This window comes from Choloepus didactylus, chromosome 26 (assembly GCF_015220235.1).
Source record: "Choloepus didactylus isolate mChoDid1 chromosome 26, mChoDid1.pri, whole genome shotgun sequence".
NCBI lineage: Eukaryota > Metazoa > Chordata > Mammalia > Pilosa > Megalonychidae > Choloepus > Choloepus didactylus.
The window spans coordinates 15,015,124-15,087,212 of NC_051332.1; the positions used below are offsets into that span (position 1 = coordinate 15,015,124).

Below are 72,089 nucleotides of genomic sequence, written 5' to 3' on the forward strand. Positions count from 1 at the left end.
GAGACAAAAAAACTAAATGAAAAAATGGGGTAGTAGATGGGATGATTTGGGTTATTTTTACTTTTATTTTTATTCTTATTTTCACTTTTTCTAGTACAAGGAAAATGTTCAAAAAATAGATTGGGGTGAAGAATGCACAACTATATGATGATCCTATGAACAATTGATTGTACAGTTTGGATGATTGTATGGTATTTGAATATATATCAATATAATTGAATTAAAAATTGTGTTTTTGGTGTCAAATTTATGTATTGTTTCCTATTCTTTTCTAAAAGTTTATTCATTTACATTTTCCATTTAATACTATGGTGCATTTTGAATAAATTTTTCTAAAAGTCATGAGATTTAGGTTGAAACTGATTGTTTTTCTTATGGATGTCCAGCTGCTCCAGCAGTGCTTCTTGAAAAAGCTACCCTTCCACTATGTAACTGATTTTCCAATTTTGTCAGATTAAATACATACATTCTTCTCTGGTCCACATTGTTCATTCTCCAGAACACATGATATGTTAGGTCACAAAAAAGTGTCAATAAATTTTAATACATGAAATCATACAATCTTATCCTTCCACCTTGGAATGAAGCTAAAAATCAATAAAAGAGGGTATAATGGAAAGTTCACTGGTATGTTGAAATTAAGCAGCACACTGTTAAATCTCAATTGGTCAAAGGAGAAATCACAAAGAAAATTAGACAATAACTTTAGGTAAACACATGAAAACACAACATGCCAAAACTTATGAGATGTAGCAAAGGCAGTATTGAAAGGGAAATTTATATCTCTGAATACTTGCTTTAAAAAAAACAAATACCTCAAATCATAGACCAAAGCTCACAACTGGAGGATCTAGGAGAGCAAAAATAAAATAAACCCAAAGGGAGCAGAAATAAGGAAATAAAAATATCACAGCAGACATAAGTGACAGCATATAAAAGCAATAGAGAGAAATAAAAGCAAAAGTTGGATCTTTGAAAAGATCAGTAAAATAGATGAACATTCGAGTAGACTGACAATGAAAAAAGAGAGAAGGCAAAAATAATACTACCTGGAAATGAAAAGAGGGAAATAACTACCAGCCCAACATAAACAAGAAGGATTGTAATAAGGGTCTCCAGGGAAATGGAACTAATACACACATATACACACAAACACACATATGTGTATATATATTGATAGATATAAATTGATTGAAAATAGGAATTGGCTTATGGGGCCATGGGGATTGGCACATTCAACACCCATATAGCAGTCTGTAAGCTGGGAACACAGATGAAGGTTTTGATGAATTCCCAGGAGAAGCTGACTGGCTAAAGCATGGAAAGAAATACTATTTTATGGTTAAAGTCGTCAGTTCTCATTTTAAGACTTTTAATTGATGGGATTATACTTCTATCTCTGTTGAAGGAAACCTCCTTTGTTGATTGTAGATTTAATTAACCATAGATGCAAATAGTAGACTAATTATTTAAATCCATGAAATACCAACAGTAACAATCAGGCCAGTGTTTCCCTTATCAAAAACTAGAGCACATTAACCTAGTCAAGTTGACATATGAACTTAACCATCACAGTCCACTTCTTGTCAAATGCACACCCATACACATCTCCTTAAATGAGACAATCTCTAAGTAAAAATAATCATATTTTGCCTAATGTAATCCAACTGTCCTAACATAATTCAACAACACTGCCCTTACTAGAAAATCTAAATGCTGGGGCACATTTCATATATTGACTACCTGAGAAATTGCTTTCTATTCTACTGTTAATAAAGCAAAAATTATGATGTTCTTCACTTGAACTACACAAATGCAATAGATTATAAAATTGCATCTTATAAATAAAAGTTTACTCTGTGAGTGCACAGTTTGGTAAATTATTTATTTATGTTAGCATTTAAAAGTAAAAAAAGAAGAAAAATATGCATTTAACCTGGATAAATGAAGTATGTTTGATCATGGGCTTTGCTTTAAACCTTGATGTTAAAGCTGGTTTTTCATCCTGTTCAGACTGGTATTTTAAAACTGCTTTGGTCTTTTCTTTTTCTTTTCTCTTTTCTTTTCTTTTCTTTTCTTTTCTTTTCTTTTCTTTTCTTTTCTTTTCTTTTCTTCCTTCCTTCCTTCCTTCCTTCCTTCCTTCCTTCCTTCCTTCCTTTCCTTCCTTCCTTCCTTCTTTCCTTCCTTCCTTCCTTCTTCTTTCTCTTCCTTTCTTCTTTCTTTCTTTCCTTTCTTTCTTCTTCTTTTCTTCTTTCTTCTTCTTTCTTTCTTTCTTTCCCTCCTTCTCCTTCTCCTTCTTCTTCTTCCTTAATATAAACTATCCTTCTGCAGGACAGAAGTTAACATTTTGTCTGCACTTGACTTCACTTATGTTTACATTTGGAATGTGCATGCTTACTTATATAGATTTCAATAAAGCTATTCATGGCCTGAAAAAAAGATATTTGATTTATATATCTATATAAACATATTCAGAAAAATCATGGAGGAAAAATCTTAGCACTTATACTCCTTGTTTCTGTAACTAGTGCTCATAACTCATATTTATATCTACATTTTTCCACTACCTATTCTATTTTCCCTTTCCCCTCAGTAAGCACCTCAGCTTGCCATGGTTCTTCGCCTGGTGGGGTGACCCAAAACTTCATTCCTGATCACTCTAGGTCATTAGTGATCCTACATGGATTGGATTGTTGTAATTCTCCACTGACTTTAATCACAGGGTAGAGTAGTATTAAGAGACACCCAAAGGGATCTCCTTGTCCTGTGATAAAATCAATGAGTTTCATGAGCATGTGACCATTTCAGCAGTTCATTTGCTGTGAAGTAGCCCCCATGATCAGATGCAGTGCTGTGTGGATTATCTGATGGTGGATAAGGTGTTCCATAAATCCACAGACAATAGTTCACAGAAACATTGTGTTCAGGAAAGGCAAATCTGTATCATGAGTATATGTCTATTGTTGTAAGAACAAAACATTGCCCTTTCTATGATGGAAGTGGTTCAATATAATTAACATTGATCAACTCAGGGAATGGTTCCATATCAAAAACTGAGTGTTTGTCTCTGCTGCTGACAGATTGGGCACTCAACAGAGAATGTAGCCAGGTTGGCCTTGATACATGGAAGTCCTTGTTGATGAAACCATGCATAACCTACATCCCTACAAACATGGTCTCTTTGTTCATGATCCCAATGAACAATGACAGGACTTCTAGTGGCTTCCAATAGACCTTCCCTACCATAATAGCCCTCACTTTACAAGTCCAGGTACCAATGTTATGATTTTGTCAGTTGCTGATTTCATGTATTGAACTTAGGCATTCTGAAACTGGGTAAATAACCACAAAATGGGCCTTAGACCCAACAGCCTACTGTGAGATGGACTTAAGCTAAAGCTCCATTGATCACCTGTCTTCCAAAGGCCAGTATTCTAAGTGGTGTACCATGGTGATATTTTGGGCCTCCTGGAATTAATGTCAGTTCTGAACAAATATCTAACAATCCCTGGAATGTCAGATCATTTATTTTTCTCAAAGCAGAGTCACCCTGGCAAAAGGCCCTAAATCCCCTTGGGAAAGCCTGGGGGAAAATTAACAGTATAAATTTGGGGCAATGTAGCATGTTCCCTCCCCAAGTGCACTCAGCTTATATTGGGTTCTGGTTCTGGAAACTACCTCATTTTGGGAATTGATTGAAAGTTGTGATTCTTTCTTTTGTTATTCACATTATACTTTTGTTCACTTGACTTCTGTTTATATACATCATTTAAGAATTTAGTATACTTACTATCTATCCCATGGTCAAGTATCCTATGCTACAGGTCCCTGAAAATCAGAATACTCTGATTATTGCTATGACCCTGCTGTCCATTACAGTGGCCACATCAACCTTGTCTTTGGCATTTAAGTGCTGCCACATGGATCCTGTCAAACCAGGGTGAGATCATGATTGTGTTTAAGAATCCAAGATCTGTGGCAATATTTCCACAGTAATATCTGACCTACACAGAAAAGTGACCACTGGGTTCATCGGGAATGATGGAGCTGCTCTTACATATTCCTCACAGAGTTCTGGTGAAATTTGTGCCCTCTGTACATTCCTGGAGAGTGTGTGCATATCTTGCATGATAAATTCATTCTAACATTCCAATTTCTCTAACAAACACTTTGGATTCCCCATCTATATTATATGAGGGAATTTCTAGCACTTCAACTTCAGATTAAGTCACTTCTTGGTCCATGGACCAGCCAACCACCCAAAGAGACAGAGCTTTTTCTAACCCCTTGAGCTACAACCTTTAATCCAAATTCTCAGCTTAGTGAACCCATATCAATAAATTCAGCCTCATCCAACCTTATGTTCCCTCCACCATTGTTCCACAACCTTAATATCCATTCCCACAAACATGGCCCTAATTTATGTCTAAAGATATTAGATAAATGATGGAGACCTTTGGAGTGCACCTCTCTAATTCTTGAGTCACACTTTGTAACTCATTTATCATTTTGGTACTTCAGTCTTGTTATAGTTCTGGAAGAAAGGAAGGACAATGGAAGTGCATCATGAGAGATCTTTCAAGCCATCTACCTCAGGGCATTATGTTAGAGTTCAATCTGGTGAAATAGGGTTAATATCTACTGATGCAGGCAAGAAGGCTGTTTTTTCAGGTGAGGAAGTTACATGTTCATCAGGTTAAATCTCTTCAGAAGGAGGCAGAATGGTTGACTCCTCAGGGCAGACTGGAGATCAGGTGGCTTATTCATCAGGGCACACCATTACAGACTTTCTGGGAAACAGCACAGCAGAATCTAGAATGTCAAATCTCTACTCTCATCATTATCTGTCTATAAGAATCCATTACAATTGTCAGGAACCCAATCCTTCCCAATATATGTCCTCAATTCATAAGCAGACACTACAAGTTTGGGAATTCAATTTACATTTTATTTCAGTGTCTCATTTGCACAATTTTGCTTTCAGAAATTTCTAGTGGGCAGTTTTGAGAAATAAGAATTTCTTTCAGGGCACACAGAAAATTTTAGGTCCTTCATGTGGCACTTGAGCTGGTAATTTGAAGCCTTGATCACATCCCTTTTTTAAAAACTGTATCCAGCATATTTAGGAATAAACAGTCAATATCATAATACTTTTTAATTCCACAAATCTCCTTTAAGATATCAAATACACATTATTCCAGAGCCTTGCCTCTTACATTTTAGTACCAATGTCCAATAATGATATTTTGCATATCTCTATTATCAATTCATTCCATGGGTTATCAGGATCCTCTTGATTATTGGAGACATAGTCATTAGAATATTTTAATCTAATCAGTTTAGAGAACCGATTCTCAAAACACCAGAATCAACATAGAAATTTCATCTAAGATTCTTTCTCAGGAACCACTTCTTATACAAAAATATGTATTAGTCTGGTTTCTCTGGAGAAAAGGAACTGGATATATATATATATATATATATATATATATATATATATATATATATATATCTATATCTATATATCTGTATCTATTATGAAATTTATTGTAGGTATTGCCCCATGAGCCCACAGAGATTGGCAAATTCTCATTCCATAAGGCAGGTCATAAGCTGGGAAATCCAGTAAAGGTCTTGAATAAGGATAAGCTGGCTAGCTTAAGTAGACAAAGAAATTTTTCTTTCTAACCACTGAAAACATCAATTGTCTCTTTAAGACCCTTAACTGATTGAATGAGACTCTCATTGCTTAAGGAAATCTCCTTTATTATAGACGTAATCATTTGTAGATGCAATCAATTGACTACTGATTTAAGTCCATGAAATACCATTACAATCAGGTCAGTATTTGCTTTAACAAAACTTGGAGGCCATAACCTAGTCAAGTTGATGCATGATCTTAACAATAGTAATGATATTCCTAAGAACAAGTGTGTACCATCAAATTAGATAATCCAGATTAAGTGGATAAATCCCTAGAAATTCACAAACTACCTGCACCTACTCAATAAGAAATAGAAAATCTCAACAGATAAGCAAAAATAAAAGATTTAATCAGTAACCAAATTCTTCCCACCAAAGAAAAGTCCAGGGTCAGATGACTTTACTGATGAATATTATCAAATACTCAAACATTTAACACCAATCCTGCTTACACCTCTTTAAAAAAATGAAAAGTAAGGAAAACTTTCTTACTTATTCTATGTTGCAACATTACCCTAATACCAAAGCCAAATAAATGTACTACAAGAAAAGAAAATTGCAAACCAATATCCCTTATGAATATAGATGCAAATACCTTCAACAAAATGGTAGCAAGCTGAATACAACAGTAAAACAAAAGAATTATGGAGGCCTGGGCCTGGTCTCTGCTCTCCTTCAATGCACTTTCTTCTTACTTTTATTGTCAAATGTGTTAAATTTCTATATGTTATATACTAAGCAATACATTTATATACATCTATATTTTTAATACACTTTAAATCATTTATGAAAATTGTTCTGGTTTTCTAGAGCTGCTCTAATGCAAAAATGCCAGAAATATATGGGCTTTTATAAAGGGGATTTATTAGATTACAAATTTAAAGCCATAAAAGAGTTCATAGTAAGGCATCAACAAGAGAATACCTTCACTGAAGAATGGCTGATGACATCCAGAACACAACTGACAGCTGGGAAGGCATGTGCCTGGTGTCAGCTGGTCCTTTCCTTCTGGGTTGTGTTTCAAAATGGCTTTCTCCAAAATGTCTCTGGGCTTCTGTCTCTGCTCCTTTCTCTCATCTCCTGTGTGTCCTTGCTTCTTTCTCCCAGGGCATTTCCTCTAATCATCTTGGAATCCTCTCTTAAATTCTCTGGGGAAACTCTGCACTTCATCTCTTAGCTTAGCATCACATAGCATCCTTCTGTCCACATCTCCAAGCATCTCCAACTGTAAGCATCTGTGTCAGCTTTTGAGCCCTCTTAAGTAATCCAGTGAACTAATCAAGACCCACTCTTGAATGGACAGGGTCCACACCTCCGTGGAAATAATTTAATCAATGTTACCACCCAGGCTTGAGTGAGTCACATCTCCGTGGAAACATGCAAAGGGTTTTAACCTAATCAAAAGTCTAATAACTCTGACTCAAAGATTGCATTAAACAGCATGGCTTTTTGAGGGAACATAATATATTCAAACCAGCACAGAAATAAAAAGGAAAAACAAATCAATTATGACTGTGTTTGTATTTCCCTACATAATTTTCTTTAATTTTTGTGTTTTTTGTTCTATCTTTGTGTGAATTCAAATTGTGATATGATCCCACTGATTATCAAGCTAATTTTTTAAATAATTTAATGTAAGGCAGAACATATAGCCAAGAATTCTGTCATTTTTTCACCTGTGAATATCACTATTTCACCATCACTTTTGAAAGGTAGTGTTTTTGTTTTGTTTTGTTTTAGATATAATTTTATAGGTTGACAGTGTTTTACTTAATCAGGCCTAATACAGCCTTCTGGCCTCCACATTTTTTGATGAAAAGTCAGTTGTTTATCTCTTTGGTTACTTGTATATGTGCATAATGAGTCTTGCTGCAGTCAACATTTTCTTTATCATTGTATTCAACGTTTTAACAGTAACATGTCTTGGCAAATATCTTTGTGAGATTTTCTTGTTTGGGGTATGTTGAACTTCCTGGATGTGAAGATTAATGTTTTTCAACAACTTTTGAAATTTTCAGCCATTATTTCTTTGCAGAATGTTTTTGACTCTGTTTCATCTCTTTTCTTCTGTTATCCCACTCTGTGCATGATGATGTGCTTAATAATCATGAGATGTTTCTCCAAGGCTCTGTTATTTTTCTTCACTTTGCTCTGGGTGTTCTTCAGATTGTATATTCTTTGGTGATGTACTACCATGCTTGCTTATATTTCCTTCTGCCAACTCAAATCTACTGTATAGCCCCTTTCATGATTTTTTTCATTTCAGCTATTTTAATTTTCAATTCCATTATCCCTATTTTGTTATTTTTGTAATTTCTAATTTTTTATTGTTAGTCTCTATTTGTTGAGACATTGTCATCACTCTCTCCTTTAATTCTTTATACATTATTCTTTAGAAGTAAATTCCTCCTTTAATTCTTTAGTTTTTTGTGCACCTGAATATTTCCTGCACTGATGTTTTTGTCAGCCAATGGCAATTTGTAGGGCCTTTCACAAATAGTTCCCTATGCCTGCTTTTTGTTCCTTTCTATATTTCACACTTTCCTGTTTCCATGAACAGCTTATAAATTTTTTTTCTTGAAAACAGGATATTGATAAAATCTATTATATAGTTTCTTGGTTCTTATTTCTGTATTCTGTATTCTGTAGGAGGTTGATGCTTATGTTGCTTTGGTCATTCATTTATTTTTAAAGTCTTAGCTGAACTGTCTCTTTGAAGTCTCTTTCACTAGCAATGCACAGACTCTGATGATTCTATTCACATTTTTGTCTTTGCTTTTATCATTTAGCCTGACTACAAATGAGTAATGTGTGTCAACATAAAAAAAATTATTGTCCAAACGTTCTGCTTAAGCCTTCTTAACCAGATAGAAATTTACAAATTACCATTGTGTCCATGTGTAGCTCAGAAGCTGTAATCCAGTTCATGAAATTTACATTGTTTCACTTTCAGCAAGGGAAGAGTAGCTTCCATTTTCCCTTTCTGATTGCTCTTAAAAGGTTGCAGCCTTTGGCTAGCACACAGACTTTCAGACTGCCAGGGGTGCATGTCATTTTACTTTTAAACATGACTGCATGTGAGTTAGCCCTGTCTCAAAGATTCCTGTTGTTCAGTAAGTGATTCTGTTCAAGCCTCTGGCATCAGAGAAGGCTCCACATTTTGTCTATTGATTTATCTTGAGGAACATGTTCAATTTTCCCCAACCTCTTGTCCTAATTACTCCTGTGTGGGTATAGACCTCTCAAAACACTTCTATTTATTTAGGTCTTATTTATTTGCTTAGTAATATTTTGTAGTTTCCCATGTGTAGTCTTTTACATCCTTGGTTAAAATTATTCCTACATATTTTGTTATTTTAATTGCTGTATTCTCTAGGGAAACAGCACCAACAGGATGAATATGTATGTGTGTGTGTGTATGTATAAATATATAGGTATACATGATGTATATGTTATGCAAATATTGAGTTTTCAAATACGAATTGGCTTATGTGACTGTGGGATGACAAGTCAAGATTCCATGAAGCAGGCTACAAGTTAGGAACTCTGATAAGTTTTTCAGTGAATTCCACAGGAGAATCTGGCTAGCTAAAATAGAGGTGGGAGTTCTCCCTTCTGACTGCTGAAATCATCCCTTCTTTAAAGGAAGACCTTCTTCATTCATTGTTAAAAGTAATCAACTCAGTTGATTGTAGATGCAATCAGCCATAGAGGCAATCAACTTACTGATGATTTAAATCCACAAAACATCCTCACAGTAACAATCAGGCCAGTGCTTGCTGGACCCAACATCTGGACACCATAACCTGGCCAAGTTAACACATGAACTTAACCATCACAGTCCACCCTTGGTGACTTGACACCCATACACATCTCCTTAAATAATGCTTAATATCTAAATAAAAACAATAACAGTCATATTTTCACCAAATACTCAACTGTCCTTTTAAAACTGGAAATGCACTCACTTTCCCCAGAATAGGGTTCAAATCCTTGGGCAATATTCACTCTTAAATTTATCCTATGTCTTTTTTCTTTCTTTTTTTTTTTTTTTTTTTGAGTCTATATTGTATTTTTAATTTAAATTGGAAAACATAGTTTAGGTCATATAAACACATGGATTTAAGATTTACATATTACTTGTATCTAACAGATTATTACATATGGTCTTTATTTTGGCCAAAATGCAAAAATATGATTAACTTCTTAATAAGAGATTAGTTGCAAAATACTTTCCATTGATAGCAGTGCTAGTCCTAGAACAAAATATCAGCAGAATATATTTGTAAATTTCTGTTTATTCAATGCCCAAGTTATGCAGATCCTAACACCAAGCCCTTAAATACATTTGCCTTAAAGATTACTGAATAAAAATTTCATATCTGATAATCTTTAATTTAAATGCTCTCACATAGATGAAATTGGCTTTCTACTAGAAATTGCATATTTGATTTTCAAACTAACCTTATAGCTAAACTCACTTATGAAACATTGGATCATAACCACTAAATATGTAAAAAAATTCATAAAAAAATTCTTACATAAAAGATGAATCTAAACTTTGCAAACATGTTCTTTTTAATATACTGTAGCTGCTCTTTGGTTTGGCATGGTGATACTGGTCAGATGCCTCATGTACTGAAAATTCAAGTCAATCTGAACCTGGGTAAAATAAGAATCCTATCTAATTTGTTTTAATGGAAATGGAATACCTGAAATTTAACTTTATTTTCCCTAATTATCATTATAAATGTTCAAGTTATCAAGACAAAACATAAATTTTGACAGGGCTTCATTTTGACCTTTTTTCCCCAAATAGTTAACAACAATAATAAACATCAGTTGAAATTCCATAGAGGCAGCCTTTCCCTGATTCTGACACCACTTATAGACCCCTGCTGAATGGTCACAAATATGTAGGAATACATTCAGCCAAATATTACTTAAAATGCAGCAAAATGCTGATTGTAAATTAAATCAAAGGTAACTAAAATAAAAGACTAAAGTTGAAAAATCTTCAAAGGTGCTTACTGTGCTATTAAAGATGATGTTAAATAACAAAAATTAAAAGACTAGAGGAAGATTACAATACCACAAAAGGGCTTGAATAGGTTAAAGGGGGAAATTATGTTTCTTCAGTTGTCATCCAGTTGCATGCAGATCCTTTTATCTAAATGAAGAAATAACCTCAAAAATTATCAGAAGGAAATTTGATGTCACCAAGTAACTTTAGACATTTACCACTTCCTTATAATATGCAAACTGTCACACATTATTGAAGTGATGTTTTTGGTTGATAAATGACATCCCCTAACTCTCATAAGATTTCTAGACTCAGATTAATGAGACTATAAAGTTGAAATAAAGGTAGTTTTATTTATTTAAATAAATAAAACTTTACTTTAAAGTTGAAATAAATAAATTCCATTTATTTAGTTGAAACAAATCTACCTATATTTTAAATTTATTGTCTTTTAAATAAAATACTGTAGTAATCCAAACAATATTTTCAGAGCTAACTGATTCCATTAGTTCAAAAGGGGAAAAAGTTAATTCCTTTTAAAATCTGATATTACTATGGCCAGTGGAATTAGACAAATCTTATAAATTGTAAACTGAGAATACTAACTATAAAATTTATGCTACATTAGGAAATTTTAAAGCTATGCCTATTATACTGATTGGCATATAGAAGGTACTCTAATATTTTTGTTCGAACAGTGAAAAGTAAGTTTGCTTTGGAAAATTAGGAATCACAGAATATTAGAAGTCATCCAGTCTGACTCATTCATAATACTACCCTCCCTCCAACCCTTCCTTTTACAGGCCAGGAAACTACAGCCTTTGACACTTATGCAGAGGCTTAATGGTTAAGGTTTATTTCTACTCATCTACTGGAAACAATCATTTTGGTTTCTGTGTGTTTAATAAAACAGTAAAAATGAAGAGCAATGTTTCTATATTGTTTGTCTTTTATAGGATACTGTACTTTAGAAATAATGCAACAATTCCTGTCACTTAAACTAGATTTTAAAAGGAAAAAGGGCAGAAAGGCGATGTTGTTAGAGGAAGTCAAATTTAAAAGTTTACACTTAATAGTAGAATCCAACTTCTCATGGACTGGGGAATATTTAAATGACTCTGTTTAGAATTTCTGTCCTGAGAGCAATATCATTCTAAACTGTGCTTTCCCTAGTTCAAATTGCAGTTTTAAGCCACTGTTTAAGCTATTATGTGATTACTGCAAAAAGTTTCACAGTAATTTTCAATAATTATCTTACTTGAAATTTGAAAGACCCAACTCAGCAGCACATTATGTTCTACCCTGAGGATATTTATATGGACACTTTCTGGGCACTGAAGCTTCAACAGAAAAGTAATTAAAAAGCAAAGAGAAGACAAAATATTTCCTATATTGCCGTTTCCTTTAAGGCTTGGGCATCCACTACACTATATGGTTGTACTATTACATATAACTAAGCCTTCAATGAATTATACAAATGTACTCTATAGTTTAAATGATTATATTTAGACACAAAATCTTTCTGAGTGTTAGTTTATAGTCAACAATAAAAGAAATCTTTATTAAAAATGTTGAAAGTATAAAACAGTAATTATAAGTTAGCAAACACCCAATTTAAAAAAGCAGTTATTTTCTTTTTTCCTTATAATAGCACAAGCAATAGATTTGGATATTATTACTCACCTCCACCATACTGCCCTAGATACATTTCACTTAAGACAACTTTTCAGATTGTGATTTTGGAGTGAAAATTTATATGGACCCTTAATAAACCTCTAATAATGTTATTCAGGTAAAAAAAATACATATGCTGTGTAAAACATGTGATTGAGTGCTCATGTTACATCATCTCATAAAAGATAAGTATTATTTCCAAAGTAAAATTAAGTCACTTTTGTAGCTGTAAGTCAATATCGCACAAATGGACATTTAAGATTAAAGTGTCTTCCTGCTCTGGAGCAGTGCTTCTGTGGATACAGCAATCTGTACAAAGGTTTCCTTTTTTAAAAAATATATCTTCTTTTACACTTTCATTGTTTCATTTCATTGATCATTTTCTTCCAAATGAAACTGAAAATATCACTTCATAATTTGTTTTTATAATCCTGATATGATGCTGCCTTCTTCAGATCCATTCTCTGTCCAGTGAGATTCACTGTCCAATAATTGTTTTTTTATTTTTTTGATTCACTAAGTGGTTTGATAGGAAAAGTTTGATTTGATCCAATGCTTCTGGAATGTTTATTTTGGCTTGTAACAGAAGCTGGTTCTGGGTCCATCCCCAAAGGTGAGTTGGAAAACTGCAACCATCACCCAAGCTTGAAAATACTGGAAGTAGCCAATATTTCTTTTCATCACCAAAGACTTGTCTCCAATTTTTACTGTATCCAAGAGAGAAATCATTTCCATTAGGTCCATATGAAAATGTGGGTGCACCCACTACTGTTCAATTTTTTTCCAACCAGCCAGCAGTGATAGCTGAAAAGTAACAGGATGCTGATGAAGAACATTGCAGACACAAAGAAAAGAAAAATTAAATGGAAATTTGCCCATGTATCTGACAGTTCATTCATCCAAAATTTTTAAAGTACCATAAAACTGTTGTATTCACAAAAAGGCAATATCATATGGAATACAATAAAAACAGCAGGAAGAATTTGTAATTAGAAAATCCCACACAATTATTCACCCACGGACAGTGATGATCCATCTTGAGAATTCATAAGTCACATGCTGAGCAGTGGTCTATATGATCAGGTTTAATCAACTGACATTTTTCACAATATCTTATATATCATGAAGCTGATGTGTTGTAAATAGGTAAGTCCCTTGTGGCTCATCTCAAAACTTCTTGCTGTCTTTCTTGACTGAATTCCTTTTCATAATATTCCTTTTAAGCATTGGACAGGTAGAAACGTGCAGAGCTCCACCACATATGCATAGTAGGACCAGCCCACCATGAAGATGATGAAGAGCACCGACACCCAGCCCACTGTGCACTGGCAGCAGCACCAGAATCTATCTTGTATCTTAACTACTACAACATGAAGTTAATGCAACTTATGTCATATGATAAGGGGATAAGATACGGAAGAAAATAAAGATATTTACTTTATGTATATACAAAAATATATTCATAGCAAAACAAGGAAGAAATATTCATAACTTTAAGCTCCTCATATCTGTAAATGGTCTCAATCATAGCTCATATTTTTAATTGCCTTCTTCCACTATCCATCCCATATTCCCTTTATACTCAGCAATCACCTTGGTGGGTCATGGTTGTTTGCCTCATGAGATTACCCAAAATTTCTTTTCTGATGTTTCTGAAACAATGGTAGTCTTGCCTGGAATGAATTGTAGGTTTCCACTGAATTTAATCAAAGGAAATACTAGAACTAAAATACACCCTAGGGGATCTCCTGTATTCCAGGTGAACTCTTCTTTACCTCCATTGTGTTGCAGTCCTATTTTGACATGATAACAAGACAAGCAACCTCAGAAAGTATAGTAATTCCCTTCTTTGGCTATTGATAAAGAGACATGAGGAACCCAAAGTGATTGGCTGGAAGTATTAACTTCCAGTTCAATGGAATCATTATTGTATCTTCTGGTGGAAGTATGCTTCCTTTTCGAAATAAAACACAGCTTGATATTCATCATTGATGTTTTCTTGACTTTTATCTTCTTTATTCTGATGGGCCATAAATTTTTGCTTCTTTTCTGTTTTTTAATATTTTGTTGCACTCTGCACATTTTAGTATTTTAAGTTGTTAATGCTAGGATTTAGTCCCTGGGCTGTCTTATTCTTGGGTTTGTATTCAGCTTTTGTTTGCTTTTAAGTGCCACAAACAAATGCAATAAATACCTTTCCCATTTTTTTATGTTAGATTTGTGTTGAGCTGGGTCCTACTTCAGAGTTCAGCCATAATATCAAGAAAATCAGCCTCAAGTGAATGCAAAGTGCAGCCTTCCCTTTCTTTTCTGAGACTGTGCCTTGCCATGGACTTTTGCTCATTTGTGGCCTTAATAAGTTTTCCTATTTAAAGGAATTTTAATTCCTTTCTACTTTTCATGAAGTAGAATTTCTCCCTCTCCTTGGTGCTCTATTGTAAGATTTTAGCAGATAAGTTTTGCCCCAGGCTGTTTGGGTTTCTTCTACTACTTTAGCTGTCTGGAGCTTTTACCTGGGGGGCAATTTGGCAGTGAGGAGGGGTGAGTCCAAGAGGAGGTCAGTCTTTCCCAGTCAGACAAGGCCAGAGAACAACAATGGGGGCACAGGCTGATATTATACTGCACTGGGGATGGCATGGGGGAGAGGCCAGTAAAGATGCCAGGAGCATCTCCTTTGTCTTTTAAAGCTGTGTTTCTTGACTCAGCATGTATGCAGTTTATGCCATCCTTTAACTGTTTTCTGTAGTTCTAAGGCAGTGTATTGTCTTTAACACTCCTCTAATGCCTTTTCATGAGGCGCTTTGGAACAATGGCCACACTCAGAGCTGGGTACAAATGAACTGATGTAGCTGATCAAAGTAGTGAACAGCAATCTAACCAGATACCCACAGGACTTTGGAAACCAGGTTTTTATATCCCACCCTGGGACCAACAAGCTGTATGAGGAGCTGGGACTGCAGACCCCACTGCTATCTGCCAGGAGGTTATGGGATGGGGGCTTGTAGCTACTGCACAGTGTTCTACTAGACACCTGAGTTTCAAAATAGCTGATTCAGACAGTTCCTGTCAGTTCAATAGTTGTGGTAGTGGGACTGATTCCTGAAGCTTCTACCCTGCATTTTCCCACAGTCCTCAGTCAGTAACACTCTAGTTTTAAGGTTAACATTTTAGAAGAAGAATTTCAATTGTTTAAGCCTTGGTCAATTATGCACAAATTGACTGAGGGAGGAAGTATATCCTTTGTATAATATCCTACTACAGTTTTCTATATTTGCTTTTTATTATTAACAGAGTAGCACTAAAATCATGAACACAGGAAGCATATGTATGTACTTAGTTTGGAAGTAAGCATAGCTTCCCTAACAGGTCAATTTTTTTGTGTTTTCATAAAAGGCATTTATAGTAACCTGTAGATCCCCAAATTGTTTGCAAATTGAACTGTTTACCATCAATGTTAAAAGCATAAATTAATGAAATCAATAAAGCCCTATTATTTCATATGAAAATTTAAAATTTACTTAAATTTTCATAATTGTTTATCTTGAATAATTAACTAAATGTGATTTGTGTTCACCTCACTCAGCTTACACAAATATATGCATATGGTTTAAAGTGGGAATATGCCTTTTTACAAATTCTTTTAAAACTAGGACCATCTGCTATTGAAATGCAATAATTTCCCCATTCTTATAAATATCTGATACACAGTAGAGGCTAGAAAAATAGAAACTGTTTTATACTATTATTATTCAAAATTACCCATTGGCAAACAAAATCTATTAATCATATTTTGCCATGCTCTATTCCTGTCTCATTTTCTTTATCAATATTGAACAAGTTCAAATTTTCCAATATGTATAATTATGCCATAACACCAAGAACAAGAGTATTTGTCTTAAAAATATTTCAGACCATGTCTGACAAAGAATATGATACGCATTGATATAAATAGGGACAATAGTGGGACAATGCAAATCTCCTAGTGTTTTCACAGTGCTCAGAGATTATATTACATTTATGTAATAACCTCATAAGTGCTGTGGTGAATATAAGAGTATAGGGTAGTCTGAATTTAAGTAAAACATAAGCATTTCTTGGACTTATTACTGTCTGAAAAATTAGAGAAGCTGATGACCATTATTGCTAACAAAAACAAACAGCACCCATTTCACAGAAATATACATAAATGAGAGCAAGTCATGCACAGGTCATAAAAATATGAAAATATATAGATCTTATAAATATAAGAAGACACAATGCATATACAAGATGAGAGATTAGTCCAAAATATTTTATTAAATAAATATTTATCAAAGACATCTCTAACTGCAAATAAGATGAATTGCAATAAATACAGATGCTGGACAACATAGAGTTCAGATCAAAAATAAGCCATAATACCTTAACAGATATGGATATCATATATGATAAGTTAAAATTTTCATACAAATTCAATATATAGAGGAAAATAATGCACATTTTAAGTATTTGAGTAAATTAATCAGCACTGATAGAACCAGGAAAAAGTAACTAATAGTTTAATTATAAAGCAGTTTTAAATTTATTTTAATCTTTCAAAAATCATATAAGAAAATGAACAAATATAATTCTGCAAAGAAATACTTAATATAAAGTAAAGATACAAATCATGTGAAAGTAAAAATATGTCTAAAAAGTATTGCTGTAGTGTAAATGAAAATATCAAATACAGGATAAGGAAGGAAACATATGTTCTTAGGTATATGTTGAATAATAAAAAAATAAAACTGCAATTCCAGATTTTGTAAAGGAATTTTTAAAAGGAAATTTTAGTAACCCTAGTGAACAAAAATTTGGGATATCACAAAATTTGTATTCATTATCAATCCTTAGCTTTATAACTTTTCTGTATTAAAATTTTCAAAACAAATAAGCCAGTAATTTAACTCAGAATTTATTTCTTTTCAAAGAACACAAACTTGTAGAACTCAAGGAGAAAGAAATGATTATTTTAATCATACCAAAAATAAACGAAGGAATACCATTTACTGAAGCTTATTGATCCATCAAAGTTTGCTAGGATTTTCACATGGTTAGCAGGTAGACACAAAAGAGATTGCTGCAAGGAGATACTTAACCTCACGAATTACAAAACTTCAAATCTTAAAACATGGCAAGATGAGTTTCTTAAGTTCAGTCATGTAGCATGAAAATATTAATTTCTCAAATTTAAACAACAAAAGTATAACAAATGTTGTAAAGATGAGTGAAAACCAAAAGCTGAAAAATGGAAATAGAAAACAAAATTGTGTATATATATATTTTATATATAAAGATTAGTCTGGAAGACCATGAATGGAACAATCAAAAATGGCTAGGCTATTTTTATTTTCTTTATTAACTCAAAATTGTTCTTAATTTTCTTCCATGCTAACATATAAACATATACTTTTTTTCCATATCTTCATTTCTCTCAATATTTTATTTTTCTCTAAGACAAAATATTGAAGTGCTCTTTATTCCTTTTTAGTTGTTTATTTCTTTGTTTGTAATAAGACTAAGAAAAAGTACTTATAAAACACCTGTGAACATTTTCATAACAAAAGCTAATGTGTATTAAAAATTTTGCAAGAATGTAAGTATTCTGATGATCTAGCCATAATTGATTAGAATTGCATTAAATTCTTTCCATTTATCATCTGATCCTATCTTTAACACAACTCTCTGAATTTACAGTTCTTTTTTGTACAGTTGAGAAAAATAGATTTAAAGTTTTGGTGAATTACCAAGTTGAGTTGCCATAGGCTTAAGAAGCTGGCAGATCGAGAAAGTAAAACCCAGACTGTCCAGTACAAAGCAGCACCCTGAAAACTTGCTGTATTTCTCCTTCAGATAAAAAAATGGAATGAGTTACAAAAATGATTTTCATAATAAAATTATCTAAAATTGGAACATGCATGGGGATTTCTGTGATACAATTTGAAGGAAAACACCACATTTTTTAAACAGTAGTTGTCATAAAATTACCATGTATTTAAGTCACAGGCTCAACACATATTTCATGGATTCCATTCCCTATGTAGATTTCTAAAACATATACATAGAAATGTTCCAGATCATACATGGTCTAATAGAGGGTGGCTCAACAAAATTACAAACTAATAAATGGATACCAGTTTACATAGGGAGTGACCAAATAAACACATAAATATGACAGAAAGTTAAGATGAGGAGAAATATTCAGCAACACTGTCATTTTAATTGCCTGGAGCCCTCTCTCTTCTGCATGACTCTAATAAGAGCATTTTTCATTTCTGTGCCAGTTTGAATGTATTATGTCCCCCAGAAAAAGCCATATTCTTTGATGCAATCTTGTGGGGCAGACATAATAGTGGGGATTAAGTTGGAACATTTGGATTAGTTTGTTTGCATGGAGATGCGCCCCACCCAACTGTAGATGATAACTGGTGGGATATTTCCATGGAGGCGTGGCCCCACGCATTCAGGTTGGGCCTTGATCAGTGGAGCCATATAAATGTGCTGACTCAGGGAGATGGAATGGAGTGCAGCTGTGAGTGACATTTTGAAGAGGAGCAAGCTTGCTAGAGAGGAATGTCCTGGGAGAAAGCCATTCTGAAACCAGAACTTTGGAGCAGATGCCAACCATGTGCCTTTCCAGCTAACAGAGGTTTTCCAGACACCATTGGCCATCCTCCAGTGAAGGTTCCTGATTGTTGGTATGTTACCTTGGACACTTGGTGGCCCTAAGACTGTAACTGTGTAACCAAATAAACCCCCTTTTATAAAAGCCAATCCATTTCTGCTGTTTTGCATTCTAGCAGCATTAGCAAACTAGAACACTTCCTTAGGGAGAGATGGTAAGCCCTGATACATATCACTTTATCATTTCAGCCTATTGGTGATGGAGATTTTCTGTTGGTTATGGAAATTTCCCATCCTATTCTTGAGCAACCCTGAGTGTTCCTGCTTCAGTGGTTCCTGAATCACAGACTAGGTCCATCCCTGTGACCCTTGACACACAGGGCTGTTTACTGAAGCTGGATAGGAAATGATGGATAAATGGGGAGAAGAGGAAATATTTTATCCAGTATCCTGCCATAGCACTGCCTCCTCTAGAATTTGGGATGTTCTGAAGGAAAATGCAAGGATATGTTTATTATCTAAGTTTCTGACTTAAATAAATTTCTTTATTAAAGGATCAAATTAGAAAATTTACAAAAAATTCTTGTCAGAAAGTGTGTCTTAACTGGAAATACTAACTGTAAGTACAATGATATTCAAACTTTATGAGGCTAATGAAGTAGTAAAGATTATATTGAGGAGTGTGGAATGAGACTGGTGTGGAAATAATGTAATTTAATTTGAATGAAGGTGTTCTGGAATCTCTGTACACTGTTATACACATATGATATTATCATAATGATTTCATGGATTTGCAATTAATTATATATATTTCATAGTCTGTTTCTTCAAGCAATACTTGCATTTTATATATACATATAATGTATATATTTGTATTACATACACATTATATAATTAAGTAATAATATATATATATTTGTATAGTTATTGAATACATATTATTACATAATATTCTATCTATCTATCTATATATATGCCTATTGTTACTGAAAATAAAAAGAAACTCATGGTGAAAGGGCTAAGAATGTGCAATGACTGCCAATCTGTGACACCAGAATAGAGTTTTATGAGAACACAAAGAAGAGAACCATAAGTTGCTAGCTAAGACAAACTTTCTCCCTCACCTCCCATAGGTGTATCTTAAAGTGAACATGCACATTCTTAAGCAAGATAGCTAACTGTCCTAGAACCACTCCTGCTACATATCAGTAACAATAAAGACACGTGTATGATCTGGCAATCCTGAATTGTCTCAGAGCCTTCCTTGTTCTTGCCCTGTATAGCCCTCTTTAACCCACAGGGTGGCCTTTAGCACTATTCTGAATATCCTTCAGGCACCCAGGACCAGCTACCTGCTCTACAAGTTCACTAGTAAACTGCTATTATTTTGTTATGTGAAGTGGCCTGCTTCATTTTTTGGTATTCAGTGCCCAGTGAACTTTGGCAGAACCTGTTCTGTAGGTTCACTCCTAGACAATTGGAGGATCAGCCAGAAGACTGAAAACAAAACTAGCTGAGGGAAATGAGAGTCCATGGCCACCATGTTGCACTTGATGGGGGCAATCCAGGGTGGCAAACTACCAGTATGTAGGGGAGGTAACCCTTTTATAGAAAAGTTTACTCCAGTGTGTGTGTTTGGGAATACCCCAAAATGACACCTGGAGTCTTATTTGTCCTGAAGGGAAACCTGGCATGCAAATGGAAATCACAAGGTAAAGAAGAGATTGCTGCTGCTGTGTGGCCATTGATATGGACAGCTAGATATAATATTAAAGCCCAATTCAAAGCAGAAGCTGAATTGAAAAGACTAGAAGAGCTTTAGCTCTAGAAAAGACTAGAAGAGCTTTAGCTCTAGAAAAGGATATTAGATTAGTATTTTCCAACAATACTGATGCATTAGAAAAAAAGTGCAAACCATTGAGTGACAATTAGAAGTTAAAATGTGAAAATGTACAGACTAAGGATGGCATTGCAGCAGATCTGAGTGATTATACAGAAAGAAGGCTGGGATCCAAAGCCTTGGAATTCCTGGAGAGTTTAGTAGAGGGATTATAGGAGGAAAAAATTGAAATTAAAATGAGCCATTTTTAATTACAAAAATGAAAGCAACCAGGGAACCTGATGACAAATGGCAAGATATCCCTGCACAAAAGCAAACAGTAATGAAGGGTGTACCCTTGCAGAATTAGTAGAACTAACAGAAAACTTGAAACAAAAGAGCCAAGAAAACATAGTTGCTTGGTTATTAAGATTATGGGACTTAGTAGAGGGAGATGGTATTATCCTTTGGGGAATGGAAATGGCAAAAATTGCTAGCATAACTACACATCCCTCTCTTTGCCAGTGTCTTTATCAAAGAAAGACCAGATGGCATACAATATTTATTAGTATGGTGCATTTTATTTGCAAAATTGGCCTGGCCTAATGAAGGGGATATGCTTTCCAAAATAGGCAGAGCTTCATCTATGGAATAATTAAAAAATATAGCCTGAGAATTAGGAATGAAGCATGCGGAATATGCTGAACACTTTATGGTCCTGATGAAAGATAAAATCCTCCAAACTGCACTTTCATCCTGGTATGGGACATTGGCTGCTAATCTAAGCCCTCTAGTCAGCCAGAGAATTCACTGGGTGGCAGTGCAACAGCTGATGGCTAAGAAATATGGCCGTAAAGGGTAAGAAAATTAACCAAAGAGAACTCACAAGGGTATGGACAGAGGGGGCATGTAGTGTAACCTGTTAACAATTATGGATTGATTTCATTGCTTCAGGTAGTCCAACAGAAAAAAAAATAATAAATAAAGAACCTAATTCTACATTCATAGGACTCTGGCAAAAGCTGCCTAAGGATACATGATATCAACCTGACTACATTTAAATATGGGCCATCTGTCATCACTCCCATGGCACTCCCCCTCCATGAGGAAATAAAGTCTGATTTAAGGGCGTGGGTACCCCCTACCCCTGAAGTCTAGGGCTGGGGACATGGTCATCTTCAAATACAGATGGCAGCAGATGATTGGAGGACTCACATAGGACCAGTTTTCCAGTCATCTCCAGCAAACCATTTGTCCATTTTAACCATTATTGATACTAGACCAGAGTGCTCAGTCATCTATGGGAATACCTGGAGATTTAATGGACCCATAAACATGATAGATGTGTATAGGGGAAAAGCCATATGATTAGCTATGCTAAAAGATAAAGCCCAGAGTTTCCTCAGAGAAGCTAAGAGAGGACCCCCAGATGATTAGAGAGAAACACCCTGAGAGAAAGAATCAAAGATGCATAGGAGCTGAGAGAAGAGCAGCCTGGAGACATTTTGGAGAAAGCCATTTTGAAACACAACTTGGGAGCAAAGGACAAGCAGACACCAGCCATGTGCCTTCCCAGTTGACAAAGGTGTTCCAGACACCATCAGTCATTCTCCAGTGAAGGTATCATATTGTTGATGCTTTAGCATGGACATTTTTATGGCCTTAGAATTGTAAATTTATAACCAGATAAATCTCCTTTAAAAAAGTTAATCCACTTCTTGTATTTTTCATAATGGCAGCTTCAACAAACTGAAAGAAATATATTTAAGGGAAACTCTACAGTCATTAAAATTAATGGTGCACATAAGTAAAGGAAAAAAACTGAAATGCACAAGTAGTTTGAATTTGGCACAGTTTACGTATCATGCTAGAATAAAGTATAGACAACAAAGTCAAAAAAGATTATGTCATATGATGTAACCATAGACAAATACTGTGATCAGGAAGCATACAGCTGTTATCTGTTACATGACATTTATTTATTTGGTTATATTATTTTCTTTATCATCAGAGCAGGGCTTCCACAAAAGCAAAGAATCTACTGCAGAGGAGTTACTCTTCTGAGTGCTGCTTTCCCCACAAATTAGGCATTAGTATCAAAGTGGGCTTTTTACCTTACTCCTAGATTAGCTCTGTGAGCCATATCTGGGCCCAACATATGACATTTTTTGTGCAGAACTTTTTGAACCAAAGATGTGTGTACATTAAAGTCCAGCATTTCTAATATTTTGTGGCTATATTTCTGTTAATAAATGAAAAAATTTTAGGTGGTAAAAAGACATGGTTTTCAAACCCCTTGTATCATATATTGAGAGAGTAAATCCCTTTTCAATTTTAGCTCAATATCTATGACTACATTAAACAATAAAAGTCTCAATTTTGTCATATTACATCTTCAATATCACAGTAACCCTTTCCATTCTCCCTTTTTAACATAAAGACAAGAGGTTCCATCCTTAAAATTGTGCACAAGTTTGAGTATCTCATCAAAATATAACTACTTTTTTCCTATTTCTTTAAATTTTTTGTCACAATTAGAATCAAAGATATCTCATTTATGAAAATTAAATCCTGGATTCTTTTTATAAATTTACATAAACACCAAGGTGAATTTGAAAAAGAATTGTTAAGAAGTGAATGTAGTTATTAGAATGACTTAAGAACTGAGAAACAAATAAAATAGAATTTCTATGGCTAAGAGATTTAAAACAGAGTCAGGAGGACATTTAGGAAATTACTATTTTTTGCACATCTCAGTCAGATAACACAAATTGACAAGGTATGCAAAACCAAAAGCTACAATGTTCCTGAAAACATCTGGATGCCATGAACCAAATACAAGATAAAGACAACAGGAAACTTTCTAACATGAAGGACATTTGGAAAGCCCCAAATATCCAAAACTCATAATTCTTTACAAATATTTATATAGTTTTCTTTTTTTTCTTTTTAAAACCCTTGCTTGGAAGTCCAACAATGGACACAGTTTGGGTTGCAACCTGAATCTCTGCTCCCTGACTTGTAATTCTAAGACCACAAATAAATCCTTGTTCCTCCTCTTTACAGGGTAAGCTTTCAGTCTTTCACTATTAAGTAGGGTATTAGTTCTGGGTTTTTTACATATGCTCTTTATCATGTTTGGGAAGTTTTCCTCTGTTCCTAATTTTTGAAGTGCTTTTCTCAAGATGGGGTGCTAAGTTTTTAAAAAATGCCTTTTCTGCATCAATTGACATGATAATGTGTTTGTTTTTTCCTATTCTGTTAATGTGATGCATTAGATTAATTGGCTTTCTTATGTTGAACCATGCTTGCAAACTAGGGATAAATCCATCTTGATCCTGGTGTATAACTCCAAATGAGTTGTTGGATTTACTTTGCTAGTATTTTCTTGGGGATATTTGCATCTACATTCATAAGGGATATTGGTCTGGAATTTTTTAATACCATATGTAAGACCTCCACCCCTCCTCCACTCACCCAACCCCCACAAACTGAAAAGGTGACCACCCCTTTAAGGCCACAACAATGCATTTATCACAAGGAGGAACACTGGAAATGGGAGTGCCGGGTTTATCCAAATGATAGGGAACCAAGAATTGCTCTCAAGTCAGCCTACCAAATGCCTTAGCTCACTGAGAGAGGAACAACCAGAACTGATGGGGACCTGGGGCACCTTTCAGCCTAACAACTCACATCTACATTATCCATGAAGAGCCCAGGGAACTGTGATGCTGGGAAAGAAACTTATAGACTTTCTAGTAGATACTGGAGCTAGTTATTCTGCTTTAAATGAAAAACAAGGTTCTCTCTCTCCAAAGACTGAGGCTATCATGGGGATTTTCTGTGACCATGGGCCATAAACCCTTCCTTAAAATCCCTTGAATATCACCTGGGGGACCCTAATTGAAAGCACATCTTCCTTTATATGCCTGAATGTTCTATCCCACTGTTGGATGGGATCTGCCAACTAAATGGTCAGGTGACCTTCTCTTCACAAAAAGTAATCATTGAAGTTCCTTCTGTAAAGCATGTGCACTTTGGGCTGCCCTACTAAACTTTAATGAAGATAACCACCTTGAGATCCTGGAGGATATTCTCCTGAAGGAGAGGTAAGATGTATGGCTGATGGAATTACAGGAAGAACAAGAAATGCAGAATTGATCCAGGTAAAGATTCACCCTGATGCAAAAACAAACAAAAAACCCTCATTTGAAGCAGTAACCTCTGAGAGGGAGGCCATGGAAGGCATAGAACTATTAGCAGATGCATTTATTTGGCATCAGTTAATTTGACATTGCCAATTTCCATACAATACTCTTATTCTGCCTGTCCAAAAACCCTGTACTAATGAGTACAAATCACAGGATTTGAAGGCTGTTAATCAAAGAGTGAAAGATACTCAACAAGTAGAACCTAACCCTTACACATCACTTACCACCCTATCTGGGAATCTCTGTTGGTTTATGGTGTTGGACTTAAAGATGGCTTCTACTGTGTACCTCTAAGTCCAGAATCCCAAGAATTATTTGCCTTTGAATAGGAGGATGCCAAGACAAATGTAAAGGATCAATATTGCTTGGCTTTGCTCTCCCAGGGGTTTAAGAATGCCCCCACTTTATTTGCAGAATCATTTAGCTAGAATTCTAAGAGAGCTTCAACTTCAGGAAGGAGTTTTTGTCAATGATATTTTGATCACTAACACCTCCAAGGAAGCTTCAGATCAAAACACTATCCTAGAGGTGGGGCAAGATGGTGGACTGGTGAGCTGTATGTTTTAGTTACTCCTCCAGGAAAGTAGGTAGAAAGCCAGGAACTGTGTGGACTGGACACCACAGAGCAATCTGACTTTGGGCGTACTTCATACAACACTCATGAAAATGTGGAACTGCTGAGATCAGAGAAATCTGTAAGTTTTTGTGGCCAGGGGACATGCACCCCTCCCTGCCAGGCTCAGTCCCATGGGAGGAGGAGCTGTCAGCTCCGGGAAGGAGATGGGAGAACTGCAGTGGCAGCCCTTATTGGAAACTCATTCTACTGATCCAAACTCCAACCATAGATAGACTGAGACAAGACACCAGAGAATCTGAGAGCAGCCAGCCCAGCAGAGAGGAGACAGGCATAGAAAAAAACAGCATGAAAAACTCCAAAATAAAAGCAGAGGACTTTTGGAGTTCTGGTGAACACAGAAAGGGGAAGGGCAGAGCTCAGGCCCTGAGGCTCATATGCAAATCCCAAAGAAAAGCTGATCTCTCTGCCCTGTGGACCTTTCATTAATGGCCCTAATTACTTTGTCTCTTAGTATTTCAATAATCCATTAGATCTGTCAGGAGGGCCCTTTTTTTTTTAATCCTTTTTTTCTGTTTCTAAAACAATTACTCTAATAAGCCCAAAGACTTGCAATTTGGGCAGGTCAAGACAAGAGCAGAACTAAGAGAGCTCTGAGACAAAAGGCAATAATCCAGTGGCTGAGCAAATTCACTAACCACCACAACTTCCCAAGAAAAGGGGGGTGTCCGCTCACAGCCATCATCCTGGTGAACAGGAAACACTCCTGCCCATCGCCAGCCCTACAGCCCAGAGCTGGCCCAGACAACCCAGTGTGACAAAAGTGCTTCAAATAACAGGCACACACCACAAAACTGGGTGTGGACATTAGCCTTCCCTGCAACCTCAGCTGATTGTCCCAGAGTTGGGAAAGTGGAGCAGTGTGAATTAACAAAACCCCATTCAGCCATCATTTCAGCAGACTGGGAGCCTCCCTACACAGCCCAGCAGCCCAGAACCACCCTGGGGGGATGGCACTCACCTGTGACATAGCACAGTCATCCCTCAACAGAGGACCAGGGAGTGCACGGCCTGGAAGAGGGACCCACTTGCAAGTCTCAGGAGCCATACACCAATATCAAGGACTTGTGGGTCAGTGGCAGAGACAAACTGTGGCAGGACTGAACTGAAGGATTAGACTATTGCAGCAGCTTTAAAACTCCAGGATCACCGGGGAGATTTAATTGTTAGAGCCACCCCCCCCCCGACCACCCAGAAACACACCCCATATACAGGGCAGGCAACACCAACTACACACGCAAGCTTGTTACACCAATTGGACCCCACAAGACTCACTCCCCCACTCACCACAAAGGCAAAGCAGGGGAGAACTGGCTTGTGGAGAACAGGTGGCTCGTGGCTGCCACCTGCTGGTTAGTTAGAGAAAGTGTACTGCACAAATCTGTAGATCTGATAAATTAGAGATAAGGACTTCAATTGGTCTACAAATCCTAAAAGAACCCTATCAAGTTCAGCAAATGCCAAGAGGCCAAAAACAACAGAAAATTATAAAGCTTATGAAAAAAACAGACAATATGGATAACCCAAGCCCAAGCACCCAAATCAAAAGATCAGAAGGGACACAGCACCTAGAGGAGCTACTCAAAGAACTAAAGATGAACAATGAGACCATAGTACAGGATACAAAGGATATCAAGAAGACCCTAGAAGAGCATAAAGAAGACATTGCAAGACTAAATAAAAAAATAGATGATCTTATGGAAATTAAAGAAACTGTTGACCAAATTGAAAAGATTCTGGACACTCATAGTAAAAGACTAGAGGAAGTTGAACAATGAATCAGTGACCTCGAAGATGACAGAATGGAAAATGAAAGCATAAAATAAAGAATGGGGAAAAAAAGAGAAAAAATTTAAACGGACCTCAGGGATATGATAGATAATGTAAAACGTCTGAATATAAGACTCATTGGTATTCCAGAAGGGGAAGAAAAGGGTAAAGGTCTAGGAAGAGTATTCAAAGAAATTGTTGGGGAAAACTTCCCAAATCTTTTAAACAACATAAATACACAAATCATAAATGCCCAGTGAACTCCAAATAGAATAAATAATAAACCCACTCTGAGACACATTCTGATCACACTGTCAAACACGGAAGAGAAGGAGCAAGTTCTGAAAGCAGCAAGAGAAAAGCAATTCACCACATACAAAGGAAACTGCATAAGACTAAGTAGTGACTACTCAGCAGCCACCATGGAGGCAAGAAGGCAGTGGCATGATATATTTAAAATTCTGAGTGAGAAAAATTTCCAACCAAGAATACTTTATCCAGCAAAGCTCTCCTTCAAATTTGAGGGAGAACTTAAATTTTTCACAGACAAACAAATGCTGAGAGAATTTGCTAACAAGAGACCTGCCCTACTGGAGATAATAAAGGGAGCCCTACAGACAGAGAAACAAAGAAAGGACAGAGAGACATGGAGAAAGGTTCAGTACTAAAGAGATTCGGTATGGGTACAATAAAGGATATTAATAGAGAGAGGGGGAAAATATATATGACAAACATAAACCAAAGGATAAGATGGCTGATTCAAGAAATGCCTTCACAGTTATAACATTGAATGTAAATGGATTAAACTCCCCAATTAAAAGATATAGATTGGCAGAATGGATCAAAAAAAAATGAACCATCAATATGTTGTATAGAAGAGACTCATCTTAGACACAGGGACGCAAAGAAATTGAAAGTGAAAGGATGGAAAAAATATTTCATGCAAGCTACAGCCAAAAGAAAGCAGGTGTAGCAATATTAATCTCAGATAAAATAGACTTCAAATGCAGGGATGTTTTGAGAGACAAAGAAGGCCACTACATACTAATAAAAGGGGCAATTCAGCAAGAAGAAATAACAATCGTAAATGTCTATGCACCCAATCAAGGTGCCACAAAATACATGAGAGAAACACTGGCAAGACTAAAGGAAGCAATTGATGTTTCCACAATAATTGTGGGAGACTTCAACACATCACTCTCTCCTATAGATAGATCAACCAGACAGAAGACCAATAAGGAAATTGAAAACCTAAACAATCTGATAAATGAATTAGATTTAACAGACATATACAGAACATTATATCCCAAATCACCAGGATACACATACTTTTCTAGTGCTCATGGAACTTTCTCCAGAATAGATCATATGCTGGGACATAAAACAAGCCTCAATAAATTTAAAAAGATAGAAATTATTCAAAGCACATTCTCTGACCACAATGGAATACAATTAGAAGTCAATAACCATCAGAGACTTAGAAAATTCACAAATACCTGGAGGTTAAACAACACACTCCTAAACAATCAGTGGGTTAACGAAGAACTAGCAAGAGAAATTGCTAAACATATAGAGATGAATGAAAATGAGAACACAACATACCAAAACCTATGGGATGCAGCAAAAGCAGTACAGAGGGGGAAATTTGTAGCACTAAATGCATGTATTAAAAAGGAAGAAAGAGCCAAAACCAAAGAACTAATGGATCAACTGAAGAAGCTAGAAAATGAACAGCAAACCTATCCTAAACCAAGTGGAAGAAAAGAAATAACAAGGATTAAAGCAGAAATAAATGACATAGAGAACAAAAAAACAATAGAGAGGATAAATATCACCAAAAGTTGGTACTTTGAGAAGATCAACAAGATTGACAAGCCACTAGCTATTAAGGAAACAGGATTCTTTGGAAAAATGGCTGATTTTAGGATTGGGGGAAGGAAAATGGAAGAGGATCCTTGAGCATCTTGTAGTATTTTAAAGTAAATAAATGCTCAAAAGACAAAAGGTTGCATACACATCAAAGGGGCATAGTATGCAACCTGAAAATGCTTCCAATAGTCAAAGATGGAATAATTTGAACAAGAAAATAATTTGTTGTATTAAAACTTAAATATAAAATAAGTATAAATGAGTCTGTGCTAATATAAATGATTGAATAAGTAAATAAATGGGAGAACAAAGATAAATCATTTTTACAGAAGAATTGCAAATATTGTATATTTTCCACCTATAAAAAGTGGAATTTAACACTGCACCCTACCCAATGAGGGTGAGCTAAATTTAGTGACCCACTTCCAAAGAATATATATGCAAATGGGAAATGTAGCAACTTTTCAGTTGAGAAACATGGCATCACTTAACCAAGTGATAATGATTTATATCAGTGATGGCCAGTGGACATGTTGCACTACCTGATTTGATGTGACAAGAAGGGCTCTTCATTTCTGTGATATTAGTTCCCAAAAAAACATAATTTAGATGAAGAGGTATTTCCAGAAAACCATAATTTGATTAGGGGGTATTCTGCTGGATTCCTCAAAACCTTCAATGTCATTACAAAAGGACAGAATTTAGACACTGTCACAGACCAGAAGAGACTAGTAGGCAACAAGATAAATAAGTGCAATGTGGTGTCTTGGATTGAATCCTGGAACAGAAAGGGGACATTAATGAAACATGAGTTCAATATTTCATTATTTGGAAGTGAGTTGCAAATAAAATCTGGAGCTTGGTTAATAGTAATGTACCAATATTTGTTTACAAGTATTGACAAATGTCCCATGTGGGAAACCTGAGTGAGAAGTCTATAGGAACTCTCTCCTTTAAATTTGAAACATTTCTGTAAATCTAAAACAATTCAAAAATAAAAATTTAATTTAAAAATACTAATTCCTCTAACTGAAGGCAAGTAACCAATTTTATTATATATTGTATGCCCATATATACATGTATATACATAAAGAACATTGATTATACATTAATTATGCCATTTTCAAAGTTGTTTTTCAAATACCATTACATGTTTTAAAAATGTAGCAAATAAAGACACAAACAATAATTGCTATAACATCAAAACCAGAGAGATAGAGTCCACATTTTCAAGTATTTTATCTTGTCATTCTTTATATTTTCACATACTTGAGGTCATTCTTTTTTGTAAATTTCTAGTCTGCATTTCATATTTAATTTTGCATATCAACATTTTCTTATATCACTAAAGTTTTGATTGATATAATTTTACCCAGGGAAATTTCAGTTCATTGGGAGATTTGACACACACACAAGGAAAAGGGCTTTTTCAAATGCTATATTATGGACAGTAAGAAATATGATTCTGTAATAAATAATGCCATGTTTTATAAGTTCAGGAAATCAGTATAAAAACTTTTTAGAGAATAATCAAGAACACTTGTTTCATTAGGAGAGGTTTTAAAGCTGTTGAAACTTGAGTAGCCCATGGTAAGTTAGGGTATGACTAAGAAAGAAGGAAGGGGTTAGGCCTTTTAAAACAGAACAGCTGAAGCAAGGAAAGCTTGATTTCTGAGAGTGCTTTTGTATGCATTCAACAGAGACTGAAATGCCAAGTTCATCTATGAATTATTTGTGGGTAGCAGGCTGTGGCCAGAACTGGAAACAGCTTAAATCTAATTAAACTTACTGTTGCATAGTTGGAATGCATGTATTTTGTACCTCAATCAAGAATTCAGTTTTGGAGATAAAACAAGTAAAAGTGGTGTCTAATATTGAATCTCTTGTTCAAGAAGGTAGAGGAAGTCAGAGCACCATAAGTGCAGTGTTATGCTTATCAATTACCACAGAAATGGTTCCTCAGTTTTTGCTCTAAAACTCCTTATAGGGGAAAAAATTTCATGTATCTTAAGCACTGTATAATTGTCTTTCATAGACATAGGCTGATAGTCTGCTAGATTTCAATCCCATCTTGATTTACACTTGGGGATATATGTTGAATTGTTGACTTCCTTATGTCACTTATTTCATTATTAATACATAAATGTTAGTGACACAGGAAATATTTGCACATGTGAAAAAGTTTATGCACTCAAATAAAGAGAGGAGCTGTTAGATTTGAATACCTGTCAGAAAATATTTTTTAATGAAAGATAAATGTCACACCAAGAGCTTATTGAACGTAAAGGTTTTCTTTTCTTTTCCCTAAAAAATGAAATACAAATAGTCTGGTAATAAAACATCTTATGATCCAAACCTTTCCCTCAAACCATTAGACTTTGTCATATTTTCCTGTGATGATTTTTCCAAAAAGAAGTTACATCTAGCAATACTTTTTATGATTTATTAGTAACATGAAAATATAATTATTTCTCTACTTCCTTTCTACTATAACAGCTCTAATTAATTTGATCCCCATCATTATTTTTTCTGATCATTTATCCTTCTTTGTGCAGTACCTCCAGAATGAGTGCAACTATTGTACTGCATGTATGCATTCTAAAACACTTTCTATATTTTAATTACTTTCCATTTCATATAATCCTCTTATCTATGTCTTTCTTCTTTATGATAAATGCTCTGTGTTCTAAGTGATAATATTTTTAGGAATGGCATTTTGCCAAATTTTCATTTGGTTTCTTCAGGAAAACTTTCCCTAAAGTTTTATATACAGGATATTCACAAAATGATTTGCTTTATCTATTGTATCACAGTGTTTTCTGCTTGCAGGTTTGTTTTAGACCACATCTTTAAAAAAAGTTTTTTTTGCTGATTTGTTTTCGTGTTAATATGAAATGTCTTTGTTTCTAGAACAAATGACTAACAATTTACTTACCAATTTTAGTTTGTTAGGGATTGTTCAACACTTACATTGCATAATTCACTTACCTAAGCTATATCGGACTAATTTTCAATTCCGGTCAATAGATGGAATACCTGTAATTTTGTAATCGTCATTATGGATTGCTGATTTTCAATATATCATCCAAGTATTTTTTTAACTTTTTATGGGAATTCAGGAGAATTGACTCCCAGAAAACATTTAAATCATATATATCATACTGGTTTCCTTATTGCTCAATTTTGAATGCCACTAGAGGATGTATAGATTAATACCAAATATTAATTAGAAATTATTGCTTAAACTATGGATTTAACTTCTCCGCTAAAATAGAATGAGCTAATGTGTCACCATGTGGTCTTCCTGGCAGCCTGAACTTTTTAACAAAACTATCAGTAAAATGTTTTCATTAAAATTCACTCCTAAATATAGCATTGCCTTAATTGCTTTGACCCAGATAATTTAATTGCAAGTATACTATCAACAGTATCTCACCACACCACCAAATTAATAATGTTTTCAGATCTTTTTTGTGTGGTAGAATTAGTATTTGATTTGTAATTACCAGAAATATCTAAGTCCTAGTAATCTTATTCATTACTTCATAATAACAATGGAATAATTAATCTCTGTTGTAGTTTCTAGCTTTTTGAATACACATTGGGTACTTCCTTTGAAAATGACATTTGACACCAAACCTTTCTCATAGAATTTTTTATCTCTGTATTTCTCAGAGTATAGATTAGGGGATTAAACATAGGAGCAGTGATAGTGTAAAACAGTGCAAATATTTTATCCTCAGGGTAAATGCTAGGTGGTCTAAGATAAGCAAAGATTGAAGGCCCAAAGTATAAGACAACCACTGTGATATGAGACCCACGGGTAAAAAGGGCTTTGCAAACTCCCTCAGCTGAGTGATTTCTTAAAGTAAATAATATAATGATGTAAGAAATAAGACAATAAAGGTCACTAAGGTGATCATACCTGAATTGGCAACCACAAGGACACCTGTGATGTAGGTATCAGTACAAGCAACTTTTAGCAGTGGGAATACATCACAGAAATAGTGATCAATTACATTTGGACCAGAAAAGGGCAACTGGAATATCATACACAGTTGAGGAAAGGAATGGGCAGCACCTCCAGCTCAAGCAGCAAGAACTAGAAGATGGCATCTTCTCCTGTTCATTGTAATCATGTAGTGCAGATGTTTGCAGATGGCAACATGGCAATCAAAGGCCATGGAAGTAAGAATGAAAATCTCAATACCTCCAAAGAAGTGTATGTTAAAGATTTCCAACATGCAATTACTGTAAGAGGTGGTTTTTACCCCCAATAACAAGTCACTGATCAATTTGGATGTAACACTAGAGGTATAGCAGATGTCTATGCAGGACATCTGTGGACTAAGAGATCTCTTAAAAGAAAAGTTGGGCAAATGTGCAGTTTAAAATGGTAAAACTCTCAAATCCTAAAAAAAGTAGTTATGCTGAGGTTGATACTCCTTTATAGCCTGTGGAGTTTGAACACAAACCAATTGTCTCATTTCCATTCAATGTTGAGAAGCCACACAGTATGTTCTTTGTTATAACAAATTCTGAAGAACCTGGAGAGTACAGGGTTTGAGCTGAGACAAAGTGGAAAATAGCAAACAAGTGCAAGGATAAGGAAACTGGACCCAGGCCTTTAATTTTGATTTGTTCAAGAATAAATTGGAATATTTCTTGTGTGTTAATTTAAATCTGACCTACCTCTTACTCTAGCCCCTGCAGTGGCAAATAGTTTTGCACAGGTTTTCACCTGTCAGGGGAGGTGTGTATTTACTGCAGTTCACCTTGCAAATAGTAAGATAATGGTTTGTGTTAAACAAAAATCAGCAAGTTTTCCTCCAAAATAGATAAGATGCTTCTGTGGTTCAGACAATCAATTAAAAAAGATAAATAGATGACATTATTAATTAGTTAAAAGCACTTCATAGCTAAGGTAAAATTTGAGTTGTACAGTATAGTAGATTATGCAAAGTGCAATTTAGGAGGGTTCTTCTTTTGGAGAACAATATGAGCAAAAGACAGAGGAAGAATTGAACTGTCTGAAAATGATGCCTTGGTAATGGTCAGGACTGGATAAGGAGAGTATGCTGACTAATTTGAGAGAAGAGAAGAAACTGGTTTTATTGAGGCAACCATAGTCTGAAGGACACCAAAAAACATGCAAACTGTTTATTGTTTTCTCTAAAACAGGTAATTTTTGTTAAATGGAAGAACATAGAAGTTTATATTTTGGAGAAACTCCATAAGTCCTATTCTGTACAATTTTACCTTATATTTGAAAAGAATATTTTACTTATTTTCCACAAGCAGTCCACTTGTCCTTATAACATGGGCAATGCAATTATAAATATTCCCAGATTTATAAATGAAGAAAAAAGAGAAGTAAATAGTATGCTCTAGCACACAATCGGGTTGGGGAGATTCAAAACAAGGTATGCTGATTACTTTCCTTTCATTTCAACTACTTCTGCAGCTTCCCTGATATTAGGCTTGTCAGATATTTGATATTCCACATATATTTAGAATAAGCTTGATGAGTTCCCTGAGAAATCCTTCTGAATATTAATTGAAATTACACTGAATCTACACATCAGTTTAGGAGAAAATGCCTTCTATACAATATAATATCTCTGTTATCTAGAATAATGTACAGCATCTCCCCATTTCCTTAAGTTGCTACCATATATTTTTTAAAAAGTTTATAAATTTGTATATGTTCTGTGACTTTCATCTGAGTACCTTATATGTTTGTTTTCTAAGTTATATTTTTTAAAGATTTATTTTCTGTTGACTACTCATGCATAGAAACAAAACTGACCTTTGCATATTAGTCCTGTTTCTTAAAACTTCAAATAGTACCTTCATAATTCTTATAATACAGCCACAGCTTTTATTATGTAGATATTCTCAATTGTGAGTCACAGTTTTGTTTTTCCTTTTCAATTCTTATAAATTTAAATTTTTTCTGCTTATCATAATATGCTATCAAACACCTCAAGTACAACATTGAATAAAAATGGTGACAAAAGATATCTTTGACTTGTTCCTGATTAAGTGCAGTTTCTACCTCCTCATGACTCAAGAGGGTCACTCTGTTTTCTTTCTTCTTTGTATCAGTTAACCTGTATCAGTTATAAGAAATTTTCTACCACATTTAAAAATAATTTTTTGAGATAGGAAGAGATATTTCTCCATTAGTACATGAATGTCTAATGTAGAAGGATATATTCTTGGTAAACATATATCAGTTATGAATTGTCATATATAGATGAATTCATTTTGCCAGTATTTTGTTTGAGATATACATATATATTCATGAGTGAGATTAAATCATAGAATCTTTCTTGTTTGGTTTTGATATTAAGGTTATGCTGCTTTTATAAAGTGAATTAAAAATCATTTCCTTTTTATTTTATGAAGGAATTTACAGGATTAGAATTATCTTTTCCTTCAATATTTAGCAAAACTTGCCCTAAAAGTTTTATGCCTAGTATTTTATACAGAAAAAAATAATTTTCTTTAAATGTTTACAGAAACTTTTATAATTTCTTTAAATTTTTGAGTCACTATTGGTATATATTTTTAATTTTTTATTTAACTGTAGTTGTCTTCTCAAATGCCATTTCATAATGTTTCTATGATATACACTGGTCAAAATGTGTTTGTGAATTCAGAATTTTAAAAGTTTTAGAAAGTTATGTGGTATATAAATTTATGTTATGTTAAACCCCAATAAAATCTGAAATAGCACTTCATAATCAAGAATATGAATTCAACAGAGAAAATTGCATAAATATTTACATTAAGGGAAATACATAAGTTTTATAAACAGTTTCACATTAGTTGATTTTCACTTTAAACTTAGAGGAAAGAATTGGTTTCTGGAGAATTTTGGGGGGAAATTGTGGATGAGAAATCGTGCACAGGTGGTAAACTTCTGAAGGTGTTGATATTTTATATTGCATGTTTCTTTTCTATTTTTCCTTCATTTCTTATAGTATTACCTTCTATTCTTAATCTACTAATAATTTTCTAGTTTTTTGTGTTGGACACTTAGCTCATTAATTTTGAGCCCCTGATATTTATTTTGTACCTATTTAATGTTACACATATTCCTCCAACAATGCATTCATTTAGTAATTCTTCAGCTAATTTTATTTTAAAGGAATTCCATTAAAATTTAATTCACATATAGAAAACTACACAATTATTAGTTGCACTGAGTGAATTTTAACATGAACATGCCCATATCACCACAATCCAGATTAAGAAATAGAACACTAACAGCAACATGGATGATTCCTTCCTCCAGTCAGTCAATGTAACTGCTATCCAGACTTCTAATAACCTAGATTAGGTTTACCTATATTCAAATTCATATACATAGAATCATAGAATTACTCTATCAGTCTTATTCTCAATATTATTATAATTATGAGATTATGACATTTTTTCCATATCATGGGCAGCAATATTTCCTTAATTTAATTGTTGATATTCTGTTGTATGAATATACAGCCATCTATTTATTCCCTATACATTTGAGGTATTACAAGTTTGGGGCTAGTCAGTCAATGCTTTCTAAATTCCATCTCTTTTTGTAGACATATATAAACTTTTCTGTTGAGTGTATATCTAGGATTGGATTTCTAAGACATAGGAACATGGTGGTGTCAATTTTCACCAATTATTTTCCAAAGCAGATTGTTGGTTATATCAACATATACCTCACTGTAATGCATGGGTTTTCTAATTGTCCCAAATTTTTGTAAACGTGTTATATTTACTCATTCTATCTGTTGGCTCAAAAAATCATGACAAAGGACAAGACAGAACTGTACATCAGCCTCATCTATGCATACTTTGCCCTTCCCTGGTATCTTGGCTAGTTCAGCCTTGGCTTCTTGGTGGCTACCTGATTCTTCAAACAGTAATCCCACTTCTATGTACTACAAGTCCCAGTTTTCTGGATATCTGGATATCCCATAAGAAGTTATGGTCAGATGGAAGTTATAATAGCACATCCCATTAATTTATGGAATGTCTTATTCATTCATTTTGTTCAGTGAAAAGGGAAAGATGTCACTGTTTTATTATGGAATTTCAATAAATACAGAAGAGTGTTAATGAATGCTGTCCTAGTTTTCTAATGCTGCAGAATGCAAAACACCAGAGATGGATAGGCTTTTATAAAATGGGGGTTTATTTCACTACACAGTTACAGTCTTAAGGCCACAAAATGTCCAAGGTAACACCTCAGTAATTGGGTACCTTCACCGGAGGATGGCCAATGGCGTCCGGAAAACCTCTATTAGCTGGGAAGGCAGCTGGTGTCTTTTCCAAAGCTCCAGCCTCAAAATGGCTTTCTCCCAGGACGTTCCTCTCTAGCAAGCTTGCTCCTCTTCAAAACATCACTCCCAGCTGCACTCCCAGGGGTGTGCCTTCCACAATTAGAGAATGCAATTGGCTGGATTTGGTCCGGGTGATCAGTTGGACGCTTATAAGCCGGATGGTTAGAGAACCTTCACTTCTTCTTCAGCTGCTCAGTGAAGCATTTCCTGGGGAGCTCGTCGAAGTTGCCAGTTCATTTCCTGAGGAGTTCATCAGACGTCTTCCTTGGAGTTGGCAGCTTGTTGACGGCTCTGCCGAATTTGGACTCGTGCGCTCCTGCAGTTGCATGAGTCACTTTTGCAATTTGGTAATCAGAGACATCTCTCATTGATTCTGTTTCCAAGAAGAACCCTAACTAATACAACTTGGTACTGAGAGTGGTTCTTGAGAAACGGAATCTTAAAATGGACTTTTACAATTTGTTTTCTACTCTGATTAGATTCAGAGGCACTAATGACTCTATTTCCAATAATCAAGAGGGTACTAACAGTCCATGGCAGGAGTTGGCAAAGGAAATACACAAAATAGCACCATTTGATTCTCCTAATTGTGCTCTAGTATGAAGCAAGGCTCTGGGTGACAGTGTTTTCGACACTTTCACGGAGTTTTGCAGTATTAAGAGGTATAATGATGTTGGCTGGCTGCTCTTAGATACTTTGGATACAGTTGTAAGAGAAAGGGATGAGCTAAAGGCTTCAAATTCAAAACTTGAATGCCGTATGACAAATGAAAAGGGTTCCATCTGTGCCCTTGTTACAGTGCCCGTGAGTTAAAGTACGAGACAGCCAAACAGAATTTAAACAGCCTTTTATTAGCCAGCTAGCAGGCGGCTGCTGTCTCTCACTCCATGCAGGGAGTTCAGCAAGCAGCCCCCACCTGTGTGCGCTGGTGTCTTATATAGACAGAAACCATATCCTAAAAACGCAAGCAAGCAAGCTATTCTAACAGAAGCAGAGTTGGCAGTTTAGCTTTTGATCACAAGAAACAATTACACAAAGAGTTTCACTTGGAACTGGAGCAGTTATTGATCATAAAAAACAATTTCACAAAAACAATTTCACAAAGAGTTTCACTTGGAGCTGGAGCAGCTATTGATCATAAAAGGGTTACAAAAAGTTTCCCTTGGACCTGGAGCAGTTATTGTTAAATGGGTTACACTTGGCTAATGCGTGCAACTGCAGCTTTGCCTCCCCTAAACAGTAAAGTTTTGCTTCCTTTAACTGGTACAGGCTCAGTCTCACTCCCCCCTCCCCATGGCCTAATGCCATTTACACAACACTGTTGCTTTTCAGATGTTTTAGGATTAAGGGAAAGGGACCCCACTTCACCCTGAAAGAAAATCTTATTTCCTGTGCCCACAGACTGGAGGTTTCTGAAAATCAGATGCAGTCTCTTATTGTGCGAGTAGCACATTTACAGTGTAAACTAAAATCTCAACCTCTCAGGGTGTCTGCTGTTAAAGTAAAGGCATTGATTGGAAAAGAATGGGATCCAGAAACTTGGGATGGGAACATATGGATTGATAATAATGACAGTGGGGACATTGGAACCCTGGATTCTGCTGGGTCATTGTTAGATTTACCTGTAGAGGGCTGTCTTGGGGAAACAGCTTCTCTGCCTCCAGTCTGCCCTAAGGAGCCTGCCACCCAACCCCCACCTAAGGAGATTAACCCTTCAATGCCTGCTAATCTTGTAATCACCTCCCCTGAGGAAACAGCCCTCACCCTTTTGTCTGGAGAGATTAATCCTCTTTTAAGAGATGAAAATGCAACAGAGTGTCCTGAAGTGAATGGCTTGAGAGATAATTCTAATTCTTTTCATGACCCACCTTCACCACCAGTTTTTGCTTCAAGACCTATAACTAGGCTCAAGTCCCAACAAGCCCCAAAGGGTGAGGTACAAAGTGTGACCCATGAGGAAGTACACTATACTCCAAAAGAACTGTATGAGTTTCCCAACTTATACAGACAGAAACCAGGGGAATATGTGTGGGAATGGATATTGAGAGTGTGGGATAATGGTGGAAGGAATATAAGGTTGGATCAGGCTGAATTTACTGATATAGGCCCACTAAACAGAGATTCTGCATTCAATGTTGTAGCTCCAGGGGTTAGAAAGGGTGTTAACAGTTTGTTTGGGTGGCTGGCTGAAACATGGATCAAAAGGTGGCCAGCATTACCAGAGGTTGAAATGCCAGAACTGCCCTGGTATAATGTGGAGGAGGGGATTCAAAGGCTTAGAGAGATTGGAATGTTAGAGTGGATTTATCATGGAAGACCTGCTCACACAGCCCTGGAATGTCCAGAGGACACACCTTTTACCAGGACTGTAAGGAATAAATTTGTGAAACTAGCTCCATCATCCCTGAAGAGCTCTATAGTCGCCCTTCTCTGTAGGTCAGATATTACTGCAGGAACTGCTGTCACTGAACTGGAATCCTTAAACACAATGGGGGTAATCGGGTCCCGAGTCAGCAGAAGCCAAGTGGCTGCAGTTAATCACCACAGACAAGGTGGGCATGGCTACCATAATGGAAAACAGGCTCAAAGCAGCAATCAAAATAATATGACTCGCAGAGACTTATGGCGTTGGCTAGTGGATCATGGAGTACCAAGTAGTAAAATAGATGGGCAATCAACTAAATTCTTCTTTGAACTATATAAGCAGAAGAATTCTAGGCCACATGAACAAAAGTCTCCCTTGAATTACAAAAACAGAGAGTCATGGCCCCTTAATCAATTCCCAGACTTGAGACAGTTTACAGATCCAGAGCCCCTTGAATGAAGGGAAGGCCGGGTACCCTTGGAGAAGGACCCTGTCACACTGCCAAAAATTTATACTGTTAATCTTCCTCCCAGCCTTCCCAGGGGGACCTACGGCCTTTTACCAGGGTGGCTGTGCATTGAGGAAAAGGAAATGATCAGATATTTCGTGGATTATCAGACACTGGGTCAGAAGTGACATTAATACCCAGAGACCCAAAACATCACTCTGGTCCACCAGTCAGAGTTGGGTTCATGTGTCAACTTGGCTAGGTGGCCTACCTGTCTGGTCAAGCAGGCACTGGCCCGAAGATTGCTGTGAGGATATTTGAGGCTGGTTAATAAACCAACGGGCTGGTTTGTTGGATCATCAATCAGTTGACTGCAGCTGACTGATGACTCATCAAGGGGCGTGCTTCCACAGTGAGAGAATGCAATTGGCTGGATTTGGTCCTGGTGATCAGTTGGAGGCTTATAAGCCGGATGGTTAGAGAACCTTCACTTCTTCAGCTGCTCAGTGAAACATTTCCTGGGGAGCTCATTGAAGCTGTCAGTTCGTTTCCTGAGGAGTTAGTCAAAGTTGTCGGTTCATTTCCTGAGGATTTCGTAGGACATCTTCCTTGGAGTTGACAGCTTGTTGACAGCTCTGCAGAATTTGGACTCGTGTGCTCCTGCAGTTGTGTGAGTCACTTTTACAATTTGATAATCAGAGATATCTCTCATTGATTCTGTTTCCAAGAATAAACCTAACTAATACAAATGCTAAAAGTTAAGATTTAATGGTTCTACTCATTTATCTTTTGGAATCAGCTCAAAAATTTAAGCTTCTAAACTCTTCTGTGATATATGGACTGGAGGTTCAAAAACTGCATTTCTCCTTTACCAGATGGATTTCTGTTAGTTCTTGTGAAGAATGGTACAAGCAGAGGAAGAAAAGGTAGCCCTATATTGTCAAATAAAATGTTAATGTAAGATGAGGGTGACTTGAGACAAGTTTGTGAGATATACAGAGGAGCAATGAACATGAAAAATTAAATAAAAACTAATAAAACAAGAAGAAGTCTGGGCAAATGTGCTGGCTTTGGAGATGTAGGAAGGGGCTATGAACCACAAAATTCAGGTGGCCTCTAAAAGCTGGAAAATGCAAGGAAATGATACTCCTAAGAGCCTTCAGAAGGAACACAGCCCTGCCAGCATCTTGATTTTAAACCAGTTAGACCTATTTTGCACTTCTCTCAACCAGAATTTTAAGATAATACATTTGTGTTGTTTTAAACCACTGTTTGTGGTAATTTGTTATAGCAAAAATAGGAAACACATACAGTCCCTAAATCACATTGAGTGTTTATACTACTGTGATCACAAACTGCTACTTCACATCCTGCCCTGTATTTTTCACTCATTTCTCTACTAACCCAGACAGTGAGTGCAAACATCTCATTATATGATGTTTCTACCATTGTGTGATAAAAAAGAAGGGGCAATGAGGGTAGAAAAGGGAAAGGAAGAAAAGCCGGAATGAGGGAAAAAACAAAGAATAGTAGAAAAGAAAGGAATAAAGAAGATGAAGATCAACCTTAATGGTTTACTCTCAGAAAGTAAAAGGAGTAATGAAAACTTATACTACACTCAATCCCAAGTATAGACTGGAGAGAAACATCTTCCTCTTTCTTTCTCCAGAAATCAACAGATTCTCAATTAAGAAGAAAAACAGTGAATCCCAATAGCACTATTGAATCCAATATTTTAAAATCAAATGGAACATTTTAAAGGAGTGAAACAATTCAAATTCAGCACCTAAATATCTCCAAAACAGAGATTGTGGTTTTATATCAACTCAATATGTAAGATACACAATATAAAACAACTACATAAATCACATGTAATATCAAAATGTATCAAATAAGTTTTGGAGCTATTAATGGAAGAATTGATTAAATCTTAAATTTCATAATATTGTAAACTTTATTTTTTTAAAGAAGTGAAAAGACAAAAGGAGATTGAAGCTCATTTTAAGTGTGTGATGTGGTTCTGGTTATGAAGGGAGACTTGGGGAAAGCCTTTCTGCAAAGTCATTATCATTTTCCATCTTTCTCTTTATATGGACCTTTAGGAAGTAAAGAAAGAAAGATTTATCATCAAAGAACCTGTGAAATGGTAAATCTCAGTAAGTGAGAGAACAAGAACCAACAAAGACTGGCTCTTACCAGCATCTTTTTTGTGGAGTTATTGTTTCTCCAGCACTAACTATTCATAATGCAATTCTTTAGGCAACATTCCTACTTTCATTTTGGTCATGTGCTCTCATATTATCTCAGGAAGAGATAAAAAATAAAGCAAAATTAAAGCCCTGGAAAATACAGGTGAGAAATTTTTCTTCTAATAACTATTTTATCTATAGAAAAGTTTTATGGGAAAAATGAATTTAATTAAACTGCTATGTTTTAAATATGCATAATTCATCTGCAAGAGACTATTTTCAGAAGTAAGTGGAGTGTAAAATTATTAAGAGGATGCTAATAGATAATAAAGTATATATGTTCTTTACTATGAGATAGAATAGCATTCATGTGAAGAAAACAATGCCAATCATAAGCTGTATCATTTCACAGAAAAGTGAGGCTGCATCAGATCTGAGGAGGTGAGAAAGGGGAGGAAGGAATCCTTTGAGTTGGATCTTGATTCAAGGAGGAGGCATGAATACTCTAGGACCTTGTGGTATGGAAAATGGTGTCACAATTCAATCCAGTTCACAAATACTAAGTTTCTGACTAATGAAATTCAAATATTCACAGTTGTCAAATTGCTATGATTTGACCTCCCTTAAAATGAAGCTCTCTCTCAGTGGGGAATAGGATTTTTTTAAATTCAGAAGTAAAAGCTAAAGGGGATTCAGCATGTAAAAGCAGAGGTATGTGCTTGAGCTCTATATCTGAATTATTATTCTGTTATCATTATGGTTATTAACATCATTTTGCCTTTCATAGTAGAAGCCACATCAGTAGCTCCACTCAATCTAATTTATAGACCTGAGGACAAACAACCACACAATTTCCTCAAAGCTGGAAGTGCCAGGCATAACACTGCTGCAAAGAAGTGGAGAGCACAGAATTCAGTAGCATCTAAATTTGTTGGGAATGTTGAGACTTTGTGCCCCGAAGTGGACTAAGTTCCTAATGATTATCCAAGATACTGTGGCTCATAGCCTATTGTATAATTATAGGAATAATTTATATCTATAGTTTGATTTGAGAAATCACCATGAAATCACCTTTAATCAAAACTATTCCATAGACTATTTCCATTCAGAAACTCCAGTGACTGTACCAAGAGTACTTGAAATACCACCACTGAATTTTTCTAGACCCATCTAAATAATCTTTCAGTGATGACCTATTGCAAAAATTTAATACATCCAAACTGGGAGAATTAATATAAGCTAGCATGAAACTAGAAGGGTTAGAAGAATGTGTGAAGGAGCTGTGAGGTTAAAGGCCAGGATTTTTCTTTTCCTTTTCCTTTTTTTTTTGTTTCTTTCTTTTTTCTTTTTTTTTTTTAGTCTACTGACAAATGATTGAAATCTGGGGATTCCTCAAACACTCAGTTTGAAGATGGAGAAAATACCTGAGACTTCACTTCCCCATGTTTCCAATCAAGCAGATCTTGCTTTGTCTTCAGCAGCTTTCTTTTAGTGCTTTATCTAGCCATAAGTCTATATCTTTATGAGAATTATATGACTATTACAGGCTGAAAAGTGATTTAATGTCATGGTATAAATAACTCAGAATGATAGACACAATAGTGAAATAAAACCTCTCTCATTTCACAAACAGGGAAACAGAAGCCTCAGGAATTTTAATTATTCAACCAAGAATACAGCCTAGTTAATCAGGTTTCTATAATTTTGGTTTGTGTAACTTTGGTTCTCTTTTTACTACACTATACTGCCTTCTGATAGTAAAAAGCTTTAGATCAAATTGGAGAGTATAGTCTGATGTAAATAAGGTCTGAGTTTCATGAGCAGGAGAACCTGCAGGAGTCACTTAATCTAAACAACTTGAGTCCCCTCTGATGAATGGAATGACCAGGTGTGGCTGTGTTCAGAAAGTAAAACAAGGGCATATATTTTCTTTCCAGTGTCAAACAAGTAGTGAACTTTCCCAGGTATAGAAATATTATCAAAAACCAAAACACAACTTTGTCTCAAAATTCGGTTGGGTCTCTTACATAGAATCTGAATTAAATAAGTATTGAGGAAAAAAAGATGAATAAACTTTTAAAAAGTTGAGGGTGGTGGGACTGTTAGAGGGATGATTTAGAGGATAATTTTATTTCTTTAGACTTTGTTTCCTCATCTGAGGTGAATGAATTGCCTTCTGCACAGAGATAAGAAGATCAGAATATATGTACTTCAAATTCTTTGAATATTTTTGCCAAGTGGCAATAAGTACATAGTTTCCAGTATTAACTGCTTTGAATATATGTGTGTTCTGCATTAACAATAATGTTGTTTTTCCTTTCATGTTATTCTTTCAGATAATTTAATTGTCTCTTTGGAATTTGCCCTGCTGTATTAATTCCATGGATAAAATAAACAATGTAACTGAATTTATTTTCTGGGGTCTTTCTTAGAGCCCAGAGGTTACAAAAGCTTGTTTTGTGATGTTTTCTTTCTTCTACATAGTCATTCTTCTGGGAGAACTCCTCACATCATCATGCTGATTGTTTGCAGGAGCAACATTTTTGGGTATCCTATGTATTTTTTTCTCATCTATTTGCATTTTGTGGACATTTCTTACTCCTTAATGACACCTTCCAAGATGAGTGTTGACCTATTAGCCAAGACTAAAGCTATCTCCTATGTGGGGTTATGCTGAAACTCTTTAGGTCACATTTCTTTGGTTGTTTTGAGATCTTCATTCTTACAGTAATGGCCTATGATCATTCTGTGGCCATCTGTAAACCCCTACACTATATGACCATCATGGACTGAAACAGATGCAATAACATGTTGCTGGGGACCTGGATAGGTGGGATTTTACACCCCATTATCAAGGTGGCTTTGGTGGTCCAGCTACTCTTTTGTGGACCCAATGAGATTGATCACTACTTTTGTGATGTCAATCCTGTGCTGAAACTTGCCTGCACAGACACATGTTGTTGGTGTTGTCATGACAGCTGACAGTGGGATCATTGCTCTGGGGAGCTTTGTTATCTTAGTAATCTCCTATACTGTCATCCCAGTGTCCCTGAGAAAGCAGTCAGCAGAGGGCAGGTGCAAAGTTCTGTCTACCTGTGGCTCCCATAGTGTTGTGGTCATCATCTTTTTCAGACTTTGTACTTTCATGTACATGCACCCTGATACTAACTTTTCAGGGGATAATATGGTGGCTGTCTTTTATACCATTATCACCCCTATGTTAAATCCTCTGATTTAAGCCCTGAGAAATGCAGAAGCAAAGATTGCAGTGAAGAAACTGTGGAGCAGGAAAGTTTTTTAGAGGTTAATAGCAAATAGTTGGAAGTAATGATATATTAAGCTGTATGACAATAAATTTTCTCAGCTTTGGTTAGCTCATCTGCACAATGCAGACAATAATAACAAAGCTCACAGAGTTTTGAGGAGGGAAAAAAGTAAATAATAACACATTTTACAGGAATAAGGTAGTGCTTCTGCTAACTGGATTCTAATCTTTACCTGTACTCCACAGCCAGCAGACCCTATTAATATAAAGTGACTGTTCTAGTTTAATAGGTTGCTGGAAACAGGCACTGTTAAATGGGCTGTTATTAACAGGGGTGATTTAATAGCTGACAAGCTTATTGTTTTGGGGATGAAAAAGTGTCCAAATCAAACCATCAGTAGGAAATGTTTTCTTGCAGAAGTCTGGCTGCTGGCAATCCTGGACTCCTCACCCTCATGGCAAGGCACATGGCAGCATCTGCTGGTCTGTCCCTTCTCTTCCAGGTTTCATTGCTTTCAGCTTCTTGTTTCCGTGGCTTTCACTTTTTTGGGCTGAATTTCATTTTTACAAAGGACTCCAATAAGAGGTTTAAGACCCACCATGGATGAGGGTGTCACTCCTTAAGATTCTACTCACCAAAAGATCCAAATTACAATTGGACCATACCCACAGGAATGGATTAACTGTAAGAACATATATTTCAGGCTTCAACCCATCACAAACAAACAAACAAACAAACAAACAAACAATAAATAAATAAATAAATAAATAAATAAGTTAGCTGTTATGAATAGGTGACTGTGTCTCACTTCAACAGGGAAAATACAACTTAGTGTAATGCATGCTTAAAAAAACATATTTCCTACAAAGTTTGAACCCAACAGCTTTAATGAATACAGTGAGCCATTTATCACTGTTTTCTTGACTTAACTAAACAGAATTACCATCTGTGAATTCCGGAGAGACTCATTCTGGAGAAAAAATGTATGCCTTTCTCATGTGACTGAAACTTGCATCAGTGATATGTTTTCCATTCACCATGAGACAAAATGTGGGCTCTTTGTCCTGCAGCAGGTGAATATGTCCCTGATTAAACCTCCGTCATTGTCCCATTGCCTTACACCAATCACATTACCCAGTTACTGTGTACATGTTTATGTTTGTGGTGTGTATGCAGTTATGTGTCTGCACACATCACTATATGTATGTGTAAACTTTACTCACATTAAGGGCTACACATAGTTAAGGCTTAAGAAATGCTTGATTACATTGCTACAATAAAATTTAGAAAAGAAAGCTCAAAAGCAGCAAAAAATCTGGATTAGAAGGTATAAATGAAAAATCAAGATCTTTGCCTTGGGATTACACAAATCCATGGTTGGGTCTAAGCATGGATATATACTCACTGGTGTCTATGGGCCTCCATTTCCTTAATTTTCAAGTGAGGATGAGATTAGTGCTCCTCAAGTTTGGCCAATATTTGGAATTACCTTAAGAGATTTTTGAACAGATAACAGACTGTAGTCCAAGTGATTCTGATTCACAAGACTGGGGTTGAAAAGCACATTAAAATGTGTGTTTTTAAAAAGCCCCCAGCAAAATTTTTATGCATCCAGTGATAACTACTCAGGAAACTTGAATTTGGAAACACTGAGAATAGATATTTGATCTTCTTAGAGCTTAAGAAGTCTGTGACTTGCTGGAATCCAAAGATCATTAGTTTAGATTTATACTTCCATCTGCTCTGCCTAGAAACACAAAGAGATCTAAAATCAAAGTGATTAAGAAAGCTGAAATAGATATACATTATTCATGGGATAATTTTTCCACAATACTCTTTCCCATGTTTGAACATAATGGGATAATATTAGTGATACGGCAGTTCTGAGGTCCCTAAGAAGGTAAAAGCTGATATATTCATGACACTGTAAAGCTGGGAAGGGGGAGCATGTGAAATAGTCCTCATGTTTCCACTAATGACTTTATAAAATTATTTCTATTCACAAAAGTTCCTGAGCCAAACCCAATCAGAAAACCACAGAGAGTATCTTCTTGGTTCTCAGAAGATTACAAGGAAAAAGGATAAATCAGAGTCTCCCAAATTTCAACGGGGAGAAGTCCTGTCAACAACAACAATTTATTCCATAGGTGTATGATTATACTGTTGGCTGCAAGCTATTTACTCTCCTAACCTTGAGACCACAAGAGGGAGATGTGGATTTGTGAAACAGATAACTTCCCTGATGAAAATAAATGGTACTACTTCTCATTTTCCAGATGTAGAAATTTATTTCACATTGCAAAACAATGAAACTATGTCTCCCTGTACCTTCTAACTAGTGGTTGTACTTCTGTCCTCTGGTGCACAATATAGTTCAAACATATTTCCATGCAACAATCAAGTGAATGTGTAAAGATACCTTTCATATTCCACCATCTGGCTTCCCTTTTATTTGTTAAAACATATATAGGAGACTAAAACATTTCTCATATGCTGGGGCTTCCAGAAATTAGCCATATTTTTGTAGTACATGTGTGGGCATGTTTCATTTTGTCAGGGTTCTGAAGTGTCCATTTGTTGCATGGTGACCTGCTTTCAATACATTATGACCCACAAAGAATAAGATATGACTTCCCTGTGATGCACAAGAAGAATGAAAGTTACATAGACTGTATCTGAATCCAACCTAAGCCTGGAAGTATGTCCGGCCAATTCCATCCTACGTCAGATGAACATCCACTAATCCACAGACATATTAAGAAGAACTAAATGCTTGTTGAGTAAGTCATGAGTTTTGGAATGTCTTGTTACATAGCATATTGAACTAAATGGTACAAGAATGGCATGGTCATATTGTAGAAGTGGGGATTTTGAAATGTGTTCTTGAATTTATAATACTTCTTGTTTATTTAATATGAGATATTTTACAAGGAATAGAGGAAAAAAGTCAAGATAGAGAGAATGGACACAAGTGACAGCATATAGCTTTTCTGATACACACAAAGGCCAAATTCTAAATATCTAAGTGTTCAGCCAGCTCTCTTCCACTATTTCTTCCATGGCTAACACATAAAAAGAGAGCAACATAATATTAACCATGTTTGAGTAGATTCCTTTCTGCCTTCTTGTGTTGGTAAGTTATAGGAAGAAGGTTAACAGAAGATATTCTTGTGGACTCCTGAAAGCCTGCCTCTTTTTCAGAGAAACCAAGTAGGTAATTTTTATAATCAGCTAATCTAATTCATTACTGGAAAATGTTGCCTATATATTTATCAACAACAGGCTTCTTAAAATAAACACCAACATTTAACACTTGCCCATCAAGCTCTAGAGCTCTCCATTGATCACCTTCCTGAATTAGATAATCCCACCAGGGGCTATCATCACAGAACCAAAACCAAAACTAGACTCTGACTTAATCTATTTTCTTTCTTGTCTCATTTTCAATATACTTCATCATTTATGTGTCTTTTCTTAGGGTTCTAAGTTCCTTAGTTTTTCAAACAGTATACATGTGGAATTTTAGGAAGGAGAAAATTTTGTTGAAATCTTCATCACTTATAACTAATTTCTGCAAATGGACTCCTGACCATAAAACTTGGCTCCCTTTGCTCATGGGATAATAATACTTTAAATGTATAGAATTCATTTGTTTAATGAGTGCTGTGGTGTAGAGGAAGGACCACCAGAAAATTTCAATTTTGGTTCTCCTAAATTTGTAAGATTCATGAACTTTCACCCATTTTCTGGGCCTCAGTTATGTTCCTCCCATGTGTTGTGGGAGTGGATGACACTAGAAGATCTCAGAGGTCCCTTTCAGTTTACATGGCCTGAGGAACCTTGTATACATGAAAGAAGACTCTTGTACACCAAAAATGATCTTGGCCTATGCCCTAGTTTCATTCAGTCCAACTAGTTTCTTAATCCAATATTATATGTTTCCATCTGGTGTGAGACCCTGTCTGGGTGTAAGGACATCAATATTACATAGTTTGAACAGTGAAATAAAATCTCAAAAAAAGCAGTTTTCATGATGGGCACTGAGGATTAACAAATTTCACCCAGAAATGTGTGTCTCTTCATCTATGTGCCTTCTTAAGTTTGAGGTCTTTCACAGGGTGGCAGATTTTCCATGCTGCACATTTAAAAAGAGCATCAACTGTATACTAATGAAGACATTTTATTTACAGTTATAAATACAGTCATAGAAGTGTATATTGAAGACTGAAAGAAGATATTCACTATTCAACTTGAAACTTCTAATTATTGCAGTACACCACTGATAGGATGCAAAGGGTTGATTAGAATATGCATACATTTATAATTTCCATAATTATACTATGAATACTATAATTATGTTGCATTGTATTATTTGAAAGCCTAATTGGTTCATTGTAAAGTGTTAAAATATGAAAAACATAAAAAATTTTTTAGCATTGCTTTATTAGTATGTTTTATAATAATGGAAACCTCCAAAACTAGAAGTGCCTAGAAACTTTTGTATGAGAGGTATCCAAGTCAAGATAATCTGTTTGCTAAAGTGGAAAATGACCACCAAATCATGCAGTCTTAAAAATTTGCCCAAATTAAAGGATAATCATGCCCATGATGTCTGGGATCATGAGGGAGAAAATAAGTTTCAGAATGTCAGAGTGGGAAGAGACAAGGTCATCTGATCTATTGCCTTTGTAAACAGGCTCAGAGAAGTAAAGCAACAGAAAAAGGGTGGATGACAGGTCTTTTCTCTTTGAGGTTTGCAGCTTCTCTTGGGAGCACAGTATCTTTCTGTACCAGCAGCCTTTGTCAGCATTAATGATTCTATGTAAAGAACAAGATGGGTCAAAAGACTCAAATAACAGAGGCATCATTTCCCTTCAAACAGCTTGTCTTGGCATCACACTTCCTTCATGGCTTTCTTTGTTCATTTCTAGAACACATTTATTTACTTTATACATTTCATCAAATGTTTTAAGGATAAATAAAGAATCATAAATAAAAAAATCAGGAAACAAAACAAGAGTCATAACATATATGACTTAATTAACTTGTTAATAAATTGTGGCACCTCATCAAATATTTAATCAACTGTTTCAGGATGCCATTAAAAATTCCAACCAATATCTGCAGCTTTAAAGTCCATTTATATCCATTCATGTTGCAAAGAAACCTGACTACTTTAATTATACATACATCAATTTCTTTGAAAACCATTTTCTGTGCCCTCAAGTACATTTTTATTTTTGAACAAAGGGGTTTTTAATCTTTTTTTTTTAAATCTACAAAACCTCAGGAACTAGAAAAGGGAAAACATAGTTCCTAATTAATCATTTTTTTATTGAAGTTTGTGTATAATCAGGGTATGTTCATGGTGCAATGGGAGCATAGTGTAAAGATTAATAAATGGATCAGGTGGGATTTTTATAATGGAAATAATATAGTATCCAAGGTGTAAAGATAAATAAGGATGGAGTCTCAAAACTCATATTTCCCTCTCCTTTGTTCCAGGAATGTCTTTCCATTTTCATATGCTTTGGTCTTCTCCAAACTTCAGTACCCACTTCTAGTGGAACTCTTCTAAGTGGCCTTCAATAATTGTCTTGTGATAAAGGAATTTCTCTTCTCTGCTCTTTGTAGGCTTCCTTTACAGCTTTTAAAGTAATATGAGTTATTACTTAGGATACAATGATTTGTATGCTTGATTTAGCTTCCTTGCTGGAATAAGAAATTTTGAAAATTATGTGTCTCCAGATTTTATTCTCCATAGTTCCAAACTCAATATTTTCTATAATGCAGGTGTTTAATAAGTGTTTTTGTATTGATATTCTCTATTACCTCTTAAAACATAGTAACATTTATCTGCATTTTATAAGACTCTGGTTATGAAACACAGTCACACCTTTATTTAATGGGGCCTTCTGGATGTTGTGTAAGGTATGTGGAGCAGACAAATATAGTTCCAATTAATAAAGCTGGGGAAAAATAAAAAAAAATAGATTTTAAATAACTCAGGAAATCAGCTCCATATCTGGAACCATAGATAATTTACTTTGCAATGTGTCATACAGCCTTGCAAGATATTGGGACTCAGATGAAAATGATCACCTTTACCATTCGATGTTTTTACAATATCCTTTGTCCTTAGGGGATTCACATAGAGGCTTTACATTGTTTATATTCTCCCAATATTGGTGTATGTGTATATGTATATGAACACATTCCCATGTTTTTGTTTTTCCAGGGGAGTGTGTAGCATTATTCATTAGGTTCTTAGAGGAATCTATGGCACAAAAATGGGTTACAATGTTCTGGAGACAACTCAGTACCAGTAAAGTAATGCATCTTCTAATAACTACTGTACTTTCCTCAACTCTTCTGACAAGATTGGCCAACTTTAGAATAGCTAAATTTTTTAAAACAACAAACATAAACAGGGAATATTTTGGTGTAGGGAGAAGAAAGAAGAGCTGAAAATAAAGCAGACAGGAGAAGGTGGAGAATAGATGATGATGTAATACAGTCTTGGAGGTGGCCCATCTGTTTTATTGCAGAGGCTACAATGAGAAGCATTACTGCTTCTTAAGGACTTTTAAACTATCCCTACCCCCAAATTCAGTTACATTAGCCTTCTGTTTTGGGGATAATCCTTATGCTCACTTTATTTCTATGTTGGTTCCCATTCTTTTTGGGATGGTTAAAAGGTTTTCCCAGGTTTTTTAACTTTCAAAAGCCCAGTTTAAAGAGTGATGCAGCCTTCCATCACTGAGGTCTTTGCACTACATAATGCAATCCCAAGACCCCTGTTATCTCATCAAAAGATGACTCAGAAAATGGGCTGGTCGGAGAACCAAAAGAATGTCATAAAATTCAATGTCCATTACCTTTGCTTCCTATATCTAGTTGCCACAAATGCCATGAAATTAATATTTAGGTGTTTATTTCCCCAAATTGTAACAGATATAGAAGCAGAAGCATTGTGGAGGAACATTAGTTGACAAGATGACAAGTGGAAGGAAGTTGGGAAAGGGCAATAAAGGAAAAATATTCAGGAACTCTCTGCCAACATAAAGGCCATGTTATCACTGACCTTCATGACATAGTTTTTATTCTCTTCATAATTATATTTGCTCTGAACTTTCTCTGAAATATAGCTATTAAATTTTACTACCTAATCTCAGAAGCATTTGTCAACTGAAACTATACTCTTTAGATTCCATTTTTAGATTTCATTTTTAGGTACAAGGTAAGGTAGCTCAACCAAGCTCCAATTGCAGTTTTAGTTAACAAATTTGGAATACTGAATATCAGCTATGAACACAGATAAACCCAGAACAAGCATGAAAGGAACTCTGAGTTCTCTGCTGGCAGAGAGGAGTCAGGGCTAGTAGGAAAAAAATAAAAATAAAAACAGAGGCTTTTGGAGTCAGCTGAACTCAGACTACTAGAAAAGGGCTGTCTCCCAAGAAAAAGGTCACATAGTCTGAGGTATCAACTCTGGCCTTGACTGGTGAGACTCAGGGGTTGTGGACTGGCTCTAAAAAGGGGATTTTTTTCTTTCTTTTTTTAAAATTATTCTGAGTAGCTCATTAGGGAAAGCCTCAGGCATTTTCAATTGTGAGTATTGACCCAAGCAAGGATGCAGTTAAGATAAGTCAAAGAGACAAAGTAAGGAATCAAGTGAAGGAGATAATCCCTTACAGGGCACATATCTTCCCCTGGAAAAGTGGAGACAGGGTCAAGCTGAAGTGGTGACCCTCCTTCAATGAATTCAGACCCCAGGAAAGTGGGGGAGAGAAACTGTTTAAGCTTACTTTCTTCTTCCGCTGTCATTGTCTCAACCATGGCCTTGGCAGACAAGATCTGGTGAGAATTAAAGACATCACACCTCTTTAGGGAGCTGAAGGGTGATAACTGCCACCTGCTGGCCAGGATAGGAAAAGCACAGAGTCTAGATGCCTCACAGGAAAGTCTGACAACCTGTTGTCTCATCCTCAGGGAAGCTTGGTGCTGATTATACCCTTCTCCTGAGTCTAAGACCTGTCTGGTCTGGGAAAATTTGATTGGAGTCAATCATATCTGGGTAGGCCCTCCTTAGGAAAATAAAAAGTTTCCATATAGGCAGACCAAAGAAAAACAGAATACAAACAGTTGAAAAGTTCTAATCAGTGAAACAGAAACTATGCTAGAGGCATAGAATAAGTTGAACTGAACACCAAAGAATAGAGAGAGACAAAAGCCAACCAACAAGAAGATCCTAGGTAAAAGAGTGAAAACAACCTCTAGAAAAATACCAACAAAAATTCAAAGTCAAAAATAAAGAGAAAATGTAACTAAAATTGCTCCTTTCTTCAGTTGAAGTCTTCAAAAAATGATTTCTGCCTGACCCACTGTGTAAAGGGAAAGGAAACATCATGAAGGCAGCTGATGGTTGTGACTCAAGACTGAACTGGAAATTCAAGGTACTGTCTGGTGCTTGGCTTGGCTGGATCATGTGTGGGAATACAAATGGTCAAGACTGCAATGAGCCTGCTTAACAGGGGAACAGCAACCAGACTCCAACAACAGGTCTACTCTCAAACCTGGATCGTGGGCTACACCAGCCATAGCTGTGCCCCACAATTCATTGCAGTTTCCTTCCAACTGTTAAAATACCTTGAATTGTATTGGTTCCCACTATGTCTTTAATAACTTTTTAGTAACTTTGACAAATGAAAGAGTAGCAATCCTCAAGCACTCCATACAGAAAATAAGAGAACTGTGAAATAGCCAAGTTATACAGGACACTTCTCAGAAATATATTGGATACATATCTAGGGTGGTTAAGGTGAATACAAGCATGGAGAAGGAAGTGAAGCACAGAAGAGGACTGGTGTTGGGTTGGTGATTGCAGACAGCAGCGACTGAGGCAATAGGTAAGGTGGGAGCTTGTAGACATAATGAAAAGATCATGAGAAATGTGTGAATACTGCTTCTCGAGTTTCATCATGTGTATTAACTCCTTTAGCCCTCAAGGGAGTTCTCTGAGGAAGGATATGCAGATATTAGGGTACCATGAAGCATAATAGTTAATAGCCTATTGTCTGGAGTTAATCACATGTCTGCAAAGAAGCTGTGAGGAAATGATGCAACTCACTCTCACTTGAGTTTCAGAAAATCCACACAATCATACTTACTTCAGTTAGCTGTTTGTGGTTTGTGAAAATTCAGTAATTAAAAAAATATATTTGCTCATTGCTCACAAGTTGTAAGCCATACATACATGTTACCTATGATTTATTTTGTACTAATCATGTTGCTGCAGAAATTGAGGTTTAGGGAAGTTGAGGTGACAAAGCCAGCAAGTGACCTGGCTACCACCCAGATGTTCATAGCAGCATTATTTGCAATTTCCAAAATATGAATACAAACCAAGTGTCCATCAATATATGAATGTAAACACAAAATGTACTATATACATACAGTGAAATATTATTGAACCACAAAAAGGAATGTAGATCCTGTAATTCTGAGATATGTGACAACATGGATGAACCTTGAAGGCATCATGTTGAGGGGAATAAGCCAGACACAAAAAAACAAATATTGTATCATCTCACAGGTATGAAATAATTAGTATAAGCAAATTCTTAAGAGTCAGGAACTAGAATACAGGCTATTGTGGGCTGGTGGGAGGAGGGAGTGGGGGAGGTTGTGGGTAGGAAATGCTTAATTGGTCCAGAGTTTCTGTTTGGTGTGATGGAAAATTTTGGCAAAAGAAATTTTTAATAGGAGCACAGAATTGTGAATGGAATTATCAGCATTGAGTAACATATTTGAATGTGGTTGCAAGAGGAAATTTTAGGTTAAGAGACTAAAAATAAAAATTAAAATAAAAACAAACATAGTGCTATGCTATGCAAACTGTTAACCCTAATGTGAACTACAGATAATAGGTAGCAGTAGAATTATAATTTTGCTCATCAATTGTAACAAAGTTATTACACTAATGCAAAGCACACCTAATAGGGAAATCTGGGTGTGTTGGGGGTTACAACATACTCTTATTTTCTACATGACTTTTCTGTAAACCTACAAATTCTGTAGTAAAAAAGTAATATTTACTCCCACCCCATGCCAATAAAAGGAGTAAACTACAGGTACATGCAACAACTTGGATGAATCCCCAAGACATTATGCTGAAGGATAAAGGCAAAGCACCAAAGTTAACTTAGTATGATTCCAATTGCATAACATTTTTGAAAAAATAGAATTATAGAAATGGACCCAGATTAGTGGTTGCAGTGGAAAGAGAAGTAGGTTTGGTTATGAAAAGAGCAAGAGGAGGGATTCTTGTGGTGTTTGAACTGTTCACTACTTGCTTCTGGTGTTGGCTTCACAAAACATGATAAAATTGTATTCAACTAAATATACTCACATGAGTAAGTACAACTAATGGGGGGATATTAGTAAGATTAGTAGATTGTGTCAATATCAATATCTTGGTTTGATATTGTATCATCATTTGTAAAATGTTATTACTGGAGAAAACTAAGTTAAGTGTGCATGGGACTTCTCTGATCATTTATTACAACTGCATATGAGTCCACAATGCTTTCAATAAAAATTTCAATGTAAAACAAACACATATACACACACATGCACACAATTCTAAGCACTTGTTATTTCTCAGGTCTAGAACATCACCACAAACATACTAACAAAAGGTTGATCCCATATGTAGGAACTTCACCTTAATTATTATTTACTTTAACAAGTTTTTGGCAGTTGATATTGTACAGAATATTTACCAATTAGAACTAGATTTCAAAATGTTCACCTAGTTATCTCTCTGTATATATTTTCTTAACTCAACCCATTCCGAAGTACACGGTCAAAGAAATAAGCTATGATCTTACAGAGGTTAGGAAAGAGGTGCCTTGGAAGCAGGGTATGAAATCTTAAATATTTGTATAAATCTTTTTTATTTTATGTCTTAGGGTAATGCTGGACAAGAAAAATACAGTCAAGTACAAATGTATTTCCTGTTGGGAAAAATGTTTCCCTTTATATGCTCTTCTTTTATTGTTAGGAAAAATGAGAGAAATGTGAAATTATAGGATCTGAGTGGGAATTGGTACTTTCTGATAGTAAACATTTCCACAGCTATTTGCATACAAAAGACTGCTTAAGAATAAAGGATTCTAACAGACACAGAGTACTTGGAATTATCATAGATTTAGCTTCCTCTTATTACAAGCATTAAAATAATCTCATTATCATGTAGCCATTGCTCAGAATTGACTTCATATGATATTTTTGATTAACATGTATACTTTTATTCAATATAGTTAGTTCTTTTCTACTGCTGGCTCAACTAAGGTCCTAGGGAATATTTAGGTGAGAGACCAGCTGTAATTTCTCAGCTCAGTCCAACTTCTTCAAACAGTGTCAGTCCAGCTCCAGTGCTTCTGATGTTCTCCCTCTGAATCATATTATAGTGTGGTGTGGAGAGAGACCCCTGTAGTATCCCACTGAACACTATAGATAGTTGTCACTATCTTAGAGCCCAAATAGCCCCTTAGTAACCTAGTTATAGTTATTTGAAGTAACAGGTACTATAATTTCTTAAAAATAGAAACCCTATTTTTGTTTTGAAAACCTTGTGGTGATACTCTCAAGGATACTGTGGGTCTTTTTTGGGTAAGAAGCCTCAGACATGAGTGCAGAGATGGGATAACTGAAAATGGCTACTCTCACCATTTAAATAACAATGTATTTTATAATTAGATGACTTGGATGTTTCATGAGGGTCCTAGGGTCCTACTCAATCAGAGGCTCACTTTCTTTCACCTCCTTTCTTTCTCTTATTTACTATGCCTCTGGTAGTTTCCCTTCTGCTATTTTCCTATTACCCTTTCAAAGTGTCAGTCTTTGCCTATCACCACTGGAGCTCCATTAACAGATTTCATACTCATAATTTGCTTTGAAATTGTCCATGTTTAGAGATAAGGTTTAATTTTAGATGATTTTTCCTCTAAATGTTTCTTTTATGTGTGCAAACAAATGATTCTACAGTTGGATAATGTGAAACCACATTTTAAATTAAAATAATTAATATTCAAATTTACTGTGGATACAATTATTTATGATTTAATATTTCTTATGTAACAATGCATTAAAACAGAAATTTTGACTAGACACAGTAGATATGAAATAATAATTGTGGTCCAAGAAAGTTCATGAAGCATTCTGAGTTTTTATTCAGAGACAGATAAAGACTGTTTTCTACTGTATTAACTTTGAAGGAGGACCAGGAAATACAAATTAAAAGTTTTGTATTGATTATGTCTTGCTTACTTAAGCACTAATTAAACTTAAATATATTCTTTATGAGATTAGATTCAAAGATTTTGAAAATGGAACTCTGACACATAAAATTAGGAAAATTGTGAGTGCTCATTTGGAGACCTATGAAGGAGACCTGCCATCTGTAAATATGGTATTGACAGTTCTTGCAAATGTCCTCTTTAAGACTTAAATATTTATTATTTCACCAGTTTTTTCTACAGTATCTTAATTACTGGAAATCTTTTGGAGTGAGTTGATGACATTTTGCCTTCAATTGACCAAAATATTTCATTTAATTATGGAGTTCATCTTGTTATCTTCTTATTAACCGATATCACTGATAGTAATACTTCCTGGTGCCAATGGAATTGGAATAATAACACAAGTCATGATATAAAAGGTCATTACTTCATTATGAGTTTATGAAGTGGTGTGTGTGGGTTCATGTAACACATAAAGATTAGGTTACCTTGACAGGGAAATAAGCATTTTAAAACATTCTTGTGTAAAACTAAAAGGTCAAAGTTTGAGAAATAGAAAAGAAGTTTCAATTCCTCAGTAATTCCACAAATTAAGAAATGGGGTTAGAGTTTTTATTAGGAACAAAATATGTTTATTTAACCCTTCCTGATACCCTAGGTAAGTGTCAAGTTAGTACCTTGAGGAGAAATATTTTGAAACTTCATTTCTTCCTGCAAATATGATCATAGAAAAAAAAAGTGAGAGCTCAAATATAAGGATGATAAAGCTACTCTATCCTGGAAAAAATTATCACTTAAGTTAATTTTTTCTTTTTTCATCACTTATTGTTCTCTAGTTATCCCTCTGCTTATTCCAGCTGCAAAATCCCTCACTTTTCCTTCTTCTCCTTGTGAAGAGCAATGTGAATGTCTTAGGAGGGTATTTCAATGGCTCATATTGGTTAAAGCATTCAAACATAAAGCTCCTCCATCACCATCCAAGGATATTTAATCTTTTCCAGAGAGATTCTAGATTGGCAATTAACTGTTCAAATTTTATGTCAAACAAAATTTTCAAAGTAGTATCTTTTAGGGCCATCTTCTCTACTCCTCACATTGGCAGGACAACAATGTGATCCTTTAAGTGTCCAGTCCCTTATAGATTAGTTTGTGTCAATAAATTCTGTAAGGCACTATAAGGAAATCAAGAAAAGCAATTTGGTGGTCACATATATATTCACACATAACAATTCATTGTTAGTCAAAACATTTATTTCCAAATAAACATATGAACATAAAGCTAAATTACCATGTGACAATGCCCAGATGTTGATAGAATTCAATTCTCATCAAAGTGTCTTAAATGATTATGAGTGGTGGAAAGTGAAAGCCCAAAATAATGAATGGTGAAAAAAATTGAAAACTTTGAAACAGATCTCAGGGAAATTGTGGACAATATGAAGCACACAAATATAAGAATCATTGGTGTTCCAGAAGGGGAAGAGAACAGTACAGGGCTAGGAAGAGTATTTGAGGAAATTGTTGGGGAAAATTTCCCAATCCTTCAAAATGACCTAAATATGTGAACTAAAGATGCCCAACAAACTCCAAAAAGAATAAATCCAAATAAACCTACTCTGAGACATATACTGATTAGATTGTCAAATGCTGAAGAAAAGGAGAGACTTCTGAAAGCAGCAAGAGAGAACCAATCCACCACATACAAGGGAAACAACATAAGAAAAGTACTCAATACTCAGCAGGCACAATAAAGGCAAGAAGGCAATGGTGTGACATATTTCAGATACTGAGAGAGAGAAATTACCAGCCAAGAATTCTTTATCCTCCAAAGCTCTGCTTCAAAATTGAGGGAGACTTTAAAATTTTCACACACAAATGCTGAGAGAATTTGTTTAAAAAAGACCTGCCCTGCAAGAAATTCTAAAGGGAGTTCTACCAGCTGAGAAAAAGAATGGAAAGAGAGTTCTAGAGAAGAGTACAGAACTGAAGAGTTATTGGTAAAGGTAACTTAAAGGAAAAAAAGAGAGAGGGAAAAATAGATCTAACAACAACAATGAAAAGCATAAGATGGCTGGTTCAAGAACTCCCTTCACAGTAATAACTTTGAATGTGCATGGATTAAAATCTCCAATTAAAAGATACAGACTGGTAGAACAGTTTAAAAAATATGACATAGCAACATACTGTTTATCAGAGACTCATCTTAGACCCTGTGACACAAAGAGACTGAAAGTGAAAGGATGGAAAAAAAAATTTCCACACAAATTGCAATCAAAAGAAAATTGGAGTAGCTATACTAATATCAGACAAAATAGACTTTAAATGCAAAGATGTCATAAGATATATGGGAGGACACTATATATTAATAAAAGGGATAATTCACCAAGAAGAAATAACAATTATAGGTGTTTATGCACCCAATCAAGGAGCTCTAAAATACATGAGAGGAACATTGGCTAAACTGAAGGGAGCAAAAGACATGTCTACAATAATAACGGGAAACTTCAATACAGCACTCTGTTCCATAGACACAAGTAGACAGAGAACCAATAAGGAAATTGAGAACCTAAATAATAAATGAACAAATAAATAAATAAATAAATAAATAAATAAATAAATAAATGAGAACCTAAATAAATAAATGAATTAGACTTAATAGACATATATAGATCATTACATCTGAAAGTAACAGGATATACATTCTTCTTTAGTGCCTATGGAACACTTTCCAGGATAGATCATTTGCTGAGGCACACAAGTCTATAAATTTAAAAAGACTGAAGTTATTCAAATCACATTCTCTGACCACAGTGGAAGGCCACTAAAAATCAACAAGCACCAAAGAACCAGAAGTTTCACAAATATATGGAGGTTAAACAACACACTCTCAAGCAACCAGTGGGTCAAAGAAGAAATTGTAAGAGAAATTGGTAAATATCTAGAGATGAATGAAAATGAGAACACAACAAATCAAGGCCTATGGAATGTAGTGAAGGCAGTGCTGAGAGGGAAATTTATAGCTCTAAATGCATATGTCAAAAAACAAGAAAGAGCTAAAACTAAGGACCTAACAAAACAACTGAAGAGTCTAGAGAATGATTAGCAAACTATCCCTAAAACAAGTAGACAAAAAGAAATAACACAGATTAAAGCAGAAATAAATGAGCTGGAGACCAAAAAAAAAAAAAAAAAAAAGAATAATTAAAACCAAAAGTTGGTTCTTTGAAAAGATCAACAAGAGTGAAAACTCTTAGCTAGACTGACAAAGTCAAAAAGAGAGAAGACCCAAATAAACAGAATCAGAAATGAGAAGGGGATAACTACTATAGATCCTGAAGAAATTAAAAAAAAATCATGAGGATACTATGAACAATTGTATGCCAACATACCAGATAATTTACAGGTAATGGACAATTTCTTGGAAACACATGAACAGCCTAGACTGACCAAGAAGAAGCAGAAGACCTCAACAAACCAATTACAAGCAAAGAGATCCAATGAGTCATCAAAAATCTGCATACAAATTAAAACCCAGGGCCAAATGGCTTCACAGGGGAATTTTACCAAATTTTCCAAAAAGAATTGACACCATTCCTGCTCAAATCTTTCAAAAATTCAAAGAGAAAGGAACACTACCTAAATCATTTTATGAAGCTAATATCACTCTGAAACCAAAACCAGAAAATGATACTACAAAAAAGGAAATCTATAGGCCAATCTCCCTAATGAATACAATGCAAAAATCCTAAACAAAATACTTGCAAATCAAATCCAAAGGCACATAAAAAAATATGCACTATGACCAAGTGACATTCATTCCTGGCATGGTTCATAATAAGAAAATCAATTAATGTAATACAACATATTAACAAATGAAACAGGAAAAAAACAAAAGATCATCTCGATAGACATTGAAAAAGCATTCAACAAAATTCAACATCCCTTTCTGATAGAAAACCCTGCAAAAGGTAGAAATTAAAAGGAAACTTCCTCAGTATGATAAAGGGCATATATGAAAACCACAGCCAGCATAGTACTCAACATTGAGAGGCTGAAAGCCTCCCTCTCCCCCCAAGATGAGGAATGAGACAAGGATGCCCATTGTCACCTTTATTATTCAACATTGTGATGGAAGTTATAGCCAGAGCAATTCAACAAGACAAAGATATAAAATGTTTCTAAATTGGAAAGGAAGAAATAAAACTGCATTATTTTTAGATGATATGAATTTACATTTGAAAAATCCTGAGAATTCAACCACAAAGCTTCTTGAGCTAATATACAAATTCAGCCAACTGACAGGATATAAGATTAATGTGCATAAGTCAGTAAAGTTCCTATATACTAGTAATGAACTAACTGGAGAAGCAATAAGAAAAAAATTCCATCATAATAGCAACTGAAAAAACCAAGTACCTAGGAGTAAACTTAACTAAGTACACAAAAGAACTCTACAAAGAAAATCAAAAAATTTTACTAAAGAAATAAAAAAAGGACCTAAATAGGTGGAAAATATTCTATGCTCTTGGATAGGAAGACTAAATATTGTTAAGATGTCAATTCTACACAAATTGATTAACAGATTAAGCACAATCCCAATCCAAATTCCAACAATGTACTTTGCAGACTTGGCAAAGCTAGCTATCAAATTTCTTTGGAAGGGACATGGCCTCAAATTGCCAAAAAAACATCCTAAAAAAGAAGAACAAAGTGGGAGGACTTAAACTTCCAGACTTGGAAGGCTACTATAAAGCTTCAGTGGTCAAAACAGCAAGTATTGGCATAAAGATGGACATATTGATCAATGGAATTGAATTGAGAGTTTGAAAGTAGACCCCCAGATATATAGTCAACTGATTTTTGATAAGCCCCCCAAATCAAGTGAACTGGGGCAGAACAGTGTTTTCAATAAATGGGGCTGGGAGAACTGGATAACCATAACAAATAGGATGACAATCAGCCCCTACCTCACACTGTATACAAAAATTAACTCAAAGTGGGTCAAAGACCTCCATATAAGAGACAGTATCATAAAACTCCTAGAAGATAATGTAAGGAAACATATTCAAGACCTAATATTTGGAGGTCACTTCTTAGATCTTACACCCAAAGCACAAGAAACAAAAGAAAAAATAGATAAATGGGAACTCCTGAAAATCAAAATGTTCTGTACCTCAAAGGAATTTGTCAAAAAGGTGAAGAGGCAGCCAACTCAGTGGGAAAAATATTTGGGAACTATGTACCTGATAAGAGACTAATATATTGCATATATAAAGAAATCCTACAACTTAATGACAGTGGTACAAATAAACCAATTATAAAATGGGCAAAATATATGAAAAGATATTTCTCCAAAGAGGAAATACAAATGGCTAAAAAACACAAGAAGAGATGCAAATCAAGACCTCAATGAAGTATCATCTCACAACAATAAGAATGGCTGCCATCAAACAAAAAGGAAACTATAAATGTTGGAGAGAATTTGGAGAAATTGGAACTCTTCATTGCTGGTGGGACTGTATAATGGTGCAGCCACTCTGGAAGACAGTTTGGCATTGCTGTATTTTCCTATCATTTTCACCCAATAATTGTTTAGTAAACTAAAATCTTGGGTTTATTGTCTCTCTCCTTTTCAGTGTGGGGGTATGTGTGTGTGCATACATGTAGGTTTTATTAAGGAAGATACTCTCAAATATTTACATAATCATTCATTGAAAGTTCAGTATTTTACTGGAAGGGTTTTAATGAATAAATTACCAGGTTCAAGAAATGTGAAAATTCACTGAAGTAAATTATGCAAACGTTTTCTCTATTTCAGTAACATACTCCCTAATATTGATAGGTACTTGCTGAAAATTAAAGACATTCAGATCAGCAAACTATGCACTTGTGCCAAATCCACAAACTTAAAGTTTAATATGTCTTAAGAATCATTTACTTTTTTATTAGTTTCCTATTGCAACCTCCTATGCAATCAGATAAACAAGTTGAAAAGTATTTTGAGTTGCATTTCTTTTAGAAATAAATCAATGCATAGATAGATAAGTGATTATACATTGGTAAAGGGAAATTCCATGATTAAGCAGATATTCAAGCTCCAAATATGTTTATTTTATAAAATATTTCCTTTTCTTCTTGCATATTAACAATTTCTAATCTGTGCTTTCCCAAAATTGACTGAAATAATGCAGCAAAATAACAGTGTAACTGAATTCATACTCTTATGATTGACATACGATCCTTTGATGCAGAAAATGGTGTTTTTAATCTACTTAAGTTTCTATGTGGGAACTGTGGTGGGGAATTTGCTTATTATTGTGACCATCAAATTCAGCCAGACAATTGGGAGCCCCATGTATTTCTTCCTTTTTTTTTCCTGTCCTTTGCTGATGTTTGCTTTTCAGCTTCCATAGCCCCTAGACTAATTATGGATGCTCTCTCTGCAAAGAAAATCATATCCTACAATGGGTGCATGACACAAGTCTTTGCACTGCATATATTTAGATGCATGGAGATCTTTCCCTTCATCCTTATGGCAGTTGATTGCTATGTGGCCATCAGCAAGCCCTTACATTATACAAGCATCATGAGCCAGCAGGTCTGCATCATCTTGATTATTCTTGCTTGGATAGGATCTTTCATACATTCCATTGCTCAGATTGTCCTGACCTTGAGATTGCCTTTCTGTGGACCCAATTTCATTGATCAGTATTGCTGTGATTTAGAGTCCTTGTTGAAACTTACCTGCATGGACACTTATGTGATCAACCTACTGTTGGTTTCCAATAGTGGGGCCATTTGCTCAAGCAGTTTCTTGCTTCTGATAATCTCATACATTGTCATTTTGCATTCTCTGAGAAACCACAGTGCAGAATGGAGGAAAAAAGCTTTCTCAACTTGTACCTCCCACATCATTGTAGTCATTGTATTCTTTGGTCCATGTACATTCATGTATACCCATCCCCCAACCACTTTCCCCATAGACAAGATAGTAGCAATATTTTATACCATTGGAACACCGTTTCTCTATCCACTCATCTACACACTAAGAAATACAGAAGTGGAAAATGCCATGAAAAAGTTATGGAGCATTAAAATTACTTCAGAAGTCAAAGGATGACTTGAAGTTCCATTTACTTAGACATGGTTTGACTGAATCAGTACAGACATCAAATATGATAGTATTTTATTATTGTGGGAAAAACATGCAATTGTATAGTAGGTTGTGGGTTGCTATTTATTTCTAGTTCACAGAGAAGATTAATGTCAAGTCTCCATTATTTTTGTATCAGATAAAGATGAGTGTCAGATTAATTCAGATAATTATGGAAGAAGACTCTTTCCTCTCTACAGATTCTCTGCATCTCAAGTGACTCTACATCTGGGGTGTAAGCTTAACTTCCCTACGCACTCTAATGTCAAATGCACCTGATTTATTTACTTTTGTTCTATGCTCTGACCTCATCCTGGCAGCTTTCCTGACATAAGCCTAACATGTTCTTTTCCTTGGAACTCCTTTCTGGCATTGGTGAATGTCAACTCTGTTCCCTGACTCTGAATTGGTACTCTGGTTTATTAAGAAGTAAGGGATTTACTCAATAAGTGTCTTTCAAACTTGTGAGCATCCATTAATAAATTAAACAAATCCTTAATTCATCTATAACACATTTCCAACCAAGTATCATTCTTCCTCTTGAATGCCTCCATAACAAGGGAATACAGTGTGCCAAGGCCAACCATTCCTTTCATCACTAGTTTGTCATTACAAACATCCATACTTCTAAATCAGAGATTGTTTTTAATATACCTATCTGATAAAATATTTTTTCTCATTGTTGATTTTTAAGGTAAGCAGAGGATTATTTATGGCATGCTTTCAATATAGTATTAAAATGGGTCTTGAGATATTCACTATGATTGGTGTATAAGAGCTGCAGAAATAGAATTCTGAAACTCTATGAGTTTGGAAAGTAAAATGTGTATCATCAAAACTAAATACAAAATAAAATATATCAGAGAAAGAGTGTATTTTATGAGAAAGAAAGGCAAAAAGGAAAAACCTGATTTGAATCCAAATAAATAGTGTGCTATTATTTTATTTAAAGATATATGGTGTCAATGAAATGAATGCCTATGATTTTGTCTCCATTAGTAGCAGGCAGCTGCTTACTCTCTCTAGTTTACCTGTCCTAATAGAGAGGTTGTATAGATACCCAAGTTAGAATTGCTAAAAGTATTTTGGTGTCATGAGAAGGCAGAGCAGATTGGCAGCAGGACCCTGGCTGTATTTGCCAAAAGTTATATCATGAATATTTATATGCACTGGTTTCAGTGTACTAAAGAATGACACATCTAGAGTGGCCATTACAAGTTTTGATTTCATCTCTGATGCTACTTGTAATACTTTAATCATGCAAAACTTAGCAGTAACAACATAGCCTACTGTGAAAAATGATTAAAAAATAAATTCAGTAAATTGCCACTAATTTTCTGTGTTCTCACCTGTTTTTACTTCCTATGAGGTTAAAAAGTGTGGTGTCTAAACTAGAGGCAAAAATTTGGAGGGGCATATATTTAATAGAAAATGAAAATGTCATGAATCTATCATAAACTTTTCTAATCTACCCTTCCATAGCCAAAACACAAGCATACACCTATTATATAGTTTTTCATGGTCATTTGCATTTCAGATGAGAAACTGAAGGTAGGAAGTGGAGAAGAAAAGAAATAAACAAAAATATAAGTGAATAAATAAAGGTAGGATAACAGAATAAGAGGAATCTATATGGGGAAGAAAACAGAGAAGGTTTTGCATGGTTAAAATGTGCTTATAGTCAAATTAAACCTGGGAAATGAAGTAATTTTTTAGAAAATTCTGGGACACCATATCCTTCCATAGACAATTTTGAAGAGAACACCCCCTCCAAAAATTATTTACCTAAAGAAGAAACTATTAATTGCTATTCTCCTTTCATTTTAGGAACAAATACAATTTCTAATGTGTGTTCAATGCTTTTTGTTATCATACTATCAACGAAGATTCAATATCACCTCGGTATCTTGCACTGAAAAATGAATAACATGAATCTGACCGTAAGGAAACATGGCACAAACTCAACTTTATGGTTAATCCACAAAGTAACTGACCTACATGCTTCAGAATTATCAAGGCCATTAAAGCCAAAGACTAATTGAGAAACTATTCCATGTTAAAGGAGGCTAAAGAGAAATGATACATAACTGCAATGTGTGGGCTTGGATTAGATCCTGTATCAGTGAAAAAAAAAAGCCAAAAAGACCTTCATTATGACTATTCTTGAAATTTGAATTTGGACTGGATAGATAATATTATATCAATATAAAATTCTCTTGGGTTTTTTAAATATAATTTTACAATGGCTATGCAAGAGCATGTTTTATTCTTAAAAATGAACAGGGGAGCATTTAGGGGTAAAAAGACATAATGCCACAAATTTACCCTCAAATGGTTCAGAAAAATCATACATCTATATTTATAAATGGAAAGAAAGAAAAGAAAGAAAGAAAAAAAGAGAAAGAAAAGAAAGGAAGGAAGAAAGAAAGGAAGGAAGGAAGAAAAAAGAGAAAGAAAGAAAGAAAATTAAAGGAAGGAAGAAAACAAGGAAGGAAGGAAGGAAGGAAGGAAGGGAAAGCATAAAGTTGAACAAAATGTAGACAATTGGTGAATATGAGTAAAAGATGGTAAGGGACTTATTTAGTATCCTTGCAATGTTCATTTAAGAATGAAATTACATCAACACAGAGTTAAAAAAATGATGGTAATTGTTTTAGTTTCCTGGATGCTAAGTCAAATACCACACAGTGGGTTGTGTGCTGGTTTGAAGCTGTTATGGATCCCAGAAGAGCTGTGATCTCTTTTTTTTTTCCAAATAATAAAAAAGATGAGAAAAAGAAAAATAACATGTCACACAATACAATATACTAGTAAGGATATAAAACAACATCACCACCAAGAATCCCATATCCCTCCACTATATCCCTCTCTCATACACAGTTAGCATTGGTATATTGCCTCTGTTACATTTAATAGAAGCATATTACAATGTTACTGTTGACCATAGGCTCCAGTTTGCTTTTGTTGTTTTCTCCCAGATACCATCCCCTTTTCAACACTCTGCATGGTTGGCATTCATTTGCTTTCCCACATGCAAAAACATTTTTATATTTGCACATTTAGTAACAGTCATTGGCCACTGCAGTTTTTGCCAAGTTATACAGTCCTAGGCTTTATCATCTATCTTTACCTCTGGTGTCATAATTCTCCTATCCCACCTCTTTGAGCTTTACTCACAGACATCTTTGTTTGGTGCACTTACAATACAACACAGTATTATGTTATCTATTTCTGGATCTATACAATCTATCCAGCTAAACATTCTGTAGTTCTTCGGCATCAAATGCCAGATCTCTACCCTGAGCTGTGATCTTTTAGTACAGTCTTTTTGAGTAGAATTTTGATTTGATTGTTTTCATGGAGATGTGACCCACCCAATAGTGGGGGGGAGGGACTCTGATTATATTATTTCTATGGAGGTGTGAACCTGTCCATTCAGGGTTGATCTTGATTAGTTTGTTGGGGTCCTTTAAGAGAGCTCAAAGAGAGAAGGAGCTCAGAGAAGCTGAGAGAGACATTTTGGAGAGAAGCTAAGATATGTAATCCAGAGTCTACCCCTGGGAGAAGCTAAGAGCTGACACAGACCCAGACATTTGGAGATACAGACAGAAAGACATTTGGAGATGCTAAGCTAACAGATGATGCCCAGAGTTTGTCCTGGAGAAGCTAAGAGTGGACTCCCAGATGCTTAGATGCACAGGAGCTGAAGAAGTGTAGAAAGACAAAATTCCAGAGATTTTGGAGAAAGCCATTTTGAAACCAGAACCCAGAAGCACAGAAGCAGCAGACACAAGCCACATGTCTTCCCAGCTGACAGAGGTGTTTTGGATGCCATTGGTCTTCCTTCAGTGAAGGTATCCTCTTGTTGATGCCTTAGTTTGGACACTTTTATGACCTTAGAACTTTAATTCTGTAACTTAATAAATCCCATTTATAAAAGTCTCTCCATTTCTGTTTTTTCTGCATAACAGCAGCTTTAGCAAACTGAAACAGCTTGGTTTAAAACAGGATGATTTTAGCTCACAGTTTTGAGTGTAGGAAGAGTCCACAATCAAGGCCTCAGTCAGCAAGGGTATACTTTCTTCCTAAAGACTGGCATTCTGGACCTGGCTGCTGGGATCCCTGGTCCTTGAATTTTCTGTCACATGGCAATGCACATGGCAGCCTCTCCTGGCTTCTTTCTCTTTCTGTTTCCTTTGACTTCCAGCGTCTTGCTGCTCCCTTTCACTTTCCCTCTTTGCAAATGTCCCTATAAGGCCTTCAGTAATAGGATTAAGTCCCATCATGACTGCGTTAGGCCACACCTTAACTGAAGTAACCTTATCAATAAGTCCTATTACAAGGGTTCATACCCATGGGAATGGACTAACTTTAAGAACATGTTTTTCTGGGGTACATAGCTCAAAGCCACCATAGAAAACATATCAGCTATAAAAAGAGACATTAAAAGTTATGTTCACAGAACAAACTCATATTCTTATTTACCATGTGTGGGGACCTAGGGCCTGGGCTGCCCTTCTATAATGGGGAATTAGGCCCCACAGCACATAGCAGCCTACATGACTGGGTCATAAGTTGAAGGTCATCAGATCTTTTCAAGGAGGAAATTATGTACAAGGTATTGCAAAGCATTGAAACTGCACCACCACCACTGTTGATATAACATATCTCCAGACCACTGTGTCATAAGAGTCTGTTCTCATACCCTGTGGAATAGCTTTGTCCTAAACCTTATAAGCTATCCCTTTGCACCCCCACAGTTGTGGAATGGTAATTCCATTTCCTTGGATGGTTGTCACCAGGGACACTCTCCCTTCTGTAGCTCCCAATAAACCCATGCCTCATTCTGTGTCTGCCATATTCTTTGGTCTTAGGGCTGAGTAAGCCCAAGCCCTCCAAGACCTTGGTTTGAACACCATGTTTGAAAACATTTAATATGAAGATTTAAATAAAATCAATGTGTAGTGTAAAGTAAATCTTTTTATTAAATCACCTATTAGTATTCTAAAATCTTCTACAGTTTACCATAATGTCCTATATAAATATTGTTAAAGAACATACAGAATATTTTCTTTGTGAAAAAAAATATTTTTTAAAGCTAAGAGGTATTCTAAACCCACAAGCATTCATATGAATGCTGTTACAGATGACAGACTTTTAATTAGAAAGCCTTTAGCTGTATTCCACAAGATAGACTGTAATTTTCTGAATCTGTGTATCTAAACATTATATTCCCTCTTTTTCTTTTCTTTTCTTTTTTTCTTTTCTTTTTTCTTTTTTCTTTTCTTTTCTTTTCTTTTCATTCTTTTTTATACATACCATCTTCATGGAAATGTTCATATCAATAAATACAGAAGTTACCAATTTGCAAATAGCCTCTAAGTATGAAAACACACACACACAAAACTGGTTTGGTTTTTTTTTTTTTTTTTAAATCATCATTTTATTGAGATATATTCACATACCACGCAGTCATACAAAACAAATTGTACTTTCGATTGTTTACAGTACCATTACATAGTTGTACATTCATCACCTAAATCAATCCCTGACACCTTCATTAGCACACACACAAAAATAACAAGAATAATAATTAGAGTGAAAAAGAGCAATTGAAGTAAAAAAGAACACTGGGTACCTTTGTCTGTTTGTTTCCTTCCCCTACTTTTCTACACATCCATCCATAAACTAGACAAAGTGGTGTTTGGTCCTTATGGCTTTCCCAATCCCATTGTCACCCCTCATAAGCTACATTTTTATACAACTGTCTTCGAGATTCATGGGTTCTGGGTTGTAGTTTGATAGTTTCAGGTATCCACCACCAGCTACCCCAATTCTTTAGAACCTAAAAGGGTTGTCTAAAGTGTGCATAAGAGTGCCCACCAGAGTGACCTCTCGGCTCCTTTTGGAATCTCTCTGCCACTGAAGCTTATTTCATTTCCTTTCACATCCCCCTTTTGGTCAAGAAGATGTTCTCCGTCCCACGGTGCCAGGTCTACATTCCTCCCTGGGAGTCATATTCCACGTTGCCAGGGAGATTCACTTCCCTGGGTGTCTGATCCCACGTAGGGGGGAGGGCAGTGATTTCACCTTTCAAGTTGGCTTAGCCAGAGAGAGAGGGCCACATCTGAGCAACAAAGAGGCATTCAGGAGGAGACTCTTAGGCACAAATACAGGGAGGCCTAGCCTCTCCTTTGCAGCAACCGTCTTCCCAAGGGTAAAACTTATGGTAGAGGGCTCAACCCATCAAACCACCAGTCCCCTATGTCTGTGGTCATGTTAGCAACCATGGAGGTGGGGTAGGCGAATACCCCTGCATTCTCCACAGGCTCCTCAAGGGGGCACTACATCTTTTTTTTTTTTTTTTTTTTTTCCCCTTGTTTGTCTTTTTTCTTTTTTTTTTTTTTTTTTTTTTTTTTAACTTTCCCTTCTTTTTTCAAATCACCTGTATGAAAAAAAAAGTTAAAAAGAAAAACAAACATACAATAAAAGAGCATTTCAAAGAGACCATAGCAAGGGAGTAAGAAAAAGACAACTAACCTAAGATAACTGCTTAACTTCCAACATGTTCCTACTTTACCCCAAGAAAGTTACATAATATAGCAACATTTCAGTGAACTTGTTCCTACTACAACCATCAGAAATTAACAGACCATAGTCATTTCTGGGCATCCCC

The 72,089-nt window shown here is 35.4% G+C and overlaps 4 pseudogenes; 2 read left to right on the forward strand and 2 right to left on the reverse strand.

The window, feature by feature from the left end:
* Positions 1-12,878: 12,878 nt before the first annotated feature.
* On the reverse strand, positions 12,879-22,120 carry LOC119520779 (annotated as a pseudogene).
* A 10,807-nt stretch (positions 22,121-32,927) lies between these two features.
* LOC119520780 lies at positions 32,928-33,685 on the reverse strand (annotated as a pseudogene).
* An 11,385-nt stretch (positions 33,686-45,070) lies between these two features.
* Positions 45,071-45,990, forward strand: LOC119520805 (annotated as a pseudogene).
* Positions 45,991-64,445: 18,455 nt separating this feature from the next.
* On the forward strand, positions 64,446-65,380 carry LOC119520856 (annotated as a pseudogene).
* Positions 65,381-72,089: the final 6,709 nt, after the last annotated feature.